A 72,089-nucleotide genomic window follows, 5' to 3' on the forward strand; every position below is an offset into this window, starting at 1 on the left:
AAATACATATATAGCTCAAAGTTGAGGAGGGGGTGGAGAGAGGCATAAATTCTCTGAATTTGCTTTTATTTTAATTAGGTAAATCATTGCATATCAATGTCCCACTGTTAAACATGCAAACACTTAGCGAGTTTTGACGACTTCAGAGAAAAACTAATTATTCATACTTTCGAGTTACATGTTTCATACTGTATACATGTACAATGATTCAGATTTAAATTTAATCACCAGATGAAGTATATTTGGGTTTGAATTGGTAATAGTACATGATTCAGCACAGTTCTTACAGCTCAAAAAGCATATATACAATGTACATGTACAATATATGTAACAATCATCCTATTCTGTTTTGTGTCAACATCTCAATTCCTTTTACTATATACCAGTAGTTCTGTGTAATCAGAGATGGGGAAAACTGTAATGAACTAGGCCTGGATTTTGATTAACAGGAACCCCTAAACCTCTACCAGCCGAGCTCACTGATCATTGAATCCCCCCCCCCCCCCTATTGTCTTTGCTCCAGAAGACAACTCGGGATCTTTATCCCCTGGTATGATGCATCTCCGACACCCTGCTACAAGGGCAGGTCTAGACCAACAAATGCAAGGCACCAGAAAAGGATTAGGACCTCTGCCTCCCAAATCTCTAGCCAGTCAGGTGCTCTACCAAGCTACATGCATCTTGCCATTGGTCATTAAAACCCGCTGATTACCTCATCTGCATGATGATAAACCTACATAATGGTTTGTGTGTCGCAGTCATACAGATTTGATCACCTGTGGCAAGATAGCTTAGTAAAGCACACAAATAGGGGTGGGGGGTGGGTGGGTGGGTGTTCAATCTTGGTCTGGTCAATTGCATTTTCTACCTTCCTGTGTTACGCCATCTTTCTTGACTCAAGATTATGTTGATATTTATTTATACACAGGATAATATTTTCTATATGAAAGGGAGGAAACTCTGAACACATGTACCCCATTTTGCATCCATCTTTATGTAGTTAGGAAGACCACAGTAGTTTTGTACTGTCTCAAGCTTCATATGAATTGTGCTTGCATTATGGGAAACCATGTACATTGCACCTTTAAGCAATATGAGGAACACAGTCACATAGAAAACAACATTCTCTCCGTTAACTTTTCGTCTTTAATTTTCCTGTGTCACAACATTAAGCACAATGATCTTGTAAAGCAAACATTGGTTTGAAATAAGAAGCAAATCATTTTATTCACCATCTAACTTAATTACATTTGTAACTGTAATGATGCATATCTCTTCAACATGTCTTAATGCACATGTAGCAGTCAAATAACGCCCAAAGTAAAGTTCCATTCCAAAACAAATGTTGATATGACTCGAATTGTAAACTTGAAATATAGTAAACAAAATATGTGTAACAAATAGTAATTGGAATGTCCTAAATCTGAATGTAAAATTGTTTATAATACACACACAAGTATTGATACCCAAAATCTATCTTGAATCTATTGAATACATATATTTCACTGCAATGACATCAAATCTTACTGATCTCAGTAAATATAGGACTAGCTCTCTTGAAAAAAAAAGAATAGAATGAACCAAAAAAAAAAAAAAAATGTCAGTTCACTGATACAACCTCGAATTGCAAAAAAACATGTTTGTTGTAGGCATAAATATGATAATGTTATCAGGTGAGATCTGTGTGTTTACTGCTAAACAGTGATTACATATATACACTGTACTTCCCTTATACATAATTAACATGCATAAATAATTTGGTGGAAACAAGTGATCAAATTCAATATAATACTTTTCTACAACCGTGAAATGATACATGTATAATTATCAATATTAACTTGATTTTAACAAAGTAATTAGTAAGATTCGGACAGCAAGAATATGGGCTTCACCAAATGTTTTTGAAGTTCACGGGCTTGCATGTGGAAACTAACATGGAATGGCCACACAGAAGTGTATAGAGAATGAACAGCATTTACAGTTTTTAGACAGCAGGATGAGCTACATTATGGTAGTAGAAATATTTAATATCAAAACATACCGTTAGGGAGAAATAACACATTGCCACAGGTTTCTGAATGAAAGTACACCATTAATGTTAAGATAAATTCAGACATGCACAGTATCTTTTCTTCTTTTAAAATACATAACCCGACATTGCCTGCTTAGCTCAGCGAATTCAGGCGTTACGTTGACAATCTAAAGGACACAAGTTTAATCCCTACAAAGCTTAAAATAGTTTTCTCTCCATAATTTTATATGAAAATTGTAATTCTTTATTACAGTATACAAAATTTAAAAAGTCCATTACCACAACTTTCAGATATATCTTTTTTTTTCTATTTGAGACAAATTTGCTTGACGTGTCATTCCTCCTTAACAGCTAGTTCATCTGCTGACCAGCAATACTACAATATAGATACTATCGTCCATTTCAGTACCAGTTCACAGAATACACCAATCTCCAACATAATATCACAATGTATTTCCCCAGATCTATGTTTCTTAGTTCATGTGATGAATTATCCTAGTCTGATGAAAATGAAAAAAAAAAAAAAAAAAAATGAGCAAAAGCACTATTGTAAATAAATACATATATTAATACCTATCACTATAGAACACAACACCCCTTGTAGGAGACAACAATTGTCAACAATAAAGTAAAATTTGTATTTCATACGCATAATTAAAAAATAAACAAATTAAATTCCAACATTGGATTCACTGTCACATCTTCAAACATGAGTTTGACTAACTCAATATTTTCACTGGTACCACTCAGTACACATAATAACAGCACATGCACTACTGGAGAAAAAAGAGCAACTCACAGAAGTTGAATAGTCACATATATCGCCTTAAAGTGTATGCGACGCCACTTATACTTCAGCCCCAGTTTATCCTGTTTACATATATCTACATATATCTCTCTCCATCTTCCGACAGAACATATACAACTAAAACTGGATTTTAAATGATATTTTAGCATACTGTTAGCATCATGAAAGTATATATTGCACCAAGTGGGGTATTTATTGTAATGATTTTATGGTTTAGTATAGTGTGGGGCGATGAACAGCACGTCAGAGCAGTACCACTAACACTGACCAGTCAGCATAATCATAGTTCTCCTTCTATACCATTACACGTTTTAGGAGCACGTAATATTCTTAAAAAGTCGAGCATTTGCAATTGTTTTGCTGTAAAAAAAAAAAAAAAAAAAAAATTTACGCCCATAAATTTTTTTGAAGAATATTTTGAAGTTCATGAATGTATGAAAGCACCAAATCATGCGCATCTCTATCCAAGGTTCTGCATTACAAAACAAGCATGGCTCATTTAAGGTCATCTAAAAAGTTGTCATGGTCGATGAAGCTGTGTTACCCAACACACCAGAAAACAAGATTCAAATTATTACAATGCATGTTACAAACGAAAAAATGTACAATATTAAAAGCCTTGTGTATATTTTTCAAAACCAGTTTTTCAATCAAAATGTTACAAATATCCGATCCACAATACCCCAATTTTTCAACAATTGAATGTTACACATGTATGTGATCCAAATCTTAGTATCAAATCAAAGCTAATCAACACAAAAAGTGATTCACCAAAATAATATTCAAAATTGATAAGATGTATAATGAAATCCATCTAGTCAACTAACAGTACTCTCTGTGAAAAATACATTTCTGCCATATCAAAATATAATTTCTAAAGAAAGCTCAAGGTGAAAAGGCCTATGTTATAATGGCGTTTTAAAATATGCAGAAAAAAGTATAGGTTATCAAACAAAGCATGAAGATATTTCAGTTTTGTTTTTTCTTCAAATTTCTACAAGGGGAGATAATTCTAACAAAAAATTTGAAATCACAATCATTAGTCCTGGGTATCAATTATCTCTGCCACATTAAAAAGGTAACATTTTGCTTTTACAAAAGATTTAGTGCAACACTACTTTTTGTAATTATAAATGCTTTATCATAACTTGTTCATGTATATCTACATAAGAAAAAAAAACCAAAAGACGCTGATTTCAAATCACTGCCTGGTTCATATTCTGGGGGATTTTGCCAGCTTACATGTACTTTCAATTACATTGCTACAATGTATAGTGCTTTCATAGACAGTAAATGCATTACATTTGACAGTGCACTCTTGAACAACTACATTTTCAAAGTTTTAGCCTTGGATATCTTTACAATGATAGCCATTTCCTCATGAACACACTGACTGCAGTTATAAACAACAGGCGTATGAATACAGAACTACTTGATAAATATAGCAAGTCTATTTCAACAGCTGGGAATTACAACAGAAATGAACGAAGAATGTAAATATAAGAAAAAAATTTCATCTTTGAAAACACATGTCTAAGGGTATGAACTTCAACACTTCAAATTTGGCATACTTTAATGAAGCCCTCATGTGCTTTATGAAGTATGGCAGCGTGATGTGTCACAGTTCATACCCTCGTGTATCTACAAAAGTAAAATTCATGTCTTAGTTCGTGTCTTTGGTGGAGGAAACTTTTGGTAAGTCAAGTACAATGCATAATGTCTATTTTCATTGGTTTACATGTATTGCTGCAAAAAAATGTTCAACCAAATCCAAGCTAAACATGGAAAACCTTAAATTTTTGTTAAATTTTGTAAGCGTCAAATGTGATACATTTACAGCACATATCCTTCACAATGTCACTTTCAAATACATCTACTATCATTCTGATACCAGCTTGTCACTCCGCTTGATCGAGCGTGCAAACTTTTAGGCCAGGTTTCTCATAAATTTCAATAAAACAGTTTTCACTTTTTGTTCTCAATGCAGCGTTTTTTCCCCCTTATATACTGTAAATGTATTACATTTGGCTGTGTATTCTATTTAGCGCCTTTGGCGGAACGCAGCTTCCGCTAAATCAAGTACATCGCTAAATGCCATCCGTAAATCTAGATGTTTAAAGTAATTCAGGAATGCGCTAAATCAAATCTACGATAACTTGTTGAAAAAACGATTTCCGCCAAATATCGTACACACCAAATATAATACGTTTACAGTAACTGGTACCGATAAACAGTACCATTCCCAATGCCAAAAACCATTGATTTTTCCCAATTTTGAGACTAAAAATTCCATTTTCACTTGCCGAAATATAGACCGCTGACATCGTAATTTACTCAAGTCTGAAACGTTGTACAAGTTAACTAAAATGTTCACTTCCTGTATTAAATCGAAAGTACAGATCATGGCAGTGGACGTGTTGTAGAGCTACAACAATTCTAATAGGAGCCTACAATGATTCCTTATGTCTCACAACAGCAAATATTATCATAAAATAGTTTGTAAAGAGATGAATACTTCTTGTTTTGTTCTCATTTTTTCTTTTCTTTTAGTTGAAATCATTTGCCGATACATTGGTAGAAAATTCCCAATTTGTTCGATTTTGACGCAATTTTTCCCAATTGAAAGGGTACCGGTACCAGTACCAATGGGTAGAAAAAAACCACTGCAATGACCGACCACATTGAAAGAATGGCTTAGCGTGGTCATCCAAACTCACTTTTATTCAGATTATACAGCCAACCTGTGAGCGAAATTTGCATATACTCGATCAAGAGAAATGACACACTGCTATTGGAACAATAGTATACATTTACATGTTCTACTTGCCAATAAAAAAGATGCAAACTCAATTACAAATATCACAAGAAAATCTGAAATAACATTTAAAGAAACAAATTCAAATGACTGAAAAGAAAACGAACTGAAAAATAATCACTACATCATAAAAAATGAACACCAACTTATGTATAACATGTCATTCAAAATCTACACAAAAATGCACCAATATCGTCATTGCGGTAACTGTTTGTAAAATGTACAATATTTCCATCTCAATATTTACATCCCAAATTCCTTGTTTATGGGAGTGATATCAACCAAACAAAAAACAAAAACCACACAAAAAAGTCTATACTGATCTAGTAGCACAACTCTTGGAAATAACGGTATCACATTCAAAGAGGAATTCTCCAACAACGAAGACTGAAAATGCTCGTTCAACAGGGCAACATGCTAATTCACCTCTCAGCTATACCAATATCCAACGAAACTCCAGATATGTGAAAACTACAATGTAAGACATATGTCTACAGCAATACCTTCAAAAGGCTCCATCTACATGAAAATAACGCTATGAATGAATCATAACCTACGTCATATCACAATGAATGAATAAATCTAGTCAGAGATATATCAATGCAAATGTATATCTGCAGACACAATGCAAGTAGCTGTGCTAGACTGTATGTATACATGTATCATTAATTTTTGTAAACTCGCATATTGCATGAGATGTTTGTTAAAGAGGTGAGAGTGATAGGAATTTGTATCCGCATTATTACAAAATCAACTCTCAAATTGCCAAAAAAAACATTCGGCGAACTTAACAAAAATATATCAGCATGCTCTCTATGCACAATATAACTTTGAATAAATAAGATGTTGGTGTTACTGTTACAGAATGTAAAGGTATAACTATTGAAATATGTTAATCTACGTACAAGTTTGGGAATATTCATATTAAATGCAACATATATCTCCAAAAAAAATACACACACACATCTATATATAAACAATAAAAAAAAAAGGGAATTTGCTGTAAATAATATTTCAAATGCCGAAAATAAATATAAAATCTGATGAAAATTTAGTTTCAATGAACAGTATTTGGTTAAGGCTGGGAAATTGTTCCTATGCATTCCACTGTGTAGTTTTTTTGCTGGGTCTCTGTAAATCCAAGAAAGTGCTGATTGATATGTCGGTGAAAATCTTGTAGATTCTATTTTTAGCAGCGTGCAGTAGGAGGAGTGTTTGATTGGTATTCTTCACACTCGTGTACTCAGCTGTGAGACAGCTCGAATCAGGGCACTGTTCTCCAGCTGCAGTTTCTGACTTTCATCATCCAACTCCTCAACGTCCTGAAATCAAAACCAATAAATACAGATCGAAAATAAATACAGATTGATAATAAATACAGAGGCCTTTGGTGTAGTACCAATTATCTAGATAATATATCTCTAAAATCATTTGCAGCAGTAAGTAATTTATATTATGATTTTCTAATCTATAAGAGTTTCTTTCTTGAAATTTTCCGATATGATCAACACTTAAAAATACTGAATTTGCAAACTTCCATCACTGCATCACAATACACTTTGATTATGTATATTATTCCGTGCATTTACTCTGTAATCTAAATAAAAGGACCATAAACCAACTGTTATTTACCAAATTAAATGCTTTTATATAAAAACTGATAATGGGAAAAGAGTTCGCATTGAAAAATCTTTGCATGTGAACAAATAACTTCACTTTATGCACACACATAATAACTGGTTCACGGAGATAAATATTATGAGAAAGTGTTCCTCATGAAACTGAAGATTTTTCACCCATGAGAATAAAAGTTGGTTTATCATTCATGTACCATTAATTTACTACACAGGACGTACCAGGATGTATAAAATCAGAAGGCATATACTCAGAACCATCATACAGTACACATTTCATATACCGTATATACTCGCCTATAAGTAAGATTTTTTGGACTTAAATTTTGATCCAAAACTATATGTCCGATTTATAGGAGTGTCCTAAGAAGATTAGTATTTTTCTGGACGACATAATGTATAGCCTAGTATCTTTTAAACAACAAAATCATGGACGAAATAAACAAAATAATAACTATAATTTGTTGAGAATAAAAAGCGAAATATCGATGTCATATCCCAAAATATTATTGGAACACAGATAAATACATAAAAGTATTGATATGAAATTGATTTGTTGGATGAAAAATGTCAAATATCGGTGCATTTCTCAAAATATTATTTGAAACACAGATAAAAACATTAGAGCATTGATTTGAAATAGTCAACCGATTCTTGAAAAAAGTTAGACCGACTTATAAATGGGTCAATGGCAATTCCCTTTAAAATAACCTAAAACTATAGAACCGATTTATAGGTGAACCGACTTATAGGCAAGTATATACGGTATATACATCAATCTGGTTAAAATCACCATGATCAATTCTCTGTCTTCTTCATAATTTGTCTAACACAGTTGAATAAAGTAATGATCTGAGAGAAAAAAATCAAAGATTTTAACCAGATTGATCAAATTAAAAAAAAAAAAAAAATAGGGAAAAGATATCAAACTTGTTCAAAGAACTCACAACATTTGAATATATATTTTACATTCACAACATACATCTACAGAACAGAATACAAATGAAAATCATTTTCAAACTTGAATAGCACTGAATTGAAAATAAAATATAAATGGCAGGCCATGGGCTACATTGCTCATCTAAGCAATAGCATCTTCTCAGATAGATTTTTTAAACCCATACTAAGCATACGCCCCCAAACTGGTGTTGCAGGTCAAAGTGGGAGAAAAATTCTTTTTATTTTACATTATTTTAGGAAACAGATTTGCATACTATTTTTATCAAATGGTACCCTTGAGGTTCAAAAGAAAATTCATAAATACATTTTTCCATATAAAAGTTTAAACCACTACTATGGCCCTATCCTCGACCCCTGTGTTGAAGTGTGAACTTGAATCTACACTACAGTTACATTAAATGCTTGCATATCAATATGACCAGCTGTACCCCTGTGGTACCTGAGGAGGAGATTTTTTTAAACATTTTTCCTAATTAATATGAGATGGCCTAGTCTAAGTGGAGCCCAACCCTTGTGTCAAAGGTCACATAAAGTTGAGACTACACTATAAGAGGATGCTTCCATTACATCAATATGACAAATTGCACAATTTTGGTTCTTAGCAAGGTATTTAGACATTTTTAGCTTTATTCCTATGTAGAATTTTTAATCCCTCCTGACCTGTTTGTGTGTGTAGGCATGATGGCGGTGGGGTCATGGTTTGAACAAAATTAATTCTTCAGTATACATTGAAGTTTTATTGCTTCTACTACAATGGTTGTTCAGAAAATGACTATTTCAAAACTAAAACCCTTTTCTCTCTATTTCTTAACCATCTTCCACTTAGATCCAGGCAGAACCCTTCATTTAAACAAAATTCCTTAACTGAAGGGTACATTCTATGATGAAGTCTGGTAAAAAAAAACCCTGCCATGTTTCAAAGTCAATGATGGACATACATATAGTGAACACATAAACACAAAGACAAATTTTAATCAGAAAACCTCATGAGTCTATGGTTCAGGTGGGCCAGGTGAGCTAAAAATCTGCGAGTTTAACACTAAAAAGATTGAATGCATGTTACGTATACCTTAAAAAGTCAATTTTCCTAAAATCATACAAAAAAACACAGTATATCATGTTTTGCCTTCCATAATTCTGTGCAGGTAAAGGTATTGTTACAGTATATACAGTTTCAAATTTTACAATTAGAACTCTTAAAATATATGACGAATCACCGACAGTTGTTCTGCATTTTCTCTAAAACATCATTGGCGATGTGAAATATCATATGATCATTTTGAAAACAAACAACTGTAAGATCCTGTTGTATCCTGTGTCTGCTTTTACATTAAGATTTCTATTGAGAATATCCTGTCAGTTGTTTATGTTTTTCCTCTATGATATAAATGTACCCCTTGTTTAAACTCTCACCTTGTTAAGGATGTTAACCTCGCGCTCCAACTCCGCTATCCGCCTGTCTCTGTCTTCCAACATCTGTTTCAGCCTCCTGTTCTCCTCCTGTTCTTTTTCCAACATCTAACAAATCAGACAGGTAGATATACAGGTAACTATATATACATCTACATGTAACAAATCAGACAGGTAGAAATACAGGTAACTATATATAGATCTAACAAATCAGACAGGTAGAAATACAGGTATCTATATATACATCTACCAAATCAGACAGGTAGAAATACAGGTATCTATATATACATCTACCAAATCAGACAGGTAGAAATACAGGTATCTATATATACATGTTCCAAATCAGACAGGTAGAAATACAGGTAACTATATATACATCTACCAAATCAGACAGGTAGAAATACAGGTATCTATATATACATCAACCAAATCAGACAGGTAGAAATACAGGTAACTATATATACATCTACCAAATCAGACAGGTAGAAATACAGGTAATTATCTATACATGTTCCAAATCAGACAGGTAGAAATACAGGTAACTATATATACATCTACATGTACCAAATCAGACAGGTAGAAATACAGGTATTTATATATACATGTTCCAAATCAGACAGGTAGAAATACAGGTAACTATATATACATCTACCAAATTAGACAGGTTGAAATACAGATATCTATATATACATCTACCAAATCAGACAGGTAGAAATACAGGTATCTATATATACATCTACCAAATCAGACAGGTAGAAATACAGGTAACTATATATACATTTACATGTACCAAATCAGACAGGTAGAAATACAGGTAACTATATATACACCTACCAAATCAGACAGGTAGAAATACAGGTATCTATATATACATCTACCAAATCAGACAGGTAGAAATACAGGTATCTATATATACATCTACATGTACCAAATCAGACAGGTAGAAATACAGGAATCTATATATACATCTACATGTACCAAATCAGACAGGTAGAAATACAGGTAACTATATACATACATGTACCAAATCAGACAGGTAGAAATACAGGTAACTATATATACACCTACCAAATCAGACAGGTAGAAATACAGGTAACTATATACTATTAGTTACACAGTTAGTTAGTGACCTGATACGGAAAAATACATGGTGTGAAAAGAAAACCCGTATCGGGCGAGGCAAAGCCGAGCCCGATACGGGTTTTCTTTTCACACCATGTATTTTTCCGTATCAGGTCACTAACTAACTGTGTTACGAATTTATCACGTCGAAGACCTCTAACTGTATATTTGGGGGTCTATATCATACAATTTAGTCAAATGTCTTTCCTTTTGACACAGCTGCAAGTCGAACCCGACGATAAATAAAATTACTCGCCCAATACGGATTTTACTCGCATGATACGGTTTTTTTCACGGCGTCATGTGACCAAGATCTGACCAATTAGATTTCAACAATTTTGTCTGAGGCGTGATAAATACATGTACCAAATCAGACAGGTAGAAATACAGGTATCTATATATACATGTACTAAATCAGACAGGTAAAAATACAAGTATCTATATCTTTAGTGTAATAAATTCCACTGTAAAGCTCAAAAGTATCAGAATTTTCTTTACAGGTAATATGGATAAACAAAATGTTTCTCTCCTCTACAATAATACAGATTGGGAAGGGAGTATGTTGAAAACAATTGAATTGACAGTGTAGATAAAGTTGCATGTATTCTCAGACGGACAAACAGTTAGACAGAATGACCAAAAACTACATGCCCTCAAAAATCTCCAATTATGAGGGGCATACCAATTTGTAATCTAGTTCGTCGGATTTGCCGATTCTATTTGCAATAAATCTAAATTATAATATTAGCAAAAAATATCTGCCCGCGTGTCCAAAAATATCTGCGTAAAATATTTTCGACTTTATACATCAAGCGCACAAACGACCTTGATGCATGTGGCTGACAAATGACAATTGTGGGCTCTAGAGAAAGAACAAGGTACGGTTGTATACATAAAAAGGCCCAAAAAATTTCTCTCTATAAAATGTGTCTGGAATTAACCTTAATCAGTGTTTTAAGAAAGTAAAATAAATGCCAGGTATACTATGTCAACAAAATCAGAATGATAGTCCTAAATGGATAGCATTATGACATCATGAATAAGACATTTCCCGCCTTTTTCTCAAAATAAGCCTGAAAACTGTCAAATGTCATACAAATTATTGCTCAGGAAAAGATGTGCGCATTTATCGAGCAAAATGAAAATGATATATATTGTGTATTATTTTGAGATGAAAAACATGCTTCAATATGAATTTGCTCGACGCATGCGCTGTATGTTTTCTAAAAGGAAAACCACCTGAATTTGTGGATATTTTCATTGAAAATGGCATTTTTGCAATTTTATGCCAACTTCAAGCTCTCGTCATATGACACAAATCATTTTGCTGATCAAACTGAGTGAATTTTGGGTTTGCTAAACTATTCCTTAATTGAATGCCAGGATTTGAGCTCATAGTGAAATCATCAATATTTTGGGCCAGATGACTGTAGAAACTGTACCTACTTCTTACCTAACAGTGTAATACAGTATTTTAAGTTATTCGTGATATCTATCTTAATATGTATGATACTTCATAACACTGAATTGGAAGTTGTTCTTTATACTCCAATCAAACTTGAAGCCGATGAAAATTTTGAAGCGCTATTTGATGCCACTCCATAGAGAACATCGACAGTGTACGATCGATTATATATTGTTTAAAGTCTCCCTTGAGAATATTTCACTCACATGAAGACGTTACCATTACTATTGAAGGGCTGCAAAATCTAGGTCTATGCTCAGCGCTTATGGCCATTGAGCAGGGAGGGATCTTTAATGTGCCAAACTTGCTGCGACACAGGTGTCAGTTTTTGTGATCTCATCCAAAGGACCACCCCATTTATTCGCCTCACGATAAGCAAGGGGTACTGAGGACTATTCTAAACCGGACCGACAGTTAATGACAAATTCACACAAGGTTTAGTGATTATTGATTATGTGTGTTCTATCAAAAATCAAGAAAATGCTAAAAGCAATGCAATGGATATTTCAAAACCGGACATGTCCCTAGCAATATGCATAAATCTGAATCGAAAGTTTGTAGAAATGAAACTAAAATAAAATTCTTCAAAAAGACCATATCAGTTAATGTTGTATTAGGTATGAAGAACATAAAGTCTTTGAAACCTGAAATACTTCTTATTTATTGTAAACTATATTAACAAAGTTGAAAAATATTACGTTCATGTGGTAAACAAATCATATCTGATGATTTTAGATCTTTATTTTAAAGCGCCATCTTTTTAAAATCACACTTAATTCAATTAAAATTATCTATATTTTTTGTTTTCACTCGCCTCATAATTTTTATCTCGAAACTGATAATATTTGTAAAATAATTTCGCCCTGTTACCTCAGTTTTTTTGTTTGAAAATCCGAAGAACTATTTTACAAATTGGTGTGGCCTTATTGAATAATGAAACATGATTTATAAGCAATTCCAGATGTATAAGCTATTCTTACATGAATATGCTGTGAAACAAGAAAAGTTTTAGAAACATATACCCCTGGTATGCCCCAAGTGTGGTAATGTTGAAATGGGTCACCTTTTCATGTAGAATGTCTGTAGTGTTAGTGAATAATATCGGTTATCTACAAGTCAGGGACACAGACTGCAAAATGTTGGTTATCTACTAGTCAGGGGCACAGACTGCTAAATATTGGTTATCTACTAGTCAGGGGCACAGACTGCTAAATATTGGTTATCTACAAGTCAGGGGCACAGACTGCTAAATATTGGTTATCTACAAGTCAGGGGCATAGACCGCTAAATATTGGTTATCTACAAGTCAGGGGCACAGACCGCTAAATATTGGTTATCTACAAGTCAGGGGCACAGACCGCTAAATATTGGTTATCTACAAGTCAGGGGCACAGACTGCTAAATATTGGTTATCTACTAGTCAGGGGTACAGACTGCTAAATATTGGTTATCTACAAGTCAGGGGCACAGACTGCTAAATATTGGTTATCTACAAGTCAGGGGCACAGACTGCTAAATATTGGTTATCTACAAGTCAGGGGCACAGACTGCTAAATATTGGTTATCTACAAGTCAGGGGCACAGACTGCTAAATATTGGTTATCTACTAGTCAGGGGTACAGACTGCTAAACATTGGTTATCTACTAGTCAGGGGCACAGACTGCTAAATATTGGTTATCTACAAGTCAGGGGTACAGACTGCTAAATATTGGTTATCTACTAGTCAGGGGCACAGACTGCTAAATATTGGTTATCTACAAGTCAGGGGCATAGACTGAAAAATGTTGGTTATCTACAAGTCGGGCACAGACTGCTAAATATTGGTTATCTACTAGTCAGGGGCACAGACTGCTAAATATTGGTTATCTACTAGTCAGGGGTACAGACTGCTAAATATTGGTTATCTACTAGTCAGGGGTACAGACTGCTAAATATTGGTTATCTACTAGTCAGGGGCACAGACTGCTAAATATTGGTTATCTACTAGTCAGGGGTACAGACTGCTAAATATTGGTTAGGGCTGTTCCAGAAATGGTCAAATGGGGGGGTCGGGCGGCAAATGATATTTTTTTGTGTGGGTGGTCGTATTTTTTCATATTTTAATTGGTCCGTGGTTGGACTGTTAAAAAAATATTTATTATTGGTAGTGGGTAGTTTCTATTGTTTTATTTTGTGCCACGTGGGTGTTGAGTTTTCAGAATATTTTTATTGTCGCTCTTGTCGTGTTGGTTACAAAACGTCGGAGGGAAAATTGAAAACGTGCTTTCAAAATGCTGCTTTCGAAATCGGAAGTAACATAGAACTATTCGAGTTGTCGCTCTTTGCAGCGCATAACTTTCCATTACGGCACTCTTCAAATTAGAGGCGCGTTTAGTAGGGTCCCTTTGGACGTGATGGCGGCGAACTCTGTTCTGTAGATTATTACAGTTTACAGTGCATCGATTTTGGGAATATTTTGAAACCAATAGGTATTCCGTTTTCTAATAAAAATAGGCAAACCTTAGTTGATTTATACGAGGGCACCGATGCGTTATATTTATCAGTCGGTGTGATGGTGATATAGAGGCCTCCGGGCGCGGGCTCCAAGAAGACGAACGATTCGTGGAAAAACATATCCATACCCATTTCATGATAATAGCATCGTTTGGACTCCCAATCTTTCCAACATTCCCGCCATAGATGCCTTTGATTGTTGATGTGACACCGTTTCTTCAGAACTACTGTGATACAATGTCGCACAGGCATTACCGCGTCATTGACTAGAATGTTTGTCCCGAAAACCTCGCGAGATTTGTACCGTTTTCATTTTTAAAAATATTTTTGTGGTGGGTCTGGTTAGTTTTTTTTTTTATTAGATGGGTCATTGTAAAATGAGTTTATTAATTTGATGGGTCATGGGGTAATTTTTTATTTTTTTTATGGGTGCTTGGTATATACAAAAGGTGCCTCCCGACCCCCCATGTATTTATTTCTGGAATAGCCCTTATCAACTAGTCAGGGGCACAGACTGCTAAATATTGGTTATCTACTAGTCAGGGGTACAGACTGCTAAATATTGGTTATCTACAAGTCAGGGGCACAGACTGCTAAATATTGGTTATCTACAAGTCAGGGGCACAGACTGCTAAATATTGGTTATCTACAAGTCAGGGGCATAGACTGCAAAATGTTGGTTATCTACAAGTCAGGGGTACAGACTACTAAATATTGGTTATCTACTAGTCAGGGGTACCGACTGCAAAATGGTTTGTACAGAAATATGAACAGCTTCCACAAAGCAAAACAGAATGTTTTGGAGGTGTAGTAGCAAGATTCAGGGTTTGTAACATTCCAGAATGAAGGTCACAACGATTCTATATTTAGGCCATGACACAACTTCCCCTCCCCCTAAAAGCATCAGCTGACCAGATTTTATCATCCTACAGGTAGGCCTCATAGCGTGAAGATATGATTCAGACACTATTAGCATACATATAACCATGAAATTCTAAAATAAAGCCAGTGACCTACATTTGGTTTATAACCCCTCCCCCCTCTCAATGCATCAACTCACAGTGTATAACCCCCCCCCCCCCCCCCCCCCAGATGCATCAACTGACCAAGTTTGATATTTGATAGTCTTAGGACTCATAGTGTGATAATGACCCAGACACGAAAAAGCTAACAGACAGATGAACGGATGGGAAAGCCTATGCCATGATATAGCCTGTCACAATACAAGCATATAAAAAGCTAATGATGAGCCACAAAAAACCCACCCTGTTCTAGTTCATACTGACTCTGAAATAGCTAATGCACAAAATATACCTTTCTGAGATTAACTTTCTCAGGGTCTTCCCTCGTAGGAGCAGCTACACTGCGGAATTGACTCTGAAATGGACTGTCCTTACGAAATCTATCTCCAAAAGTTCGGTAACCTGTGGAGGTATTTGTGTCTGTTTCGCTGGGTTTTCTGTCGTATCTAGAGATAATGGAAGATATTCCTGCACCACTGGTGGTCGACTCCCTCTCTTGATTTAACACCTCCGGGCTGCGCCATTTGTATCGGTTCAGTATTGAGGAGGGGGAGGAGGAATTGGAGGAGTATGACGGTGAAGTCTTCGTTTCATTTTCGCTGGTGTTGGGTGAAAAATTTCTGAAAGACTTGGGTATTTCTGGGGGGTTAGTGGACCTGCCGAAGGTCCGACCTTGTCCCATCTTTGGACTAGCATTTTGATTGGAAGACTCTATCGAGTCGGACTTCCCGATCAGGGTGAGGTTGGTTTCTGACTGGCTGACGGTGCTGTCATAATCCTGGTTATCCTCAAGATCAGCCTCCAGATCTGATGGGCTGGAAACACACACCCCATATTAATATACATGCACATGTATTACAGGTGTAAATACACCCATTTCCTATGTAGCTTGTAAGACAAGTTCTATTGGTTAAAAATCCGGGTGTAATAATTTTCATACACCCCGCTCAAGCCAAAGGTAAGTAAAAAGACCTCACATTGCAAAGTTAATTTACATGCAAAGAAAAAATTTGAACAACGCTTGTTCCTAAGCACATATTCATCACGATTCAATGTATTGAGATGTTATGTTGTTTATCCCGGTTTGTAAAAAATGTAAAATATCTGACAAGAATTTCCTTATCTTAATCACCTTACACAACATTTGGTTACATAGGAAATGAATTTGTTATTTAGGTCCAATCAAAGGTGTATGGGGATTCACTCCTGGTTGTATTCCATACTTTCTTCAGCTTCAGAGTATATACAACTCAAGGTAAATCCCATTACACCCATAAATGGACCTGGATAACTAATAATACAACTCCAAATGGCACACAATTATACTACAGTATTACTACTGCAGAAATTCTTTCTGAACCAGCTCCAAGAAATTCTAGGGCAGATCCAGAAAATTGTCAAAGGGGTGGGGGTGGGGGGTACAACCTCTGTAACTTTCTAAATCCCCCATTGCATTTTTCCTATTCTGTAAACCATTCTTTAATCATGAGAATGAAACATTTTAGTGTAAATTTGCAATGTTACATGTATCTCATAATAAGTATACAGGTAAAAATACAGAATAAGGTTCTCTTGATTAATTTGGAGCATATACTACATTGTGTATACATATATCAGCGAACAAATTCTGTCAAGAAAAAACTTTGCCTCACTGATAAATCCACAAGGCAAGATTGTAGAAAAATAACCTTAACAACCTAACTAAAGTGTCTTAGTGATTTCAAGTATTGTTGCTACTCAGCATGGTATGCAGACTAGTGCTCTCGCTATGGAGAAACACGATAGTGTGCAATATTGCACAATGGCTTAAATAGCCCCTGATCCTTACCTTTTATTTGATCTTCGTGAAGAGAAAGCTCTAGGTACTCGATTCTGTCAAAAGTCAACATCATTTTGTGATATCCAGTAAGCAGTTAAAGAAAAAATTATGCCCATGTGTTTCCCCTTACAATATATACATTACATGACTACAGAAAAGACATCAATCAAAAAATCATCATAAAACTACATATAAATAGCTTTAACAGAGAGAGAGAGAGGGTGAGATATTTGTTTTTACATCTTTGTTTTCGCATTTATACTTTATCAATAGTTGAATACAACATGTCATCATCAAATACTGTACCAGAGACAGCCCTTAATACAAGATAAATTTGTTATGGAGACTTTAGGGTGGCATCTTTACCTCCGCCGGAGTCTGCGGATTATCAGCGTCGATGACCTCGTTGTATGAAGTATTCCTCTTGGCCTCCAGTAGCTCCTCATCGTCCTCATCATCTAGGGAGTCTCCCGTACTCTAAAAATAATTATATAACATTCACTTTCTTGTATTCTAAAATTCAGATGGTAATAATTCATATACATATATATATATATATATATATATATATATATATATATATATATATTATATATATATATATATATAGAATGACTTTCCATGCTATTACTTCACATCATAAGCAGGTAAGTGTTGTCTGGGGCTGTCTTATATTGACAACAACAATACTAACTAATATTTACATTCACTGTTTTCTGCTTAATTCTTATTGAAATCCATTGCTTGTCGGTTGCAGCTATGAAGACACGTTATATTGCAGTCTAGTTACATGTCGTCTGTCCACAAGTGTTTGAATATGTAAACATTCCACGAACTCAGCAACCTATTTCGTGGCGTTGTTGATATTTAAATTTACAATGATAAATAGTGCTTACGTATGTATTATATGATGGTTAATTTTATACATTTTGGTCCATCTTGGACTATTTCCCTTTACGTTCAAATATGGAAATCATTACCAAATATGGAAACAAGTCATTACACTAAGGGTGATTTTTAACTATTACTATAATTAGGTTTAAATAATTTACAGGTCAGTAATATTTATATTTTACGTACTTGAAAGTATCAATAATAAAGAAAAATATAAATATCTTCCTTTGGTTTGTTAAACAGGAGATGAAGGTCGTATTCAATACAATAAAATTTGCATACCTCGCTAACGCAAGTGAAGCAATTTATTTTTTGCAATACTTGTGACTTTAATTCACCTCCCGTTAAACAAATCAAAGCATTTTATTATTCCAATATCAAATGAAACTTGCATGCTAATACTATACTTACAGCTTTCAAAGAAGTGTACACATTATATATGTAAATATCAAATAATGTGTTGGAATGTGAAAAATTTAAAGATTGTAAACTTAATTGCAGATATCTGCTTCACAGATTTAGCAAACATGTTTTAATCCAAAGTAAACACTTCTCTATCACAGCTTGTTGTAACTTCCTCCTACATATTTAAATTTGTCAAAAAGTCTAATCAATTTCACCCTTTAAAATTTCAAAGGAAATAAATTCAGTTCTTGTTGAAATATCAAAAGTACCTATAGTGCTTTGATTCAAGTCATGTACCCATTAAGAACATTTATTTCTCATCTTAGAGCTCAAAATGTGTGTATATAACATGGATACACATTTCACCAATTTCATCCATAAATAATTGAATGTGGAGATCATTCTATAGTCACTTTTTCTTCTGCTAAAAATACACTGACTACACTACATAAATTTCATTTTTTTTCCCTACAATTCATGACATTTGAAACAGACAGCTTCTAAAACTGATTATATGACACATTGTGTTTTTGGTTTTATATCGCCTGTTAAAAATTTTAATAGAAAATTATCTAGAAACATTCCGAAAAATATATGTGCTGTACAATAATGAATATGATAGTTATTTTAAGTATAGATCTCTAGAATTAACTCTAGATGGGGTGGAAGACCGGTACCGGTACATCGATCTCAGGCGGCCATATTTCTCCGACATGATTCAGTCACAATCTATAAATTATCAATCATATAAGTATTGTTTAAGAGTTTCTTTGTTTAACATGTTTAAAGTTTTAAATTGTATCAAAGTGAAAATAACTGATATATTAACAAATCTAGATCGTTATGGTGACTTTACTATCTACTGCTATCCAACATAACTGAAATCACTAGATACATAGTTTTCATCATCATCACACTTAGCCTGTAATATACACCCTATATCTACACAATTATTCAAGGGAATGTAATAGACTACTGAAATTGCGTATGGAGGGAATTTAAAATATCAATGAGCTGCAAATTTGGAGAGCAGTGATCAGGCATTAATCTCAGACGAGATTCGGTTTGGCTGGATCATGTAGATCTAGTAGTATAGTATTTCGATCAACGCCTTCACCAAATCTCATAGCAGTCCTTCCTAATTCATGTTTGGTAATTTACATACAGCTTCGGCCGGTTCTATCAATTAAGTTTAAGTGACATTGCCATTTATGAATTTCAAATAAGTGATTTGACTGTTCAACTAATTCTCTTATCACTACTAATTTTGCATTGCTTAAAAGTACTGTCTTCATATAAAAATCCCAAAAAGTCCCAAAATTTCCCATTAAAATGAGGACTCCCATGAGCACGATGAAGGAAATCATAAGTTTATCTCCTGATGTTGAAGAGTTGATATAGATCTAGTCTGTTTTTCTAAATATTACTAGTGATGTATGATATGGTAGGCATGGGTAGTTACTGTATAATATGCTTTATGGTGTGACCATTCGAGTCAAGCGAAGATCCTTTACACCTTGCAATGTTACATCTTGTAGTTACATCTTCACAATTTACTGTTTACATCGACTGCGTAATTATATATCCCGTATTAAATGAATAGGTGTCTAAAGCCGTTGCAAGTTCTTATAGTCTGTTTTATCAAATTATTGATACATTGCAACTTCACATACTAACTTGTGTATGACTAAATTATAAAAACAAAACTGTAGGAACTCTTCAATTTCGGAAGATCGAAATAATGCAATATGGAAGTCTTCATTTGAACGGAAAATTTAGTGATAAGTTTCTCTTATGGAATTTACATACTTATATAGACAACACTATGCAGTATTAATAGGTGATACAGAGTTGGTTTAATAGTCAACTAAAATTCTAAAGTGAACAGATGTGTCACTCAAGTGCACATACATTGCTAGAATTGGGCAGTGGCTGAAGCTGAAAGTAAATTTCCAGACATGAATTATGAAGGATTGCTCTGAGATTTATTCAAGGCGTCAGTCCAAATATTCAGACGAGCCTAATCTCAACTGAGATTAATCAAACATGTGATTAATACTGTCAGAATATATGTCAAAATGTTGTTTTTATTTTGTTTCTTCAAAATGAGATATCTCTAAAGTAGTGTACTTTTATACACATTTATACATACATAACTACAAGGAGACTGAATTAAGCTCAAACAAAAATGAATTCCACATGACCACTAATCCACATACTGGCGCCAAAGATGGACCGCCCCTGTGGATGGACACATGGTCACTTGTGAATTCATTTGAAATGTACAGGTACCTCTGTGGAGGGTAGGTTGACGACTCCAGTGCTGCGTCTCTTCTCTCGAAGTTTGCGTTTATCTTTAGGCAGTTTTCCTTTATGTAAGTGGTTGGGTCGTCTTTTGTCCCGGGCTCGAGATGCAGCTGTGGAGCGGGAGGGCGACTCGTGCTCCGGAATGACGTCGCCACCCCCTTCTCCATTTCGTGGGGATTCCCGATCAAACCCGTCCCCAACTTTCGGCATCATGGCCCGGGCACGCCTCACCCTACTTTGCCGGGAGCTTATCTCATAATCCTCAATGTCCAAACTTTCTTGACTGACAGAGCTGGACGCCATCTTTTTAAAAATAAATAATGAATAATCCTATACGTGTTCACTACCATAGGGTCATCCTTTCTTTTCTAGCGATACTGTCGATACTCTTCTGTTTCTGGCTCTGGGGTGACAGGGACATTCAAAGTCCTGAAATTCCGTCAGTCATGTTTTTCTTCAGATGTGTATTACAACTCACCGACAGTATCAATACACATCGGGCCTCGTTCTGGAGTGGAATTGAAAATCGATAAAATTACGTCATATTTGCATTTTCACTTTCGTTTTCTCTTACTGAAGGAATCTCAATTATTTCATGTATTTATTGTTTGTTTGCACCAATTTTTACATTAAAACAGTAGTTAAAAGACAGCAGTTATAAAGATAAAGTAGATATATGAATTGTTCATTAAAGTATTAATTCAGAGGTCACCGCGGTATAAAGTAAAATAAATTTTTGAAATACATGCTCATTTCAGTGGCGGATCCAGGATTTCCGAAAGGCGGCACATTTGAAAGTCAAGTATCAGCCAAAATACTTAATCATTTTGGGTCCCATATTTGAATTTTTCATCCAAAAATGCAATGATGTTTTTTTTTTTTTTTTTTTTTTTTTTTTTTTTTTTTTACAAAACAAGAATGCAAGTGTGGCAGGGGGGGGGGGGTGGAATAATCTTACTGTGTCTCGGGACGGGCCCTCGGGTCCGTAGTACATTATCACTTTAACGATAGAGTATTCTATCTAGGACTGCCCCCTCTAAATCCGCCAAAGCATCTTATGCACGATGTATTTATGAAAGGCGAAGCATAACTCCTAAAATCAATTGATACAAGATAGATAGTTGGGCAAACACGGACCCCTGGACACACCAGAGGTGGAATCAGGTGCCTATGTATTTTTTTAATACTGTATCTGAGAGCAATAACTATGTGGTTAAAGATAAACATTTAAAGTATATACATTGTTACTTCCGTTAAAAAATATAGTACTATGTGATTAAAAAGCTGTGCAGTGAAATAAGGAGGTTATGTCATCGAACTATCTTCTATTGTCATTTTTTAAACAAACACCAAACATGTCACTTTCTTCAAATATTTCGGCTGTGTTACCGGTCTTCTTCAATGTTTATGAGATAAACACGACTGATGAAGACCGGTAGTTATTATATAAAGCACTAAAACCCAACAACATCCAAAGTGTTGGATCTAATAGTAGTAGATGCGAGGTCAAATAAAAAAGGAAAGCACTAAAAATGACCAATGACACGAACAACAGTAAATTGACAAAGAAGGTGTTGCACGTCTCATATTAACTTCCCTAAAGGTGTTGCATGAAAGATCGATAAAATTAAGTCAGTCAAATATATGATAAAACCATTTGGAACTTAGACGTGTATTGACAAAAATTAGCCAAAATAATTCGAGTTTAAATCAAGCAATAAGCGATTTATACGATTTTAGCGTAAAAATGGAGGGATATCCCCGAATTTCAGAAAACTGCCTCCTTGAAACACAATAAATTTAGTATGAACTTGTTCTTCAAGTTTTTCACTAAAAAACTGTGGCTTTGAAATTTTGTTTAACAAAAGGATTTTTTTTTTTTTTTTTTTGTTGTTGTAAATTTCAAAAAATCGAAACGACTTCACTGATATCATTTTCAACTTCACCTGTACGTATTTTCCTCAGTAATGTATAGTCTACTGCGTGGTTCAAAGGGGCAAGGTCATTGACTTTTATAGGTAACGATGTTTTCTTTTTTAAAACGACCGGGTTCGAATCCCTCACGAACACATTTTTTCTTCATATTACGTTTTCCATCTCGATTTTTTTTCTTAATTGAAACACACTTTTATCTGTTATAAATGTTTCTTGTCAAATCTCTGTTTATTATTCCATAAAAAATTGTATATCAACCTATTGATGTCTTTTATAAACTTAGGATCGGGTAATTCTAAAATGCTTCCAACATAGGTCAATTTTGATAAAACCAATTAATGAGTTAATGATAGTACATTTTCCAAATAATGATAGTTTTCTTCTTTTCCATGATTCAAATAACATTTCAATTTCGTGATATATTTTCATCCAGTTTTTATTGTAACATTCAATCTTATCTTGACTTATATAAATACCTAAACATTTTACGGCTTTCTTAGTTACCTTTATTCCCTCTACTGTTTCAAGCTGGTTTCTCAGGTTTCCGAGTAAAATACATTCTGTTTTTGTGAAATTTATTTTTGACCCTGCTAATTCACAGAAACTTTTAATGGTGTTTATTGCATGTTTTAGAGAATCGGTATCACTTAAAGCCAGTGTCATGTCGTCTGCATGTTGAATATTTTTAATTTCATTTTCTAAGTTTTTAGTTTTGAAACCGTGAATCGAATTATTAGATTTTATTTCATCTGATAGAATTTCTGCAACAAATAGGTATAAAATCGCGGAAATCGGACAGCTTTGATTAATTCCCCTGTGCATCTGGCATGTTCTAGAGATCCAGCATTATTTTTTAAACGGAAGATGGGATTTTTAGCCAAGTTGCAACGAAGTTTTCCGAATGATAACTCGAAAAGTTTACAATCAAATTAAATGAAACCTTGATATGTTGTTGGGTACCAGGTAAGGAAGACCCCTATTGATTTTGGAAAGAAAGGGTCAAAGGTCAAGGTCACAGTGACCGAATATAGAATGAAAATTTCAGAAAAATTTGGTTTCCGGATGATAACTCAGAAAGTTTACATCCGAATCTAATGAAACTTAGATATATTTTTGGGTACCAGGTAAGGAAGATCCCTATTGATTTTGGAGAAAAAAGGTCAAAGGTCAAGGTCACAGTGACCGAATATAGAATGAAAATTTCAGAAATATTTGGTTCCGGATGATACCTCAGAAAGTTTAAATACGAATCAAATGATACTTAAAGATATTGTTATGTACTAGGTAAGGAAGACTCCTATTGATTTTGGAGAAAATAAGTCAAAGGTCAAGGTCACAGTGACCGAAAATAGATGTAAAATTAAAAAAAAAAAATGGTTTCCGGAGGATAACTCAATTTTTTTTAATTTGAATCAAATGAAACTTGGATATTTTGTTGGATACCAGCAAAGCAAGGCCCCTATTGATTTTGGAGAAAAAAAGGTCAAATGTCAAGGTCACAGTGACCGAAAATAGATTGAAAACTTCAGACAAATATGGTTTATGAACAGTAACTCGAAAAGTTTAAAACTGAAATTAGTTCTTCACAATCATAAGTATGCCACACCATTCCTGACTTTACAATGTATTCCATGCAACTCGGCGCATGCACCCCTGGGTGCATATATTGATTTTTATATAGTATTTTTATAAAATTAATTCCAAAATTAGATGTTTCTAAAGTTTTGAACAGAAAATTTCACACTCAACTGAATCGAATGCTTTCTCAAAGTCGAGAAATACTAATAAGCCCTCTTGATTATTGTTTTCCCAGTAATCAAACATATCTAATATTAATCGTGCGATACTTCCTATAAATCCTCCTTTTATATATGATGTCTGTTCGTTACTTATATAATCATCGATAACTTTTTGTAAACGACGAGCAAATATGAATGCAATTATCGTGTAGTCTGTATTTGTAAGGCTAATGGGTCTGTAATTTTTTAATAGGAATTTCTCTACTTTTTTGTGGATTAATGATATGACAGCAAGTCGTTGGGAAAAAGACATTTCATTTGATAAAAAAATTTCTTTAAGCATTCCAAAAACAAGTTCCGATAACTGATCCCAAAAGCATTGATAAAATTCAGTTGGTAAACCGTCTAGACCTGGCGATTTATTGTGTTTCATACTCATAACAGCTTCTCGACATTCATCTAAAGTTGGAAATTGGTCACAATTATCTTTCGCATTCTCAGATAAACATTTAATATTGTTGCATGTTTATAAAATCCGACATATAATGTTCAAACTCACGACAACATAGACACTCCTTGAATGTGGGTAGGATTGTACAATTTTCTCAAGCACACCAATCAAGGGAAATTCCTCTCTCATTAACAGAAACTGCTGGTGAGAAAGCATCATTCTGAGAAGCAATTTCTTCCTCTGTAAACTCTGGTTCAAACTAATATCCCACTACTTCTATTTCATTATTTAAGTCACTTTCTGATGATGACATTTTAACTGTGTTACTAAGAGTTGATGCTGTGTATAATGTGTCAAAATGCAATGTGTCTCACTGACGTCAGCATCAGTGCTGCCCTCTAGTTGATGTTATGAGAAAACCCAGCTGGGAGGTAATGATTTTATCAATATGGCTGCTCCCAAGGATCAAGAAGATTTGTCAAACTTTATGAAATGTCTCCCAATTGAAGAAAGCTACATCTTAATGATTTTCAGAACTCATTATATACATACAAATGACAAATTAAAACCCTTTGCCACATTTTCATGTTCACTTCCTTTAAATAACTCTGAATGTCAGAAGAATTTATATTTTTAGTATCATACAGATTTTCATAAAAATTACACATTTCACTTAAAATATCCTCATCAGTAGTTAAAGTTTCTGTTCGTTCGTTCTGTTAGTTCAATAATAACATTCTGTGATTGATACTTTTTTTCTAGACTTAAAAAATACTTGGTGTTTTTTCTCCTTTGTCAATCCACTTAGCGCGTGACCTAATCTGAGCTCCTTTTGCTTTTTTTTATCATACAAGTCATTTAATTGCGACTCCAAGTCTCTCTCTTCATTCATATCAATTTGGAGATGTGGGAGAGATTTCTTTTTCAATGTTTGAAATTGCATTCTTAAGACTTTTCTGCGATTTGATTGATATATAGAAAATAACTTAATTTTATGTTTTAAATTTTCCCATTTTTGCGTGTTTGTTCCTTGTGAGGTTTTTTTTTATTTTGTATAATATTTACAATTTGGTTTTTATGTTCGCTACTTTTTTAAGTAGGAAGTATTTAATTTCCAGCAATTAACCTGTTCCTCTCTTGTTATCGTGTATATCAAGATCAAATCTAATTGCTTTGTGGTCAGACATTCTGGTTCTATTAGAATGAGTTCCTGGAATTTTCCGTAACATAGGAGATTTGCATTTATTTAGAAAAGTTTTACTAATGAATACAAAATCGATTCTACTTTTGGGTATGTCAGAAGCATCACACCACGTGAAACCATCTGTTTTATCGTGTTTGCTTGTCCATAAATCGACAAGATTTAACTGCAATATTATGTCATTTAATACTTTAGAGCTTTTATCTGTACAATTATCTATTTTACAGTTGAAATCTCCATATATATAATAATATTGGATGAAATGTTCGAGTAAATATTAATGAACGTTCTTAATCTTGAATCAAAAGGAACACTTTGATAGGGGATATTAAAGATGGAGGGATAGGTGTAGTCGATATAGAGTCTAAACTTAAAGCCCTAAAAGCCATGTGGATTCCACGCCTTATTACAAGTAATCATATCCTTAAAAATATGCAGAAAGTTTCAGCAAAACTTTAAATCTTGACATTGATTATTTAACTAAGACTTCTGAAACATCAACTAACAATTATGGCATTCTTAAAAATTTTCCAGTGGTTTATAAACAGGCGTTTTCTTGCTTCAACCTTTGTCAAGACAACACGTGCACAAACCAAACTCTTAACTCCACTGAAAAATTCCTTCTACAGCCAATATGGTCAAATGCAAATTTTCTCTTCAAAGGTAAATCAATATGTTTTGATGATTGGATAAAAAGTGGAATTTTATATGTTAAAGGTATTTTTTAATGAGGATGGGTTATTAAAATCAGGTAAACAAATTTATGATTGTCTTACTAAGAAAACGAACTGGCTATATGCGAATATAAGATGATAAGACATAATTTTTAAAAAATTGGCAGTAGACAGCAAAAAAAGAAAAGAAAAATAAAACAACCAAAAACAAAAAGCAACACTGATAAATAACTAGGGGAAGCTAGGCCACATCCATTTTAAAAGTCATTGGGATGTGGCCTAGCTTCCCCTAATTATTACTCAGCGTTGTTCTGTTTGCTTTACACTTTCTTTTTTGCCGTCTACTTTTCACGGCTTCATCATTAGCAGTCAAAAAACATTTTTTAAAAATTGTTTTGTGACCAAAAAAAAAAAAATTATAAAAATGATAATATTTTTTGCCGTAAGTTTGACAATTCACTGTTGTTCGTGTCGTTTGTCTTTTTTTATAGTGCTTTATATATATATATATATATATATATATATATATATATATATATATATATATAGTGGCATATACATGTATATATATATATATATATATATATATATATATATATTAAAAATAACAAATATACGCTGTTTTCAGAATATAATTTGTCTACCATCTCGACACCCTAGTATCATATGTAATATGTTCATAATGTTGACCATTAGAGCGAACGCATTACATATATACGAGTGGATCCAGAAATCTTCCCTCAGAAAAGTGTGCCCCCCCCCCCCCCCCATGCAATTTGTAGGGGTCCAATTGATACTTTGGGGGGGGGTAGGTGGGTTAATTTCTTCGAAATGTGTGGATTCCTTAGCCGACTATCTCGATTTATGTATCGATTTTTTAAGCTTTAGAAATTGGCCTTATACCGGTATAATAAGATATCTTTATTAATAATCAATAGAAGGTGGAGTTTTGCCTTTGAAAGCTTATCCTCCTAGCTCGAGATATATGTGCTTAGAAATTAGTTATAAATTCATTTAATTTTTAAACCATTTTACATCAAGGGAATGCAGTTTTTTTTACTACAATATTCCATAAGACTACTTTTTTGTTATACTTCGGATCGGGCTAGATTCAAATTGGAAAAAAATCACAATATTTCTGAATTTTCACCATTTCATTTCAATTTCTTTTTAAAAATATATTTTTGAGATGTATCTTTTTCCTAACTGACATGCTTTTTGAAGATTTTATCCGTAGATTTAAATGATATAAACAAATAACGTTTTCAATTTTCATAAATATTTTTTTATCAAAAGATATAGAACGGCTACCTAAATCGTTGAGGCATGTTGTATTAGATATTCATGTCATGCATCAAATCACAGTTAATTTTGGACTCTAGAATCTCTTATTTGCGAACAATTAAACACTGTTTTATCATTCCGGAAAAAATCACAAAAATACATATAAAATAATTGAGAGCTTGTATCGTTCTAGGGGTGTTTTAAAGAGCCATTAAATAACATTTTTGTGCACTGAGCTACCTTAAGTTTGCTCGGTATCTAAATTCTTCATATTTTGTGGTCACAAAAAAAAAAAAAAAAAAAAAAACCGGACAAATGTGTTACACTGTGCCGAAGACTCAACGTTGCTCCAAAACAAAATGTGTGGTACGGTGATATTCATGCCGAAATTCAACAACTACAGAATATTATTCTCAAGATATGTACATGCATAACTCTCTCTGAGACAAGGCCTCTACACGCCTCTTCGCTCCGGTTTTGACCAGTAACTTACCGCCGAAAATCAACAGCGAGCGAACATGCACGTGAACATTCGAGGACCAGGTACAGAATGTGGAAGATCTATTCAAAAAGAATCTTTGGCATCAGTATCCGTGCGAGAGTCTGTAAAGGACAGATACGATGAACAACATGTTTCGACCTCCCCTAGATCCGCCTATACATGATAAAGAAATCAGCATTACTACTGGAGAAGGACAATTAGGGCGACTTCGGTTCGTACCCCGTGTTCGAACTCGGGCTACCCGAGTTGCAACCGAACGGAGAGAGATTCAAATCTTATATGACGTATTGTGACATTTGAACTCTACTCAACTAACCCTGCCTTCTATGAGGGTTAGTGTGGTAGCAATATGTCGGTATTGGAATAATACTGCGCATGTGTCAGTTTTCAAACGATGGATATCATTGCATGGCTGGAGTATTATACATGGGAGTATTGATTTATTGATTGATGTTTTCCGCCACACTCAACAATTTTTTCAGTTATATGGTAGCGCACAGTTTTTATTGGTGGAAGAGAGAACCCAGATACAATATACCTGGGAAGAGACCACCGACCTTCCGAAAGCCCTTATAGGCTACTTTGGTTCGTACCCGTGTACGAACTCGGGCTACCCGAGTTGCAACCGAACAGAGTTTCAACTCTTATATGACGTATTGTGGCATTTGAACTCTACTCAACTAACCCTGCCTTCTATGAGGGTTAGTGTGGTAGCTTGGAATGATACTGCGCATGTGTCAGTTTTCAAACGATGGATGTGATTGGTTGGAGTATTATACATGGGAGTAAGAAAGAACATGGAATATTTACCTTACTAACTCGGGTATGAACCGAAGCCACCCCATGATTTACAAAATGTCACGGATTGGATAACAGTGGGGATTTGTGATTTCAGTTACGATGCTGAGTCAATACAAGGAATGAATGGTTTCCAGACTTTGCCGGATGTCCCATTTTGCAGAATTTTACATTGTCTACAAGCTGTTGCATTTGATTCTATGCTGCCATATTCTGATCGTATATATTGTTGCTGATTGGGCCAGTAAAGACATGTAATAAACAGTCATGACGAATCAGCCAAACCCGAATTCAACACTGTGTTTCAGCCAGGTACCGACGTAGGCCAGGTTATACGAAATCCAACACGGTTACATATTAAAGTTTTCCTCATAAGGATAAATCAAGTTATTTTGGACAGGGGGTTTGTCAGGTTTTATGGTTTTTATTGGCAAAGGGCAATGGCATTTATCAATTTCGTGCCCCTCTTGCCGTCTTGGTCCCTATGGATGTGTAGTAACAGTGCAGTGCACTAACAAGATACTAATGTGTATTACTGCAGTGCACCGTGTACTAAAATACAAACTTAACATGTCCCGTGGGGATCCGGGTTAGAATAGATCCTCAGTACCCCTTGCTTGTTGTAAGAGGCGACTAATTGGGGCGGTCCGTCGGATGATGCCGTAAAAAACCGAGGCCCCGTGTCACAGTAGGTGTGGCACGATAAAGATCCCTCCCTGCTCAAAGACCGCAAGCGCCGAGCACAGGCCAACATTTTGCAGCCCTTCACCGGCAATGGCGACGTCTTAATATGAGTGAAATATCCTCGAGAGGGACGTAAAACAATATATTCAATCAATCTTAACACAGCCCCGTGTTAAGTTAAAGTAATTCAACGTTTTCGTTGTTTGCATCAACTTTTTTTTATTTGAATAAAATGTTATGAATAGTCCATCAAATAATACCTGTAGGTTTATTTTACTCATTATCCCCAATGTTCAATATTTTGTAATACAGTGTATACAACTATTTCCTATTATACTGGACGCTTCAAAGTAATACTAGATTCTGTTCAGTAACAGTGTTAGAGAATGTCAAACTGAAAGTAATACTAGATTCTGATCAGTAACAGTATTAGAGAATGTCAAACTGAAAGTAATACTAGATTCTGATCAGTAACAGTATTAGAGAATGTCAAACTGAAAGTAATACTAGATTCTGTTCAGTAACAGTGTTCGAGAATGTCAAACTGAAAGTAATACTAGATTCTGATCTGTCACAGTGTTAGAGAATGTCAAACTGAAAGTAATACTAGATTCTGATCTGTCGCAGTCTTAGAGATCGTCAAACTGAAAGTAATACTAGACTGTGATCTATAACAGTGTTAGAGAAAGTCAAACTGAAAGTAATAGTTAGATTCTGATCAGTAACAGTGTTAGAGAACGTCAGACTGAAGGGACGAAACAATGTTTTAAGCATGCATGTGTATGTACATGGTGACAGCATCATTATGTCCAATCTGACGTGATGTTAAATCGGTTATTTTTTAAAGTGAGACAGGTGTAAATGGAAGGCTGTACATGTACGAATTTTGATAATGAATACACTTGAATCTTTCATTTTTGATGACAACCATCAGTTCCGATGCTTTTTGGCGATTCCTTGCGCAGTGACAAGTGTGCAACACGTTGACGTAATCCCAGTCATGAGATTTGGAAATATGTTGACCTGCTCAAGAGCTTTGTGAAATGTGTGTATATATGTGCTTTATAACATATTCTTGTAGCCTCAGCCTAATTACCATTGACAAATAATATACTATATCTAATGTTTAGTCTCATTCACTGTTGAATTGTTTGGTTATAATTAAAAATACCTTTCGTGTGTTCGAATCGTTTATCTTGGTTGTAAATGAGCGTGTTATTGAATTTTAAAACAAATGTTAAGAAAATAATGAATCAGCAATCTCCCTGTTTTTAACAAGCAATTGACGTGACACTTACGCACAGAATACACAACAAAGTTTCTTCTAAAGAGGGAAAATCAAGCAACAGGAAGTCTAAATGTCAAGTGACTTCTATTCATGTATTGCACAATACTTAGACCATAGGGCGGTAGAAATCCAAATGCTTCAAGTTAGTGGGTGACTTAGATCTAGCTGAGATATAAGGAAAAAACTTGTTGCTCCGTTCTCTCGTTCCCTGGGGTAAGTTTTGTTTAATATTCAATTTTCTGTGTGTGTATAAAATGAATATACTATCTAAACAAATTATGACTATCTTTATACACACTCTTCTTTAAGAGTTTGCATGTATGGAATTAATGAATGTGTAATTTGTTATGGACCCGTGAGGACCCAAGCTAAAATAAATACTCAGTACTCCTTGCTTGTTGTAAGAGGCGACTAAATGGGGCGGTCCTTCGGGTGAGACCGTAAAAACTGAGGCCCCGTGTCACAGCAGGTGTGGCACAATAAAGATCCCTCCCTGCTAAAAGGCCGTAAGCGTCGAGCATAGGCCTAAATTTTGCAGCACTTCCCCGGTAATGGTGACGTCTCCATATGAGAGAAAAATTCTCGAGAGGGACGTTAAACAATATATAAACGATAACTCTTATCAACATACATGCATATATTATATCAGATAGAGGAACACAACCGAGAACTTCAGAACCCGCGGATTAAGTGTCATGTAAAGTTTTTAAATGTTTTTTTTTAAATGGACATTTCAAATGTTTGTAGAATGTACATGGAATAGTTTTATGGCAGGCACGATGATTCCGAGATTTGACACTGCATCATGATATCATAAAGTGCAAAATCCAAGTAGAATTCTCTGTTGTTTTCTTTTTATCAAGATATCTTAATGGCTGTTTTCCTGAGAAATGCAAACGCTATTTTAAGTGAAGACTTCCACTCATAGTTATTACATGTTAATTTGATGGTAGAAGTAATGTACTATGATCTTCCACTGACTCGGTGCCTAGTGAAGCACCAAATGTTTACATATATGTATTTTGAAAAATTGTAGACGATGTGTGAACAAGATAACCATCGATTTGTTTTACAGTTATTGGAAGCAATTCAATAGGCAAACTACATGTACATGCGTTTACAAAATCAGATATGAAAGCCTGACTCGTATCATTCCAGGGCCAATGACCTCGTTTCACCGTGATATTACCGAACGTTGACCGCATTAGTTTGATAATGAGCAGTAAATATTCTACCATGATATTTGTACTTCGATTTCTGCAAAACATACTCGCAAAATAACAATGTTACTCAGAACACGGTTGGTTAGGGGGGTGGGGTATCGTGCTGTATATCTCTCTCTCTCTCTCTCTCTCTCTCTCTCTCTCTCTCTCGCTCTCGCTCTCTCTCTCTCTCTTTCTCTCTTTTAGCTCATCTGAGCTCAAAGTTCAAGTGTGCTTTTCTGATCACCCGTTGTCCGCCGTCCGTTTGTCTGTTCGTCTGTAAACTTTTCACATTTTCGACTTCTCCAGAACCAATGGTCCAATTTCAACCAAACTTGGCAAAAGACATATGGGTGAAGGGCTTTCAAGTTTGTTTTAAATGAAGGGCCATGACCCTTCAAAGGGGGAGATAATCACAAAAATAGGTTGGGGTCATTCAAAACCCTTCTACTCAAAAACCACTGAGCCAGAAAAGCTGAGATTTACATGAAAGCTTCTTCACATAATGCAGATTCACGTTTCTTAAAATTACGGCCCCCGAGGGTAGCTGGGTGGGACCACAATATTGGATCAAAGTATTACATACAAATATATAGGGAATTAAAAAAGAAAATTCTTCTTAAGAACCACTGAGCCAGAAAAGTTTACAAATTTACGTGACAGCTTCCTGACATAGTGCAGATTCAAGTTTGTAAAAATCATTGCCCCCGGGGGTAGGTTTGGGCCACAATAGTGATCAAAATTTTACATGTATATAGGGGAAATCTTTAAATATGGGCCATGGTGACTCAGGTGAGCGATGTGGCCCATGTGCCTCTTGTTTAAACTTGTTTTCTGTATCTTCACATGGTTTAGACCCAAAGGAATATTTCAGGAGCAAGACGCTTGGTTTTATTTTGTTTTCACCACTTTAAGGTTATTTCAACTTTAGATTCTCTAAAAACAGGATGTTGATGACACGGAAGTTATTCCCGTCTTTCCATTGTGAATCCTGATGGCTCAAAAGTTAGATCATGTGCTTTGCGACAGGAGGTCGTGGGTTCCAGCCCCACTCGATCCTTAGCTGCCTAGAACCCAAGACATTAAATAGCGTAGCAATTGCCCCCTTCGTGGGTCTTTCAAATGAAACTTTAGAAATGGAGGTCCCGTGTCATGGCGGGGATGTCAATATAAAGAACACTCACTGCTACACTCTGAGCGTCATGCTTATACTAAAGTCTATGAATTTGTGGCACTTCGCCCACAGCTGGTGATGTCTCAAGTCAAACATTTGAACAGAAATAAAAAAAAAAAAAAAAATTGCTAAGAAATAGATTTTTATATCAGTACATTTCCATCGAATTAGTGAAAATATACGGAAATTGTCTCTCTTCAGATCTACCGCTTGTTTGACTACAGTAAAACATGTCAACTACAGTGATTCTTCAGCAGCCGACAGCTGGATCCGGTAATCCGTTAATGGTGACGGGTGTTCACGGACACCGGAACTGGAGCACCGGACTCTTCGATTGTTTCTCGGACATTAAGTCATGTAAGTCTTTAACTTTGGAAAGGACCACCATGGTAGCAAAACGGTAGTTTAGAACACAGGCACTCGATGTTTTAAATATCTATAATAAGAAATTGTCTCCATGTAAATATAATATTCGTGAATATTATGTTCACAGGAAGACAATTTTTTTTATTATAGATATTTAAAACGTCGAGTGACAGTGGTTTAGAACGGCAGAGTTCTCTTGTCTGCATTTTTGGACGGAGAAGTTAACAAATATGCAATTTAGTGTCCCATCAGTTGTCAAAACGTTTCTTTTCGTGTATAAAACGAAGTTCAAATGAATATTGTCTATAGATTCACTGGTGAAATAAACAAAGAGAGACATTATCAGTCTGAGTAAAGCCAGACCTCAATTTACAGTATACCGCATTGTAGAAGTCAGACTGAATAGAGTATCAAGTATCGTGCTTCTGTTACAAAATATATGTTCAGCAAAGGAAAAAATCGTATACGGAACAAAGGCAGAAACCTTTCAGAGACACCATAAGTACACTTTCAAAATTACACAAGAAAGGAACACTACCTATAACTATAAGGGATTTCTCCTGCGGTGAAACTCGGGAAATCCACTGACAATTACATGTACGTTTGTCGTTTTTATAAGGTTGTTCAATTGCAAACAAAACATTTTCCACAACAGTACAGGAATTGAAACAAATATTAAGTTTTGTTTTCAAAATGCTTGTTTGATAATACCTTTCTCGTGTGAACACTAAAAACCATAGTTGTATCTCAGTGGTGCAGCATTCGCTTCGTAAGTGGGAGGTCGTGAGTTCGAGCCCCACTCGTGCCATGACCACGTCAAACCTAAGACATAAACATGGACAAGTGATTGGTCGTTCGCCAAACGCTCGGCATTTAGAAATGAAAATCATTGGTCTTTCGGACACGACCTTCAAAACGGAGGCGGCTTGTCTCGACGGGTGTTGGAGCGTTAAAGAACTCTGACTGTTAAGGCATAAGTTTAACCTAGTGGTACTTCACCTACAACTGGTGACGTCTCAATGTGAGTAAAAAATTCTTGACGGGGCGTAAAACAAAGAGACAACAAACCATGATTATAATCCAAGAGTGATAATGCATTGTATGTTGTTACATTTAGCCTGGCTTTTAATCGCGGCTATCAATCAAAACAGTTACCATAACCATGAATGAATAGTGTCAATCTAGGATGACCGTGATCGCTCTGGACAATTTGGTCCGCCGATTTCGATGCTGACAAATATATACTACAGCCTTATAATTCTACCAATGGGAAAACGACTTGATGGTTATTGAGATGTAATTTAACAGTGCATCAAATTCAGCGAGTCACTGAGAGAGATGACAGTGACATTGAAATGCTTAGAACTACGTATTAGCGCTTTCTTTCAACAATTGCAGTTGCTAAATAATGATGTTCCTACTAGACAAAACTATAATGAATAGTTATCATTAACACAGGTTTGTTAGGATTCTTTTGCCTGCCTTGTACTGTCTGTACCGTGGCCTCTAGGACCGGGGAGTGTTGCTGTATGCCTTACTGTGTGTCCGGAGGGACAGTGCTGATGAGGAGCAGAATTAGAACTATGGGAGGCATTCAGGTACTCAAAAAACATCTTGTCATATATCATTAAACAGGCATGGTTTTTTTCTATCTAATTTTCAATATTGAATTAATTTGTGGACATATCATTATTATGGATAAGTAAAACAACTGTTTATGTTTATCAATTCTTTTTATTTTTTTAATAGGGCTCGGCTTGTAAAGATTGTTTGGTGATGTCCGTCTTTGGCGTATGCGGAGTGTGCCAAATGCAGAGGGAACTTGACAACATGGGAGTTCCATAAGGACACTACTTTCTTAGAACCAACTGTTTACCCGATATTTCCCGGAATGGGTGCTTTCTTATCTGTATTCTTATCTCTGCCATTGTATTACGAGCGTGATACACCGTGCAATGTCTCTTTATATGCGTACCTGCCAAAGAACTTGATTATTTGGCGATACAATCGGATACATGCAAGAATGGGACATTGATCAGAGACTATTATGTATAATGCTAAGGCTCTCATGATATATACATGTATCTTTAATTATATATATATATATATATATATATATATATCATGATAGATATCTATCTCTCGCTTGTTGTTAAGGATTTCATTTTCTCACATTATCACCAGTGTGAGATCGACTTTACCCATGTGAGACAGCCATGTGAGATTTTTCTGTCTCACACTGCTGCGACGTCATTTGATTGTGACGTCATATATTTTCTATGATTTACATTACACGGTGAAGATTTACGTTACACAGTGAAGTAAAAATATTTTGGATTGTTATCTTTAAATTTTAATGTAGTATAGCTTTCTGGTAGACAACCTTGGGTTTTTTAGTTTACACTTACAGTGTAAACCATTTTCGGGTATGCTCTTTCTGCCTATCTAATTAGTTTTTGCATCGAAGTTCAAATGACGATTTTGATAATCTAAAATTTTCTGAAAGCTCCTAATTTTATGCACTAAACTGTAGTTAAAATGTGAGAAAAATAATCCTTCATTATTTACTCGTGTGGGATAGGGAAATTCCACCTCTGGAACAAGATTCGCTGTCTAGGACTCGGCAAAGCCTCGTCCAAGACTGCGAATCTTGTCCCCTCGGTGGAATTTCCCTATCTCACACTCGTACTAATGAAGGATTCTATTAATCCCATCTTCAAATCATAATTATTTTACTATTGTGTAAGTGGTGAATAAACATTATTTTAACAGTGTGTTACTTAAATATTTCTAATAACTCAGAAAAACGGGGAAATCAATATTGTGTTAAAACATTAAACATATTAATCGGACATCGTCAGAGAAGCATTATACCAAATATAGAGGGAATATCCACATGTGCTTTGATTATATAACATTTGAATACATATCTAACCTTATGCATACATGTATGTAAATAACGAACAAGGTTGTAAGCTTTAAAATGGCGGCGATTCAACTCGGTTCTTTACAGGCCTAAGTTCTACAAGAAATAAAGCTTGCAGTATCTTTCCCTGTAACGTGTATTTCCCAATCTAGATAACTCGCAGTCTAAAACCCTTGCATATTGAGGCGTTTGACAGAAAAAACCGTCAAAATTTTAAATTGCAGAGTTTATTTGCAACATGCAAGGCTTTTTAGACATTCAATCAACTGTATTGCATATGTACATCCCGTGGCAGCCGGGAAAAAAAGTTGAATTCAGAAGTCAACAGTCTGTTGGAATTCCCATGGACGCAAATCTTGTTCCATTATGAACTGATATATATATATATATATATATATATATATATATATATATATATATATATATTACTACAGTAACCTGATCCGAAGAGTCGGATCACGTCGAGTTGACAGGCGCGGATCATCAGATCACACGAGACGCGAAGCAAGGAATTCGCAAATTCTATGGTTACAATGATAATCTAATTTGAAAATACAACCTGTCATTGGGTCAAATGCTGTCTGACGTCATCGTCGTAGCCATGGCTGATATGAAACGCAACACATACTATCGTCCACACGCGGTGGGTACAAATGCTTATCGCTGCCTTCATATATTGCCTAAAGGCCCATTATGCAACCACCCAAACTGCAGGCACACACAATATTAGTAAGTTTATTAGTATTTGATAATAAAAGAGCTCAAACAAAAATCGATAATCACCATTTTTCTTTGATTAAAATATCACTCGTACAGAAGAGGAAATAAAATGTAATTTCATATTTAATTTGATGGCCTAATTCAAACAAATATTGTACTTAATATGGTCAGTTTAATGTATACCAACGGCTGATATAAACAAAATTTACACATCCATTACTTTTATCCGTATTTACATAGCTAGCCTATAGTATATGTATACATCTTGTACCCACTCAAACGTTCAACAGAACACTGAACGTACCTCCAGACCACCACAGAAGAGCTGATATCTCGGAAGTTGCGTATTTACATACTGTTTTGACTTCGGATTACTCCGTTTACCTGATTAAGATTCAGAGTTCACGGTGGTCGGTTTACAGTGTGTGTTTACTCCTCCTATACATCTGACCCCCACGTTTGGTGTGTCCAGGGGTTCGTGTTCGCCTTTCTCTTTATATAGTATTCTGTATAGATTTTATGAAATTGATCATTGCTCGTTAACAATCGTTCACAATTGTCTCTAATATTCTAGTGAAGCAAATATAAAAATATAGATAAATGGATGATATTAAAAATAAAATTATCATATATTTTTTTAAAGCAGGAACTCATTTCTCCTAACTTCAGAATCTTGAATAGGAGAAGACGCATTCTTCTATCGTTACATATCGATGGGTTCAATTCATCGGTTCAAACTTTCATTCATTTACGATTCAATGATACTATCTAATAAGTGGGGGTCGGTCATTCGATATATTCTACTTTTCACGTAAAATACCGGGAACTGGTCAGTGTTAAATAGTGGAACGCGGTCCTTCTGCCCCCTTGAATCATTCAGCCCCCAAGGAATTCATGGAAAGTGTAGCTGACAAAACGGTGTTAAGAATATGTACAGAATATTGGCAATAACTATAGAAATTACATTGAAAACATATACAATGTCGTTTGTAGTTAAACAAAATCTTGGGTAAATAAAATGAAAAGGAAATAAATAAAATTGAATAGATAAAACTGATCTGAACACTTTACGAGTTGGGACTGATACTTTGTCTGAATATCATCAGATGAAATTTCAATAATCCGCATTTTGAGTTGCAAAGGCACATTTCATTACATGGCGACCGAGAGTCTAGTAATTATAAACCGGTAGCTAATAATCGAGTTATTGTCTTATTCATTGTATATTGATATTGTTTTTAATGATTTTAGTAGAATCCAACTTTTCTTTGATGATATACATGTATGCACTGCAATTCAAATTCCCACAAACAACTCACTTCCCTTAAATTGTTTTAAAAATTACTTTTTGAGGCGGAAAGATTTTTCAAAAAAGTGTTTGGATTTCTTGGAGGATTGTTAGAAAATGTAATTTTTTTTGTGGACATGCTACTATTCAAGTAGCCTATATCTATTTCTCGATTACTACACGGACATTTGTCGTCGATCAAGAAGAAAACGAAAACAACAATGGAATTGAGGAAATAACTAGATCTTATCTACCTTTAATTTTTGTGGCATGTTTGCCTAACCTAAAACGATTTTCAAGTTTTCTTCAATATTTGATATGGACTACATATGCATGGTTTAATCCGGCTTATCAGGATATTTTATTTGACATTTCTGCACGTCACCTAAAACGCATAGACCGCCAGACGTCCAAACTTTGGCAATTATTCTTGATCAGCGGATCGATTGTGGAGGTAAGCAGGCTTCATTTTCTTGTTTCTTTTTTAGATTTTAAACCTTATTTTAAAATACATTAATGCAATTGTGGGGAAAAATAATCATGTTCACTCCTTCAGCGCAAGTAACTAAAATGCAATGCAGAACGTATGTTTTACGCAAAGACTTATGACTGCACTTTTGCTGCATGTAATAAACATGGTACTATCTGCGTTGCCTTGTGTAAGATAAACAGGTCTCGCATCTATTATATAAGTAAAGGCAGATTTAGAGGGGGAATCCATATGAGTGAACAATTTTCGAGATGGGCGTTAAACAGTATACAATCAATCAATCAATCAATCTAATGTTTTGTTAACCTTTGTTCCGGTGTTGTACAGTAGCTTTCCCTCCCGGATTAATGGCTATATATATATATTATTACTACAGTAACTTGATCCGAAGAGTCGGATCACGTCGAGTTGACAGGCGCGGATCATCAGATCACACGAGACGCGAAGCGTCGAGTTTGATCTGATGATCCGCGCCTGTCAACGAGACGTGATCCAACTCTTCGGATCAAGTTACTGTAGTAATGATAAATTTATTATATACCCCCTTGTGCATTTTAAATCCACATTTATAAGATAATAAATGTAATCCAAATGATCAAAAACACAGACATACCATGAAATTATGTTTTGTATACGCAGGTTCGTTTGTGACGCGGTCAATATTTTCCACAAATAACGTTGCGTTGTTGCATTGTGACGTCATTGTGACGGCATCAGTTTCAGAGGATACTGATACGGAATCAGAAAACCACAGTGTGGTGATCCGGAAAACCGGATCACACGCTGTGAAATCCACAGTATCAAAGAACGATACATTGATGGGTATATAATAAATATATATTATTACTACAGTAACTTGATCCGAAGAGTCGGATCACGTCGAGTTGACAGGCGCGGATCATCAGATCACACGAGACGCGAAGCGTCGAGTTTGATCTGATGATCCGCGCCTGTCAACGAAACGTGATCCAACTCTTCGGATCAAGTTACTGTAGTAATGATAAATTTATTATATACCCCCTTGTGCATTTTAAATCCACATTTATAAGATAATAAATGTAATCCAAATGATCAAAAACACAGACATACCATGAAATTATGTTTTGTATACGCAGGTTCGTTTGTGACGCGGTCAACATTTTCCACAAATAACGTTGCGTTGTTGTATTGTGACGTCATTGTGACGGCATCAGTTTCAGAGGATACTGATACGGAATCAGAAAACCACAGTGTGGTGATCCGGAAAACCGGATCACACGCTGTGAAATCCACAGTATCAAAGAACGATACATTGATGGGTATATAATAAATAATAAATAGCAGAATCATGTCTAGCGAGAGAGCGAGTTGATTCCTCAGTAGTGGCAATGTGGAATCAGGGGTAGACAATCAACAGATTTGTAGAATTAATTCCCTCCCCCCCCCCCCCCCTCTATCTGTATGAAAAGTTATTGAACTAATCGAAGGGAAAGAGGCAATTCTGATTCCTCATGCAATAAATTCTGAGTTGCCTAAATAGTTGTTATTTTACAAGCACCAAATATTTTGATTTTACATTCTAAATATATAAATGTTTTACATAACATTCGACTGAATGAAATGGTGTTTGTTGAATGATATTTCAAAGAATCCCAAGCAAAGGAATTCCGAAATTAACTCTCCATTCAGGATATAAAAGAAATGAGTAGACAGAAAGGAAAGAATATGTATGGGAATGGTCCGCCGTAAATGTAACCGGAATGGGAAAAGAAAGGGGGGGGGGGGGGGGTCTACTCACAGGCATTTGTTTCATAAACTTGGCAAGCTATACTTTATAATAACATTACTATATAGTTGTTATTGTCATTATATAGTATATCTTGCCAAGTTTATGAAACAAGCGCCTGCGGGTCTACTATATAGGCTATAGTAGGTTTTCCGAGGGGTCATCTGGCTATGAAAAACGGGAAATCCTACTATATAGCTACACATGTCCGTGGGGAAAAATATACTATCTAGCCGTTTTCCAAGGGGGGGGGGGGGGGGGAGGGGGGGGGGGGGGGGGGGCTAGGGAGAAAGGCTACTATACAACACCGGAATTATAATAGCATCACGGACAGCACTCTGGAAGTACGCATCCCCCACTTCCTTCTTTTCCATTCAGCACCCAACGAAGAAGGTCGGTCAAACTTTGGGCAGAATTTTTTTTTAAACAACTAATCTTCTAAACATTACCTTTGTAATATCTAATCAACCAATTCATCGTGTAGTGAACGGAGAAAAGAAAACCCACTTCTAAAAAAGAATATATAGATAATTAAAAAACGTGTAAAAAATAGTTCAAGTTTTAAGACAGAGGGCTCACGGAGGGGATGCTTACTCCTCCTTGGCACCTATCCTACCTATATTCAGGTATTTCCAGGGGTCCGTGTTTGCTTGTATACTTTTTAGGGTTTACGGTGTTTGTCTATATATACACGCATTGGAACATCCACTCTGTTTTAGGTAATGAACGCAACGATAAGAATAATATACCTCTCATTATACTGAGGAAATTGAAGTCTTTGGATAACGTTTCCCGTGATAATCTATAGTACACAATTTAACTGATGATCAACAAGTAACAAATCACCCCCTGTTGTAGTGATATTACGTAGTAACAAATCACCCCCTGTTGTAGTGATATTACGTAGTAACAAATCACCCCCTGTTGTAGTGATATTACGTACAGTACACGACACGAGTTTTATGCGTGTTCCACGCAACGCGGTGGAACAAATTTGCCCCAAACACGGTGGACCTTTAAAATTGTCGGCACCTTTGAAGTCGTATTTCTTCCGCGCGAGCTAGACATTGAAGTCCACGGAGGATCTCCGTGGATGCCACCGCGCATCTCCGTGAATGTCACCTGTACCTCCGTCGATGCCACCGTGTACCTCCGTGTGATAAAACAAAGAAATAATTTCCGAAATGATTCACCCAAAACACCTTTTCACTTGGCCATCATGCATGCCCCCAACCCATTAATTATTTAGAAATTAGCTATAAATCATTCAATTCTTGTAATTGTTGTTTAATGATACGTTGGTGTTTTCGGTACATATCCGTATGTAGACTTCCCTGCAGACGTTCACACCTTTTTATGAAACGCCCAAATTCTCGACATCCTGTACATGTATATAAACACCTGTGTTATTCCCACCACTCGTTTGAATACTTGGCGGTCACCCGTCGGTACATTGTTTCACGGCACGTGCAGCACAATTTCACCAAATAAAAGAAGGGTCATGAACAACGACAATCACATGCCAGTAATTTCAATTTGATATATAGCAGCACAAAGAAATGTGTACCATAAGCAGCGGTTTATTTTTAACGTAAGGTTTTCATTGTAATTAGGAATAGTTGATTAAGGTCTGCTATATACATGTTTACATTGGAGATGAATTTCATTATGTACTCAACTGTGATGCAATGTGAACAAAGAATCAAATTTTTATCACCTAAACAAATAAAAATTAAAAATATCTTTACTTTTAAACAAACCTTTATAAAACTCCGTACTTTCATTAAGAAAATAATAAAATAAAATGTGCTCCCCTACCTGGAATGCCCATACTTCACATTAATTTTCCAACTTGATAAATACTTTATTACACGCATGTATTATTTACTAAATGTATATATAACAGCTTTTTGTCTTTATATTTTTGTATACCATTGCATAATGGTGCTGAGATCCAATAAATTGAATTGAGTACATGTAGTCTTGAAATATCACAAAGTATACAGTTGATAACGATTGAAATAAAAATGCAGACGTTTTCTCGTTTATTCAGTGATTCACAAACTTGCACGTCTTCTGAATGACAGTTGTAAAACAAATGTACTAGGTTTTGGTCAGTTATAACATCATACGGGGGTAAAATTCATCTCATTTCCGCTAGTAATGGGTTTTGGGTCATCTGTGCCTTCGTGGACGAATAATCTTGGCTAGCGAAGATGGACAAAAAATGCCTAGATAGTATGAAGGTGAAATCGAAGAATTATCCACTAAATCCAATGATGTTTTAGTATATATAGCATGTATTTATTTTATTTTTGACTGAGAGGGAGATGGACAGCTAAGCACGAAACATCGTTTTAGAAGGGGGGACTCATTCATTAGTCCTAACCCGAACCAGCCGAAAATTTTAACATGTAAAGAAAACAATATGGGAAATAAAAAAAAATTCAGAATGAAAGTGGATGGATATTTAATCAGAAAGAAATTGTACTTTCAAGATTGATACTGAACGTATTAAACTTCCCGTATCTGCATACATTCATGAATATTATAATCAATGATTACCAATGCTCTCTCTCTCTCTCTCTCTCTCTCTCTCTCTCTCTCTCTGTGTGTGTGTGTGTGTGTGTTATCTAATGCATCTAAATTTTAAAATGATTTCATATAGCAATTAAAGATTTTAATAATCGATAGCGTATATGAATAAAAGCAAATAATCGTTAAGTCATTTCTGTTTATATTGATATTAGTCTTTTTTTTTTCATGAACTAGTTGCATTTGACACCGAGGGTTTACATCCTTAAATATTGATTACAAGCGCGTAGAATCGGAGAGGGTGTAATTTGAAAACTTGAAAGTTAAGGATTTAGCCTTGTAGCTTGTAGCGACCTGCCCACTGCACGATTTAAGAAATTGAAGTCGGAAGGGGATATTGAGACAGTTTCAGACTATTACACCTCCCCCCCGACACATGTTCCCAATTTAAGGTTTTCGTAATCGGACAATTTAAGCACCATTTTTTGTTGTTATCTTATTGCTTGTCAAGAATTTTACACACCTTAACCAGCAACATACTCCTTCTGATACATTGAAAAATATAACTAATGTTAGCACGGGGCTCTATAAAGTTCAATCTGCAGTTTGGTCATACTTCGTCATTCAATAACTTATTTAAAATAAAAAAAAATGTTTGTCGGGTTAGCGGTACTATGATGTATGACTATAACAATGACCTGTGTATAACTTGTACATTCCATGCAAATTCGAAGGGGTTTTCGCCTCAGTAGAACAATTGGGGGTCAGCTAATCCGTGTATTTGAAATCAACAGAACATGAGAAGTGCTTGGCTTCTTGCGGAAAGTGTGAAATATATTGGGTCGGCGCAAGATACCCGTGATCTTAGATCTCGCCGACCCAATATATTTCACACCTTTCATAAGAAGTCAAAACCCAAACTAGGTGACCGTAATTTAGTTATACTGTGACAAAAACCCTAGGAATTTGCATGGTATATATAATTATTATTATATACTTTCAATTTCATCTCTTTTCTTTAAAAGCTTGCGGGCATATATCACACGATATATGCCCGGAAACATTCCGGCCCGCAAACATTACGTCACAATCAATACACAAGCAAATTACTACACCGTTATATTTCAAAATTTTCGTGTTTTTCATCTTTTACTCAGTGAAACCAATAAAGAAATTGATTAAAATAAATTATTGTTAGTTTCTAAATGAAATTGAAAGTATATAATAAAAAGGTTATAGACTTTGTATGGGAAAATATGACGACCTCGTTTTTTGTCGCGGACGGACCTCGCAAGCTCGGTCCGTGTATTCGCCAAAAACCTCGGTCGTCATATTTTCCCATACAAAGTCTATAACCTATAATTATACAAAAATCATTGCATTATCCAGACACTCCCGATGAACATTTTTTTTATGAAAACCTCTATCAAAGTACATTGAACATAAGTCTCCGTCAAGTGTAATTAACTCGGGATTTTAAAAATAAATCAGTCGATGGTTTGTATTTTTACTTCTATTAATTATGTAATAAATTAATTCCAATTTGTTAACCATCGACAATGCTCTAATTTCTATATTAGATCAAGTTATATTTGTGAAGATGCATATTAACACGATATGATGGAGGTAATTATGTTAAACAGCGCATTTGTCACAGAGAGAGAGAGAGAGAGAGAGAGAGAGAGTACATCGGTAATTATTAAATATCCCTATTACATGTTGTACATGTATGCTTTTCATTTACTGAATATACTAATTTGCATTCAAAACAGGAATTGTCTGCAAGTACTCATAATTTAAACAGAGAATTTAAAAATATTTTAATGAAGAAAGAAGACAAAAAGAAAAAATTTCAAAACCAGGTTTTCTCAAAAACATAATATATAGTGTTTGGTATCGTTGGAATTGGCTCAAAATGCTGAAAAACAATATAAATATCAGGGGAGGAAATATTGACATTTTTCCTTTTCTTAACATTCCACCCTTATCATGAGTATTTGGCCTGCGGCACATTTTCACATCTCCCGCAAGGCGCCCGTGGCCAGAACAAAGCTCTTAGCAGATGTGTGTATTCGCAAATAACACACACCGTGGAACACGGAGGATACGGTGTATCTCCGTGGATTTTCCACCGTGGTCTTTCCACGGTGGGGTGTATAAAACTCGTGTCGTGTACTGTAGTAACAAATTACCCCCTGTTGTAGTGATATTACGTAGTAACAAATCACCCTCTGTTGTAGTGATATTACGTAGTAACAAATCACCCTCTGTTGTAGTGATATTACGTAGTAACAAATCACCCCCTGTTGTAGTGATATTACGTAGTAACAAATCACCCCCTGTTGTAGTGATATTACGTAGTAACAAATCACCCTCTGTTGTAGTGATATTACGTAGTAACAAATCACCCCCTGTTGTAGTGATATTACGTAGTAACAAATCACCCCCTGTTGTAGTGATATTACGTAGTAACAAATTACCCTCTGTTGTAGTGATATTACGTAGTAACAAATTACCCTCTGTTGTAGTGATATTACTTAGTAACAAATTACCCCCTGTTGTAGTGATATTACGTAGTAACAAAGCACCCCCTGTTGTAGTGATATTACGTAGTAACAAATCACCCCCTGTTGTAGTGATATTACGTAGGTTGTGTACAAATTATGATGCGGAAGCATTGCAAACTTGATAAAATCGATATTTTTACCCAATTTAATATGATAAAGGAAATTTACCTTTAGACAATTGTTTATACGGGATAAACAAGATTTTATAACTCGAAATAACAAGATATTTATCCGACATTACACAATATACACACAAGGAGGTCACCTGAGGTCGTCAGTGATTTAGTAACTTCTCACTATTTAGAACATCGTTTTTCGAGGTAGGTGAAATTCAGTATACATGTATATACTTTATGATATGAAATACGCAAATTGGATATGAAAATCACCGTATATAGGTTTTGTACATGCATCTACATAAAACATTACGGTATCAAAGTTGATCAGCTTAGGTTTACTCATTAGATTGGATATCTATATTCAAGATCTAAAATTTAGTCAAACTATACAAAGAACACGTACTTTATGAAATATTATTTTTCAACACAAAATCATACTGTTTTACCTATAGGATGTGTGTGACTATATGATTATAATGCTTTGTGACGTAATACAGGAGTTATTCACGTTTAGTGGTTGGTTGGTTGTACATATGGAGACGTCACCACTGCCGGTGAAGGGCAACAGAATTTAGGCCTACAGTGTATATACGCTCGGCACTTATGACCTTTGGGCAGGGAGGGATCGTTATCGTGCCACACCTGCTGTGACACGGGACCTCGGTTGTTGCGGTCTCATCTGTAGGACCACCCCATTTAGTCGCCTCTTACGACAAGCGAGGGGGTGGGGGTGGGGTGTTGTTACTGAGGACCTATTCTAACCCGGATCTCCACTGGACCACGTTTATTGAATGTTTTGAATTGTTTATGCAAGAATGTTAGGTCGTCTACAATATTTTACAGATAAATAGCACACCTTAAACTCTCACGAAAGATTAAAACAAAAGTACATGTATCAGAAATATCGTTAAATAAACTTTTACGTTAAATCCAACTTGTTTAAATCATAAATAAGAAGATTTATGATGCTACTTGTATAATTTACAAACAACGAAACCTTTTTACCAAATAAAAAAGAGTAAAACTTAAACAGTATCAAAAAATAAAGTATTGGAGGAGGGGATAATGACTAATAAGCACCTGGTATTAGGTACCCATAAAAAAAGATAGAGAAGACTTTATCCAGCGAGTTGAAATTGTTTACTAGTAAACATGTACATATATATCTTATAAGATTTAAACGACCTGGATATATTCCTGTATTATCTATAAAATGATACCATTGCAGATGATCTATTGTTTTTAATTGCTTTTTGAATTGTTTCCTTTTTCACGAATTCAATTTCACGCCTCGTCACGTCGTGTTATCATTCAAACATTTTTTGTGATAGTTGATAATTTTTTACACCACGCGTTACGCGTACGTGTATGAAATAACTGATGTGTAGGATCAGATGTCATTCTTTCAAGAAGAAAAAAAAGAAAAGAAATTCCATTGATACCCCCCCCCCCCCCCTCCTAGAAATACGTTTTCGTTCAGCAAACATCAACATCATATATGCTTACAATAAATACGTTTTTATTGTTATTTATGTATTTATCTATGTGCATAAAAACTACATCGAATATTGCAGTTATAAGATCTTTCACACAAAATCTCTGATCATGTACCGGCATTGTCATAATGAATATGACATATTCATATGTAAATACATATATTACATACACCTTTTATTTAATATTTGTTTATTTTTGACTGTAGCAAATAATGCCCTGAGAGAGAGAGAGAGAGAGAGAGAGAGAGAGAGAGAGAGATTGTTTACAATTTAGGTCATACATTTAACTACAGAGAGATCATTAATTGAAGACGTATGCTTGGCAACAATCAAGCATAATAATTGCAAATACTAGAATCCTTGAAAAATATATCCCCATATCCGTGATATTTGAAAGTGGAATGTTAAAGCCAAAAAATAAAATCAATACAGATAAGAGCGCATTTTGTTGAATACTGTGACTTTAATAATTTTTGTTTGTCTGCAAATACAAAAATGTCAACGACGTCTGCCAAGTTAATTTTTGGGGAAAGACTAGCTACATTCATGACCCTTGAACTTGGCTTGGTTGGCGGTATTTCCACAACTGCTAAGTACATTGTACATATCATGTCTTTTTATAGCCATGACAACTCCACTCCTCCAATAACGAAGGTGTCGCACAGAATGAAATTTGATCAGTGATGCATTATGCATACCGAGATAAACTGTTAAGTAAAAAGCACGCACTTTTCTTATTAAAGCATTCCCGGTCACAAGGGGGACATTGAAGGATTAGGAGAATCTCTACTCATAAAAGGTATACTTTTTCAAAACTTTTGAATATTATTTATGTGAGGATACAATCTGGATATTATGTTCATGCATGATGTATCTGATACACATCGGTTTGGTTGTTTAAAAATCTATAGATTACGTAAAACAAGAGGAAAAAACCCCGATAAATGATCGTAGAGTAAGTAGTAATTTATGTTTACATTTCCAACTGTTTTCTCTGTGATAACCAGAGGAGAATCCAGGAATTGAAGTCAGGGGGTACAACATGAGGCAGGAGGTCTGGGGGCCACTCTAAGGATTTTACAGATTTTATAGGGCTTGGAATATGTCTCCTATGTAGTCATATTTACTATTTCTGTCATTTTTGATGATGTACATGTAGTGTTTGATATCGTTAGAATTGTCTCAAATGTGGAAACACAATATACAGATCGAGGGGGGGTGGGGGGTGGGGGGGGGGTTGACATTTCTTCTCTTTTTAAGATTCTACCTTTATCCTGATTATTTAGCCTGTGACACATTTTCACACCTCCTGTGAGGCGCCCATGGCCACAGCAAAGCTCCCGGAAGCTGTGTGTATTGGCAAATAACACCGTGAAACACGGAGGACACGGCGGATCTCCATGGATTTTCCATCGTAGACTTTCCACGGTGGAGTGTATAAAACTCGTGTCGTGTACTGTAAAATCTGAGAGTGAAAAAAAAAAAAAATGATTGTTTCCTTTATCGTGTGTATTTTGTCTAAACAAGAGACCATGATTTACCTTTGATTAAAAACAAAGTGGATTTGATACAAACAAGTTCCATCCGGTTGTCCGCGTAATCATGACCAAATATGGAGTGTCGTCAACGTCAAAGGGAGGATTGGCTGTTCCGTTTAACGTAACGAATGGGTCAACCATATGCTATTTTAGTACTTGAAGCTAGTTTACATTAAAACAAAATACTCAAAAATGTACTTAAATCTAGTTTACATTAACACAATATGCACAAAAATGTTATTTTAAGCAATAAAATGTCTCTCTTGTTGGTTTATCATGAAGAAGGCAGCAATCATTGACTTACGCATTTTATTGTTTAATTGAACCTCCACTTTGTTGATTTAACTGGGTATATATTTCTCGTTGGTGCAAAATGAAAGCTCAATGGGCGGGACCAATTGAAATGAACATGAATTTCTAATGAGCATTAATTTTGATTTTTCGATTTTATATTATCATTTTTATTTTGGACATGTCTAAATATTTGTAAATTGTAGTCCATTGTAGTTAATCACCTCACATATCCAAAGGACTAGACAGTGATTCCTTATACGTGTATATGTACAAATTGTAGTATGCGCATGCTCACTGTTCGCTACATATTTTTTTCTTTTGCATGTACATGAGCAAATGTACAAAAAATAGAGCCCCCCCCCCCCCCCCCCCCCCCGCGCATGGAATAAACAAAACAATTTTAAAGATATATACTCTGTAGGAATTTACAAGTAGTGTGACACTGTAGTTTGTTCAGATTGCTGTTTTATCCACATATGTTAGGAATTTTAAAAAGCTTTTGCTTTATTCTCTTCGTTTTATATCCTCATATGTCCCTTTTCTCTTTCATATTTTCTTTGTATCTTGTCTAATGTATATATTTTGGATACATGTCCTGTAACTTTTCAAAGATTATTCTTTAAAAAGAATGAAGATTGCCTTGAAATGGAGTGGTGATAAAAATATTTTCGTTGATTTTCTTTCGATCTACTGAGGCACTGACATTTTGCCGTAACGTAGGCTTTTGTGTGTTTGTGTGTGGGATGTTGCGGCGATGTCATAATTCCTAGTTGTCGTTTTCATTTCAATACCAAAGACCAATTAAATCGGAATATTAATGTACAGAAGCTAAGTCCGTTTTGGGCCCGAACTCTGTGATATCATAAATATATTCATGGTATCACAGAGTTCGGGCCCAAAACGGGCTTAGCCACTGTGATTCAATGCAATATGAAAGGTTTCATTTCTGTTATGAAAAGGACACTTATATTTAACCCAATTAAAAAAATTCGTGTACATGCACTTACGATGCCCCTTTACACTAATTGTCTGTATTTGATAGATAAACTCCCGTGAAAAGCTTGACACGATGGCTAACCAGGTGGTAGTTGTTCAGCAGCCAGTGGCGAATTCTGGCAATCCGCTGATGGTGACGGGGATTGATGGCCACAGACACTGGAGCACGGGACTGTTTGATTGCTTTTCTGATATTACGTCATGTAAGTAATGTTATGTGATATGAACAGCATGTTCATGTTCATTTTATTAGCACAAAACCATACCGGTTACAGGCATGTGATAAGTACACCACAAACATGTAGAAAAATCAATGACATTCATCTTTTACATAAGACGTTCATATCAATAATATTGATGGAACGATGCATCGCGATGCGGCCGAATCGCGATGTAGTGGTCTCGATTCGATGTTCGATTTATTCGGGGTGTGTTTCGGTTCGATACGGTTCTAAAATCATAGTACACATTGCTCTTGATAACACGGTTTCTGATTAGCCAATGGAATTGAAAATTGCCCAATCAGCATACGAGTGAACTTTGCTGAATTAAAATGGACGCAGTCGAGTTAAAAATGCACCTTCAATGTTTAAATCCTGGGTATGGCGATATTTCGGCTTTAGGACAAGTGATAAGTGTGTTGATTTATGTTAAACGGTTTTACATTATGTAGAATTTATTTGCATAGAGCAATAAATACAACGAAACATAAGAAAATCTTAGCATTATAAAGAATTTGGTACATGCTATTGTATCGAATCGAAAATCATCGAATCGAGACTAAAGTATCGAAAATCGAATCGAATCGAGAAGGTACTGTATCGTTTCACCCCTAATCAATATACACATATAATAATATTGGGAGTACAATGGTGCACACAACACACATTATACCATAAGTTTAGTAACATAAGTATATGTACATACTCGTATATATTGAACATACATTATATCATGGTATGCTATTGATTATATGCGCTATGAGCATACATTGTTTCTATGGGCAGTAGCTTTTTGAAGAAAGATACAAAGATTGTGAAGTTGTTTTCTGTCGCTAAGGCTAAGTAACTTAACTAGCTTAAAGGTAGATGACCTTGTCCAATTTGCAAATACGTTGATCACGTTCTGTTTGACTGTAACGGCCTTCCTCTATAGCCAATTTATGTGAAGATAGCCTATATTTAGAAAGATAGTGAATAAGGGTTTCCGGGATGCATTTCCTAAGGTAATACTGTATATCGAATGTATTCGATAAGTACTTGTAAGTAAAACATTTAAAAGAGTTTTCAAAGAATATATATATATATCTGTCAGTCTTTGTTTTGCCATAGCAAAAAGTTGTTGGGACATTGTTGAAACCAAGAGAGCATAACATATCCTTCACATCTGATACCCATGAATTATGATATGGAAAGACATACATTTCATCATATACATTTTTTAATATACAATTCTGAGTACTTAAGAGTTTGACCCAATACTTCAGTATACGTAATTTTCTGTGTATTATTAATGGTACACTGCCCAATTCTGTATAAGTCATATAGTTTGAAGTGGAGTTCTTAACTTTCAATATCAATTTACACAAAGTTGTGTATGTCGAATATTATGTTTTGTACAGTACAGGGGACTGTATCTGATTAGTAAACAAGTAGAAGTGATGGAAGCACTGGGGAGGGAAATTAGCACCACCATTAGCAATTTGATCCAGTTCACATTGTCAGCATATACCCGAATTGTCCGAAAGCAAACTTAGCAATACAACCTTTTATTAGCATTGAGATTTGTATAATTTCTATAGTAATCCAATCAGCATTGGCTGTCAGTCAGACGTTGCTGATGTGGCAGTATTTACAGAGAAAAGGGACAAAACACGTTGTTTAATTGGACCTTTATTTGAAAAAAGGAAAGAAAAATAAAAAAGAGAAAAAACACATTAGCATGATTTCAAAATTTAAATTGACAAAACAGTGGTAATTTGGTTAGATTTAAACAGTAAAACTCATTATTCGATATACTTCCGGTACCATTCTAGTTCCGATATCATTCTCTAGCGGTGTTAATAAATGAATAATCTTTTATGTTAGCTAGTTCACGATATTCTGTGTGTTTCATATGCTTGTTTTCATGCATTTTATAATTTTAAATAAAATAATTAGAATAACATGGACAAGAACTCTGAACAAAGACTTTACAGAAGTTTCTCTATCAAATGGAGGTTACGAAACGAAGAAAAGTCTGTCATTTGTTTTCATCAAGAGATACGATGCTGAATCCGTATTTCGGAAATGTGCCACATAAAGAGTTTTATTTAGATTGTACTATTTGAGAATTATCTTTGAAGATGTTCAGTAATCACCGTACACAATCGTTCTCCTGTGCTGTAGAATTGTTCGCTACATGTATCTACATGTATTGTGACTGGAATGAAATTTAAAACGGGATATTGCTTTACATGGGAATATGCCCATAGTGTTGATATTGTCCTTCTATCATGCTATTAAATAAGGGATTAATTGACAACTCCATTTAATAATTTGGTTGTTACTGGTATGCGTCAACATAGTATATGCATGCGCAAAAAGTGTGATGAAAATAATACTCCGAGTAATTGTCTAATATCTAGCTAAACAAAACGAAATTATGTAAATATGTAGGCCTTATTTTGACGAAACGTTCAAATTGATCAACTTATAGCGATAAATACTGTCTTATTAAAGTCTGAAAATTAATCTAGAACGTCTTCATTTATGCAAAATTTCCCTGCATATTAATCGGTATACTCATTAAAATAAAGTGCAGAGAGAGCGATTTCATCATTTCAGTAACACAACACATGCTGCTGAAACGATAACTCTGCATTAACCAAAAGCACAGCACCAAAAGTTAATATCCTAATCTTATTGAGCATAGCACCAAAAGTTAATATCCGTATCTTATTGAGCATAGCACCAAAAGTTAATATCCGTATCTCATTGAGCATAGCACCAAAAGTTAATATCCGTATCTTATTGAGCATAGCACCAAAAGTTAATATCCGTATCTTATTGAGCATAGCACCAAAAGTTAATATCCGTATCTTATTGACCGTAACGTCTCTCGCCAGGTTTACGGTGTTTGCTGTTCGCAAGGAACACTGTTAGGTGGTGCCTTCTTTGACTCGAAATTAAAATTCTGAATTTACCCAGACATCTATGAAATGTACATACACGGTTGCAGTTTCACACGAGCTGTTAGATGACCATATTTTGCTTAAGAATAAACATATTGATCAACTTTTTTATATATACATGTAGACTTCATGGGGTATTTCTCTCTGCCTTGTACTACTAGTAATTGTAACATTTTCCTACACATGTGTTTTTCCCTATACATGTAGGCTTGATGGGGTATTTCTGCCTGACTTACACTATCTGTAACGTTTTCCTATACATGTTTTATACATGTAGGCTTGGTGGGATATTTCTGCCTGCCTTGTACTAACTGTAATGTTTTCCTATACATGTTTTTTTCCCTATACATGTAGGCTTGATGGGGTATTTCTGCCTGACTTACACTATCTGTAACGTTTTCCTATACATGTTTTATACATGTAGGCTTGGTGGGATATTTCTGCCTGCCTTGTACTAACTGTAATGTTTTCCTATACATGTTTTTTTTCCTATACATGTAGGCTTGATGGGGTATTTCTGACTGCCTTGTACTAACTGTAACGTTTTCCTATACATGTTTTATACATGTAGGCTTGATGGGGTATTTCTGCCTGTCTTGCACTAACTTTAATGTTTTCCTACACATGTCTTTATATATATATAGGCTTGATAGGATATTTCTGACTGCCTTGTACTAACTGTAATGTTTTCCTATACACGTTTTTCTATATATGTAGGCTTGATGGGGTATTTCTGCCTGCCTTACAATATCTGTAGCGTTTTCCTATACATGTGTTTATATATGTAGGCTTGATGGGGGTATTTCTGCCAGCACTAACTTTAATGTTTTCCTATACATGTGTTTATATATGTAGGCTTGATGGGGTATTTCTGTCTGCCTTACACTATCTGTAGCGTTTTCCTACACATGTGTTTATATGTGTAGGCTTGATGGGGTATTTCTGCCTGCCTTGCACTATCTGTAGCGTGGCCTCCAGGACGGGTGAGTGCTGCTGCATGCCCTACTGTGTCCCAGGAGGAACTATCCTGATGAGGAATAGAATAAGAACAATAGGAGGCATCCAGGTAATGAGACTGTAGATGTTACGTGTCTGTAGATGTTACGTGTCTGTAGATGTTACGTGTCTGTAGATGTTACATGTCTGTAGACGTTACGTGTCTGTAGATGTTACGTGTCTATATATATTACGTGTCTGTAGATGTTACGTGTCTATAGATGTTACGTGTCTATAGATGTTACGTGTCTGTAGATGTTACGTGTCTGTAGATGTTACGTGTCTGTAGATGTTACGTGTCTGGAGATGTTACGTGTCTGTAGATGTTACGTGTCTATAGATGTTACGTGTCTGTAGATGTTACGTGTCTGTAGATGTTACATGTCTATAGATGTTACGTGTCTGTAGATGTTACGTGTCTGTAGATGTTACGTGTCTATAGATGTTACGTGTCTGTAGATGTTACGTGTCTGTAGATGTTACGTGTCTGTAGATGTTACGTGTCTATAGATGTTACGTGTCTGTATTTGTTACGTGTCTGTAGATGTTACGTGTCTGTAGATGTTACGTGTCTATAGATGTTACGTGTCTGTAGATGTTACGTGTCTATAGATGGTACGTGTCTGTAGATGTTACATGTCTATAGATGTTACGTGTCTGTAGATGTTACGTGTCTGCAGATGTTTCGTGTCTGTAGATGTTACATGTCTGTAGATGTTACGTGTTTGTAGATGTTATGTGTTTGTAGATGTTATATATCTATAGCTGTTACATGTCTGTAGACGTTACGTGTCAAACACGGTTGTTTTCTGAACATAATAGTGAATATGGGTAACGACAGATACATATATTCTTTAAAAAAAAATGGTGAAATTATCAAATGTAAAATTCATATTTGTTCAAATTTTGTTATTAGGGGTCGGCCTGCAATGATTGCATGGTGATGTCTTGCTGCGGAGTATGTGCAGTGTGTCAAATGCAAAGGGAACTGGACAACATGGGACTCCCATAAAGGAAAAACATATCTGTATGAACTGATGTTTTATCCTCTTTTCCCATCAGACGCTTTCGTTTACAATATAACAGCTATTTTATATATAGAAACATCTATTATTGTATATATTGATGAGGTAAATCTATGTTGTACAAACAAAATGTAGACCTAATCTAAATGATTTTGACTTGACGAAATAAATATATAAACCTAAGTGTGTTTCGTCTCATATTAATAGAATATACATGTAGTTACATGTACCTCAGCTGTCTCCAAAGAATTTATATTAATGCAACGTCATGTGATGTGAATGTTTCATGATCATAGCATAATTAAGACGTTAAATCTTTTTACTGTGGAATCATTTTCATTCGTGGGGACCAATGTTCGTGGGTAAACAAATTTTACTGGTACGTGGGGACCTAATTTCGTGGGTAAGCGATACGATGTCACTTGGAGAGATTTAAAGAAAATGTTCGAGGACACGTAAATTTGGGGGTACGAGTGACTCGTGAAATCCACGAACATCAATCTCCCACGAACCATGATGATTCCACAGTATTTAGTGATTTTGTTCACAACAAATTAAATAATGCATGAAAAGAATTAATGTATGAAAACAATGACATACCAAAATGATTCGTTCGCTGTAGATACATTTATTGAACTTGGGAATCCTTGCTCAATAAAACAGTATTATACCCATCATCTCATCATCTTCATTTAGAAATTGTATACGGTTGGCTGAGTCTCAAGTTAAAGAATACCATTATTAAGCTGATGGTGTGGTGTGCTGAAATACAGTGTACTCCACCAGTAGAATGGTTGGTTGGTTGTAGATTGTTTAACATCCCGCTCGAGAAGTTTTCACTCAAATGGAGACGTCACCATTGCCGGTAAAGGGTTACGAAATTTGGGCCTATGTTCGGCGCTTACGGCCTTCGAGCAGGGAGTGATCTTTATTGTGCCACACCTGTTGTGGCACTGGGCCTCGGTTTGACGGTTTTATGCGGAGGACCACTTTCATTTAGTCACCCCTTATGGCAAGGAAGGGGTTCACGTTGTACTAAGGACCTCCATGTATTCAAACCCGGATCCCTACAGGAGACAAGTAGAAGGGAGGCATATATTGAATTCATTATGTGTAAGCCAACATTGCTTAATCAATGACGAAATAATTTCCAGGTACAACACAACCACAAGCTGCAAACATATAGAAGCAAAAGCATCACCCAGAACACACGAAATAGTCATTGTTTTGCCTCGGATTAAATTGTAGTTCTATCATTGAATAAAGAGCATCAAGTGAGTGCCGTCTAAATTTCTTTAAGAATAAATTGTTTCACAAGTCTAGTAGGTACTATACAACATCTCACAAGCAAACGACTCGGGATGATCAAGTGAGTTTCATAGTATCTAGTGTATTCATCACACGCTTAAATCATTGTAGGTGTCATACTACAACTTACATGTCTCCTAATTTTGTCAAGTAATATACAGATCCTATTGGTGTTCCATAACTATTACACGGGTTTTATTACTGTTAAATTTCACAAGTTTTGTGAGCATTTAAGTATGGTTCCATGTAAAAATCAGGCAGAGGGTGATAAGTCGACCGTCAGGGAATGAGCCGATACTTATATATATAGTAACATTGTTTATAGGAAATCATTCGGTGATAATATTTTTTTTCATATGACACACCTTCACAGAGCTGTGTTACTAAAAATAGAATACCCATGTTTTGACCAAAATTGACTCATAAAAATGCTATATATTCTTAAGGTTTTGTTAAATGAAAAGATCATACATTTTCAAATGGCTTATATAAAATGAAGAAGAAGGCTACTGTTTACGAATTTCTGTTGTCACAGTGAGTATTTGTTATGTGTTACCATGGTAACCGTTGCTGTAGTTAACGAAAGGATTTTCTAACGGAAAAACATTCCAACTTTAAGACCATTTTTCTCGAAACAGCAAACACTTTCAAAAAAGGTTTATAATTAGACGGATAAAGTACATGCTATTGAATAATTTTTAATCAATATTTTTTTTGAAAGTTTTTACTGTACTCGGAAAAAAATATATGAAGATTGTGAAAAATGGCGGGAAAATAATATATTTTCATGTTTTTAAGTTTTCTTCTACTTACAAACTATTCAACAAGTACACTTTTCTGTCATGTTCTATTAATTATCATATTTATTAATATATAAAATGATCTTCTTTGTGTGTTTACATACCATAATGATATGTCTATAGATGTAAATGCGAGAAACGATGCATGACATTTTGGGTCGGGATCGAAAGTCCGTTTATTATTAACCCATTTCTTTCAGATTTCCTCAGGTTATTGTAAACAACTTATTAGACCGGCCTTTATAGGATATTTTGCACTGAATGGCGAGTTTAACTTGCAAGTATTTTTGGCTGGATAGTTTGGAGTGGGTGGGTAATTAACAGATTAAAGAAAACATGCTTGGTTGGCAATTGTTTTTCATTTTGAAATTCACCTATCAGCAACTCTTGTGAGGCTGGTCAACGACGTACGTTGTAGGTTGCTCGAATGACAAGAGATTGGCATTATAGTCCCGTGTATAAAGAGAATGAATGCCCATGCTCTTTTAAAACGTATATCTTCAGAAAAACAAAACTGAAAATACATTCAACATGTTCAAGGGAATCCTTTATGATAAAATAAAGATATAATTTATCAACTTTTGTGTTTTACCCTAAATAATTCATTGAAAATATCTTTTATTTGAAAAATCATTTTGAATTCATTTTTGCTCTATGTAATATGAAATTTAAAACATTTATTACAAAGCATCTGGACATTTAAAACTTTGGCTAACAATTCTAGAAAGATGATATGGCTCAAATTTTAAATGAACTTTTTAGCACTTGATTTCCTTATGAATCCTATGTAAGAGTGGAACAAAAACGTTTAGTGAAAATGTACATTTTTACAGTCGTATAATATATATATGGTTGTTCAGGAAAAATAAAAATGAGAACAGAAACTGAAGACATTTGTGTCATTAATATTGTAAAATTTGGACAGTTTATATTGACTTTATATAATTTTATGAAAATACATGTAATGTAGAAATGGGATTGTTTTAAAATTGAATTGTGTAGTTTAAAAAATGTAAGTTGACTCATATATCATGTTTATGGCACTATCTTTTACCAAGTCTGATTACAGGTTGCTTTCAGATGACAAAACAACTGTGTTTTACATAATCCGTCTGTAAAGTGAATTGAAAATGAATTCTTAATTATTTCATCAATACATTCCATTATCTATAAGATTTTTTAACAGTTGCAACTTGTAAGTTTAGATCCTTTATAAACTGTATACTGATAAATGTACACGGAAGAGTTCTTTGAAGCTTAAAATTTTTATTTCAAAATCATACTTTTTTAAAAGTGTAAGCCCAAACAAGGCATAAACATGATAAAGGAACAAATGAGCACAGACATATATTTGTTACGAACATATTTACAAAGAAGAGGCAGCTCCAGAAAAAAATATAAGGGTGGGAATGGAGGGGTTGTGACTCATGTCTGTACCTTCTACATCCAAAAAGGGGTGGGTGAAGAGCCCAAAAATTGCATAGAATAGACCATTTGAGCTATTCTATGATGCATCACATTATACATGTATTTTTGCATGTCAACACAACTTCATTACACAGTTCAACCCATTGGTGTTTAATTTTTTCATAAGTTGTTTCCCTTTCGAATTTAGGTACATTAGGAATTTCAGTTGAAATAATTTGAATAAACACCATATAAGAATGCTTTCATGTTTATTTGACAATTTGTCGTTTATTTCTTCATAAAGTTTTGATATTTTGTTTGGATTCAATTTTTTAGACTGTCTTGATGTTCAACATTGAATTTATGGACTCCTCTGCTTTCCTTTTGTAATATTGTCTTGTACTTTCACTTGGTTTGATTGATTTTCCTCCTGTCACCACTTTAAGTATGTCCTTGGGTTTTGCAGAGACCTATAATACAATAAGATAGACACTGATTTTCAGGACCAAAGAAATTACTTATTTTTCTCTCCTCAATATATAATATATATTTCTTTAGTTTTTGAGAATGTTTGAACATTTTATATCATAAAACTTTCAATTAAAGTACACACCTCAGAGCCTATTAATCATAGTACACATTGATATTCAAATTATACATGTAGTTAGAAAGAATAAAAATACTAAAACAGCATATAAAACTTTTGAAAACAAGAAATGCTTAAAGAAACTTGTATATGACATTGAGAAGGTGTTCCAAATATTCTAAATCAGTGACAAGTAGGTAAGGTTCAGATACTAGTCAGGGCAACAGCTGTATAAGGTTTAGAGTCTGGTTTCTGAGTGACCAATATTTTCCTATAATGGGGGGGGGGGGGGGGGGTCTAACCTCATTATCAGACCGGGTCATATAGTGGTTGTATATCAGGATTATTTATATAATACTGCTCTACCAAGTTTGAGGTTTATAAAATATTCACACTGTAGATTCATTGGCACATATGTGTTTACATATGTATTTACAGTTATGTATTTACCACCGAGGTTTCCAATGCATGTAGTGATGGTAATGACACTCCATGATGCTGGTATGAAAACTTTAAAGAAATATACATTAGCTAAATAACTTGATCTTTGTTATATTTATATATCATTATTAGAAATATACATTCAAGAACCCATGCATTGACCAGTCCCCATGACCATATCAAATTGAGGCAGACTTTAAATAGTAATATAATACAAAAATGTCAAGAAGACTCAACTTAGACTTATTGATTGATATTATGAATTGTTTGACAATAAAATGGAATTCTTTAAAAACTACAGACCCTAAATATTTTCTTTGATATGTCTAATAGTATGCATATATTTTTAAAATATGAATTCTGATTTGTCAAGAGTTGGATGGTGACCACTAAAACAAATGATTTTGTGCATATGAAATATTTAAAAAATCGTGTGTGTTTATATAGAATACCTTGAAGGAAAAAAAAAATGATGTGTATATAAAATTAATTGAAGAAAAAAATCCTATCATATCTGAGATTTGAACCCGGTACCTTCAGCATGTTAATCCAGTTACCTAACCACTACGATATCTGTGATTGAAAAAATTATGGATTATATTATATACTAAACATTTGCATCTCACAAAGTCATATTATGTCTTGCATTTTTATATGCAAATTCGACTGAAATCTACATGTAGTACATAATCCACAATCCTCAGTTAGGCATAATCTACATTTCTATCTGAGACAGGAAGCGTTTGTGTGGAGGATACGTAGATGTCTGCTATTATTGCAGACCATTACAAATGAAACATGCCGTCGATTAGGCCTAAAACATATCATAGCGTAACTGTTGAAAGTATGAGACTTTTTGAAACAAGGGAGTGGGTGTCATCTGTACACAGTCGTCTCATACAATGCTACATTGTATAAGACATGCAACAATCGTTAGGATTTTTATGCTAGAAATAGTAAATATTGCGAATTTTGACTTATTAAATATGTAAATCACACCATTTGAAATTACCAGAATGCGCCGACTTGGTGACATGTCATATAAGATATGTTGCATGTTGCTCGGTCTTCCTTGTCGGCTGCTTCACACACGGTCTATCTTCAGTGACGCCATATGCATCAATGTATTTCGGACACTCTCCGAAGGTAAATATATTCGTTTCCTGTAGATAAGGCTTGAGGGTAGATCACACTCTGTCGGAATATTGTCATACACGGCATTCACTTTTGGATCCGCCATATTCCGCGCACTTAGCGTGTTGACAACGCAGCGCCCCTAGCAATCATCGAGGTTAAATTCAAGAACGATAACCGAAATTGCATTAAAATCGAAACATTCAGAGAGGTTTTAAAATGTTATATTGAAACTTTCAAAAAAAATATTTATTTCAGAGCATGCCTTTTTTATTTGTTTAATGTTATATAATGATATATTTTCATACCCGCTTTGCTGTTTTTAGATTTCAAAGGGATTACAAGTAGTGTTTTGTATAGATTTGCACTAAGCTTGAATTCTCCGTGTTCATAATTATCTGTCCATAATTTTGGAACAAGGCGAAATAAATCAAAACTACTTTGTATATTTGCTAAACATATTACGGTGAGTTAGTATGCTAAGTTTGGGTTCATTTCGTGAACATGGACTTATCACGAAAATGCGATTTTGCCTGATTTTTACGTGGAACCATACTTAAGTAATGAATAGGTCTTATTAGTGTACATGTTAGCTCATTATCCCAACTGTACATGCATTTTAAACGAACTTGGGTTTAATTCCACATATAATAATTCAACTTATACCCCAGGCTCCCTTTCACGAAATCCTTCAAAATCATTTTTCAGTTTTAAACAGATTTGATATCCATGTCAATAGAACGAATGAATATGGGTTATCCTACCTATGTTGGATACCAAAAAATGCACAAAAAGTTGCAGGATTCAGTAAATGTTATATCTAGTCTCTATCTGTAGTCCTCAAGAAAATACTCACTGATGTGGAGGAAAATCTTCAGACGTAATGTGTCGAAACATATGCGAGAAGTTGTGTAAACCAAATATGGATTCTTAAACATTTCAAAGAGTGTTTAATAACTTTGAAATCACAAAACTTTTCCCAAATCAACAGCATAAGAATATACGACTTTTCAACATTTCACGCGACCATTACACACGATGAATTACAAACCAGGCTTTTTTAACATCATAGACAGGTGCTTCTTCAATAAAAATGGACCACGGAAATATTCATAAGTTGTGTCCAGTCATCTAAAAAAATAATTTGTAAAAAAAAAAAACAACAACCAAAAAACCAAAAAAAAAAAAAAAACCCCCAAAAAACCCTGATCTGATTCTACGCAAATGTACTTAAGAAGATGCTGGAATTCCCCATTGACAATATGTACGTAGTCTTTGGTGATCAGACCTTCCAACAGATTGGTATATATTTTGCTCCATTACTAGTTCGTCAATGCAACCTATGATTGGGTCAAATGCTGTCTGACATGTTTCATACCGATTGTTAGGCCATTGTTGGCACACTGATTTTGACTACGAATAACTCCGCTTACTTGATCAGGATATAGGGCTCACGGCGGGTATGACCGGTCGACCGGGGATGCTTACTCTTCCTAGGCACCTGATCCCACCTCTGGTGTGTCCAGGGGTCCGTGTTTGTCCAACTATCTATTTTATATTGCTTGTAGGAGTTATGGGATTGATCACTGTTGGTTATCTTCACCTTTCTTTACTTGCTGAAATGTTTTTATTCTTCTGTGACAGAATTCATGTAAAAGCTTCTACACGAGAAAACATCTCTTTAATCAATTAACAATCAAGAGGGAAGATGAAGAATAGTTATCAATCCCCTAACCCCTATAAGGAATACACAATGAAGAGTTGAGTAAACACGGACCCCTGGATATACCAGGGAAGGGATCAGGTGCCTAGGACGAGTAGTATTACCTGTCGACCGGTCATGCCCGTCATGAGCCCTATATCTTGATCAGGTAAACGGAGTAATACACAGTCAAATTCGATGTGTAAAGAACGGTCTAACAATCGGTATAAAACACATTATACAGCATTTGAGCCAATGACATGAAGAAGCCTGTGAATTAATTCTGCCTTGTAAAAATGCAAAAACAGGTCAGCTAATAAACTAGTGCAATTCGCGCCCTTGGGAAGTTCAACACTGTTGAAAAATTTCAAAGATCACGTATATATTGTCAATGAGGAACACCAGTATTTTTTCAATATCAACTTCAGCTTACTTGTGCGTAGCGAATGGCCCCTAGCATAAACATTCATGCATCAAAGGACCCAATTGGAAATAAGCTTATCTTTGGTATGTGTGTTTGTATGTATGTATATACCGAATTTACATTCATTTATCTATTAACATCAGATTGGTGTTTAACAAAATAATTTTGAGTGACTCATTCACCACTCATTTTCATTTGCATGTTGATTCGATACTTAAGGTAAAATTATCACCTACATATGATAATCATGTCTCTCAACAGGTTCAATACGCGAAAGAATATTTTGTGTATGATCAATTTTCAAATTAAGATATGATACTGACTAATAAGGTGATGTTAGTTTCAACAGTCTCACTCTACACTCAGCATTTAGGATCATCTGAGGTAGTTATAATGTTTTAATATGCAGAAACGAGTTGTCAAAGAGTTGAACGTTCGCTGACCTGTTTTATACCAATTGTAATACCGTTTGGTATATACTGATTTTGACAACCGATTACTCCGTTTACCTGATCAAGATGTAGGGCCCATGGTTGGTGTGACAGTTAAACAGGAAATGTTTACTCCTACAAGGCGCATGATTCAACCTCTGGTATGTACAAGAGTCCGCGTATTTTATATTATTGATGGGATTTATAAGGTTGATCACTGTTCGTTATCTTCTGTTATCCATTCCTATCAGTATTACAGGTGAAAATAATACACATATCCTATTAGTGTTAAGTAGCAAGTACCCCTGTCACTCTCAGGGATATTGCTACCCCGTCAATCAATAATCACCAAAAAATGGGACATGGCTTCAAAATTGAGAATTGTTCTAATTTTCGGGCACGTTCCCCATCATTTCATGCTTTTCATCTGCTAAATTATGAACTTGTCTCCGCTTAAAATAAGAATGGGACTGATTATGATATGCGCAGGTGTTTATGTTGACAACGTTTTCTGGTCTATTTATTGCAAGATCAACTAATACAAATGATTACCCATTGCATTTTAATATGCAAACTACTATTTATTTAATTGAATTACAGTCAGGCGACAGAAAATGCATCTAGTTTTATTTAGAATAGACATCAATACATAAATCATGGAATACAAGTTTGTTTAGATACGCATCAACAATCAGTTATGATTGATCGAAGCTGTACGCTGTTTGGGGTGGACATTTTGTTTTGTATCTGAATAAGAAAGAGAGTACATCTGTGAATGAAAAATACGAAATTTCTATCTAATGAATGACATACACATGAATGATTTGTATTATTGAAACCAACCAAGTTCAACTCTGCCTTATCATTCAAATATTCAGCGTACAACTTCGATCTGATATTAGTATCAATTTATATCAAAAAGATCATAATTCGTGACTTTTCGTACCCAATTCGACGAATGTAGCTTCAAGACTCTAAAATATACAAATCGAATGATTATTCAGTTCACTAAAACCAAGTCGAAGAAATTACATCTTAACGACGTAGTAACATCATAATAAACCACACAATTTTTCTTCCATGAATTTGAATGATTCCAGATTAGATGACACGTAAAAATAACACGCAGCTCATTCGAAATGAATTACTACAGCACAAGTATAAAACTTACTTGAAAAAAGGTATGAAATACAGAGATGTATCATAACGAAAGAGCACATGCATGGCAATTAATATTTCCAATTATTTTGTCATACATGTAGTGTAAACAAGCATGAGTTCTATCTACATGTGTGAGTACTATCTACAAACACTAACAATATTGCATCCTTTTTGTGTAGTAACAGAAGCTGTAATTAGGAAGAAAGGTCGCCTATTCTGAATAACCTTTACTTGAATATATGCAAGACAGAAAAGACTATGTATTGTCTAACAGCATTAACATACATTATTTAGGAAGATGTATATATCTTAAGACATCAAAACAAAACTTCCATTTCGAAAACACGGTTGATACTATTGCTGGGAGGCATATACACACAAAGTCACAATTTGTAGACAAACATTATATGTAAACAGCAGAACAACAGTACGCAGTGCTCAATGTTAAGATAATCCGTATTATGTAAAGTTAGCAAAAAATCAAACTTCACAATTTTCTGATCATGTCACCAAAATCCACATCGTTATGTAGATGTCCAGTACTTGAATCAAATTAGGAAGAGTTGGTATCACAGAGAGGATTTCCCTTGTTAGTATCAGTCACCGTGTTTGTACCTTTCCTAATCCCTTTAATAAATAGCTTCGGATCGAGAGGAAGATTTCATGACATTGAAAAAGAGATAAAGCGTTGTAAGGTTTATTTAGAAACCTGTTGTCACAAAAGTTGCTAGTATCGTTAACATTTGACCAAAAACGGATCATTAAATTGAAGGATGTTTCTTTTACAAACAACGATCAACTAAAACCAATCGCACATTGTCCCGACAAGATTTGCAGGGAGGAATTGTTTTCCGTCATGGTTCCACACAAAATATCAGTAGACAATCTTCATCTTCAACCCGCACGTCTTTGCTTCTACACCATTTACTTTCTCTTTCTAACTAACGATGCACACTAGGTGCGATGTCAAGGTCACAATAATTCATCAATACTACATTATATGTATAAAATTCAAATACGTATAAAGAAATCAAAGGAAAATGATGAATAATCAGTAGTCTGGATAGAGTTTAAAATTTGATAATAGTAACAGACAACGGCAAGATATTGTGGGGGACGGCTTTAGTCTAGACTTGTACGTCGTGACGTACTGTTCCATTAGAAGTTTATATTTCTAAACAGAAGTGTCATTTTTCTTAAGAAGTCCTATATATGCTGCAAACAATTTACCATTCTATCAATGTTCAATGGGTGTGTGAGGAGCCAGGTGGAACACAACATTCATATATATATATATATATATATATATATATATATATATATATATATATTAATGACCTATATGAAAGCGGTACAGTAGCAGATGGTATATCCTATATATCGTAGATTTTCAAATTGGTTAAACATCACGTTCAAACTGAAATTCATTTTTCGAACTTTATTTGAAGCACTAGATAAACGGAAATGTTTTGAACGGCTTATACCATTTATATATTGCAATATTTCATCTACCAGATATATCTACACTGGAATTATATTTCGTACAATGTTCGTACAGTATCTATACTTAAGCATTATGTTACTGATTAAATCTAACTTTTCTCTTTGTGTAATATTGAATACCTTGTTTAGCTGTACATACATCCCAAAGTTTATAGGTTTAGAACAATGTGGAAAAAATAAGAACATTTTGCAGCATAGAATATTCTAATGTACATGTATTATCATCCTATATCTTTAATTCATCTTAGAATATCCATAATTCATTTCCTAAGTTACATCTTAGGAACAATCTTAAACAATTTTGTGAACATGCTGACTTTTTAAAAACAATGTTTTGAGAATTTTGAAGACACCACTTCTTTAGAAATGAAGAACCAAAAACTACGGTTCTCCTTGTCATTTTCTGGATTGACTTTTGACAAATCCCATCTCTCTATTTCTTATCGCACAAATTCCTATCATCACCCAATATTTTGCTTCCGGGGAATGCAATTCTCAAAAAGTGAGTTCACTTGTTCTTTCTCGCCTTTTCCAGTACCACCTTGCTCACCTGCAAAATTAAGACGTTATTCATAAAGAAAACTACAGCGACGTCATTTTCTTTAATATTTCGAGAGACTAACATCTGGAGTCAATTATTAGTTTTGATGAAAAAAGTAAAGAAACACAAACCTCACTTCCAAATTTTAGCGATCGTTCTGTTTCGTTTAGACACTCCATGCTCGGAGAAACATTTACAATCATCAATGTCTTGCTATTTCCACCTAAAGAGGTTTCCAACAGCCTCGTAAGTATAGAGGACCTATACGTCACATTCTCCTAAAATGTATAAACATTTCTTGGCTTATTGCAAACATTATTCAAGCGCTGTACCAGGGGAAGTGATCTAGATGTCTCCGAGAGGGATGCTTGCCTATTTCTGTTTAGAGGGAATATAAAATGCTAATTGTTAGAACGCTAGGATAGACTGGAACCTCTTGGATAAACGATTATGGACGATACTCCGCACGTTTAATATATATTGAATCTCTACCTCCTTTAAACTCGATATTATCCCAATCGACATACAAACCTACACCATTCATGAGCGTTTCACTACATTTAAACTTATGGTACCTAAAGGTGCATGATTGTATGAGGGCAGTCCGATTCTATTTAGTGAGTGGCTATCGTATTTTCTTATCCCTATAATGGTTTTCACTACTAGTAGTGAGGGATTAGTGACGTATGTGTATCTTATGACTGTTAAAGTATAATAATACAGTGGAGAACAATGATCAGAAGTAATTTGAAGTTGATGTAAAAAATATGTCGGAGTACCTCATTGACGATATTCAACAACCTGTTGGAATTTCGATGGACATGAATTATGCTCCTTTATTAACTGACCCGTCTTTGTATTCTTACGAGGCAAAATTCATACGAAAGCTTCTATGTGAGAAGAAGTAAACATCTTGCTGTGACCATTAACTCGACCTTTAGACTTATCGACAACGTTTTATGAATTAACAATACTCATTTTCACCCATATGTAGATTCGAAACATCCCTGTGAACTTGAAGTTAAATCTGCTCCATTTCTGGATGTTTTATTGAACATAGATGTTAACGGCAAGTAACAACTGAACTTTATGATTTCAGCTTCTCCATTATCAAATTCCTATATTTATGTAGCAATATACCATTGTCACCTATGTTTGGTGTTTATGCATATCATCTAATTAGATACGCACGAGAATGTGTTGTGCATGATGAATTTTTTAAAAGCGACAAACATATTGATATTACAGGGGTTTCAACCTTCTCGTTTAAAGTGAAATTTTCGCAACTTATATGGTCATTCTAACGATTTAATTTAGAAATACAACTTGTCATTAGGTAAAATGCTGTGTGACATGTTTCATACAAATTGTTAGGCCCTTCTTTAAATACTGACTTTGACTACGGATTACTAAGTAAACATGATCAAGATAGAAAACTCACGACGAGTGTGACCTGTCAACAGGGAATGCTTACTCCTCCTGGGCACATGGTCCCACCACTGGTGTGTCAATGTGTCCGTGTTTGCCTTACATTAAATTTTGTATTCTTTATAGAAATAATGGGATTAATCACTGTTCGTTATCTTCACGTTTTCATACCTATGCATACTATATCGAGATAATCACCTTTTTGAGTAAACCTCTGAGAACTTTACCCAGCTCCAACAGACTTAAATTGATCTTGTTTGTTTCCCGGTTTGTAGTTGCCCCTGCCTGCTGGTCTATCTTCTCACTTCCGGCAAGATCAACAAGTGTTAAAGTTCCTGTTGAAAATGACAGGTATGAATTTGTAATAGACCACTGAAATTTCTGATGAAATCCTTATATGTGTAATCTCTACCATCGGTAAATATCACAAATTAGTAAACTGACATGTCAGAAAGGGTTCCGCGATAAACCTGAAAATTGGAAATGTGTTCTCCTGCCTAATCCATGAAAATCTTCCCGAGGAAATATGATTGATCGTTTGTCATATAAAGTGTTAACTGACGGAGAGATATAGTGATCACCATAGGAAGCATATTATCTTTCAATTCTATGAAAACCTTCTCAAGCATTCTCCAGTTATTAGGTGTCATAAAAGTGCTAAGATCTTAACAACAGTAGAACAATTAAATCACAATACTCTGTAAAGACAAAGTCGATAAATCTGAAAATCAAAACATGTCTTCCTCTATGCAATGTGTATACAATTTATGAAAATCTTTTCCAGGATAACATTTTGTTTTTGTGTGCCATAAAAAGTGCTGACAGTCGAACAGTCGAACATACAACAGGCTGAGTGATAATTATTGGACACCCGCCATAGAACGGGACCTAATGATTAAAAATGAAACATATCCCTACTTTGGAAATGATATATATTGTTATCTAATTGTTTATTTAGAAATTAAATACAAAATGTAACAAAGATGATGAAGTTTACAAGTGATGATTAAAATGAATAAACACACACACATATATTAACCTGAACACGTGTCGTTCCTGCCCTGTACTTCTCTCACTTCCCCTTTCATTTCTAATCTAAAGACAGCGTGACTTCTGGAGGACTCTTCATTCATTTTCGTCTTTGAAGATGTTCTATTCTTAGATGCTGCCTTGTAGAATTCCATCACCTAGATATGAATATAATTTCCCTCTCTAAGTATGGTACGTTAGCATTATTATACAGTAACTTTTGATATAGTAGTTGGTGTCATAAATGGCCATGTTTTCTAGGGCGTATGGAATTATTAACAATACGGCGATATCCTTGGGGTACATTTGATTGGGAAAAATCGGGTAACACTAGAGTGATGCCTATTCATGTGCAGAGGCTAGTTTTCTTGAATTTGAATAAAACAACAACTGTTGCTCTAGTGTTGTTTTGAAAATGGCGTTTGATATGAAAATCATATCAATGACAATTTATTCGTATGTGGTAGTTCATTTTGATACTAAGCAGTATTTAATTCCTATTACATGAACAAGCATGTGCAATGTACATATAGTACTAATATAGTGTAAATATTATCAAAATTAACCAAAGATAGACCGTATATAATTCCCCTAAAAATAAACTTTGCTTACAATGCAAGGTGAAGATAACGAACAGTGATCAATCTCATAACTCCTATAAGCAATACAAAATAGACAGTCGGGCAAACACGGACTCCTGGACACACCAGAGGTGGGATCAGGTGCCTAGGAGGAGTAAGCATCCCCTGTTGACCGCTCACACCCGCCGTGAGCCCTATATACTGATCAGGTAAACGGAATTATCCGCAATCAAATTCAGTGTGCCAAGAACGGCTTAACAATCGGTATGAAACACGTCAGACAGCATTTGACCCAATGCGAGGTTGTATTGACGAACTAGATCGTTATAACGACCATAGAATTTGCGAAATGCTAACTTCAATCGAGACTGTTGAAATCCCAGTACCATCAACTTGTTTGTCAGTAGCTTACCTCGATTTAAAAACTGACTATACACAGAACAAGCTCTTGCATATCGAATCAGTTGAGATATATAAACACCATATGCAGGTGATAATGGAATATTGCTACACAAATATGGGAAGTTGAAATCAAAACATTCATCTAGCAATGCTTACAAAATTAATATTCATATCAATTATGAAAAACAGCAGTTAATTAAACTTTAGCTACATGTCTTCTTTCATGGTAATATTGCTTTATATTCCCAAAAAGTTTTAATTTCATACGTCAAATTCGAATATTCTCCGCCATGTTCAAGACTTGATGCTCACGCTAAAGTCAGGAGTAAATTTTTCTAACCCATGTTCAACACCAGTGTCATGAAATACATGTTTTATTTACAACTCTAGCAACTTGCGTAACTCAAGTTGTTCAATCAAACGTGCCTAAAGTGTCTAAAAAGAAAATGGCATGCAATGTATCACAGATTATGACGGTATGTATGCATCATCATGAACTACCAAACACAGACAGCCTCTCCTTGTAAAGTGAAAGATTTGTAGAGCAACTTGCATATACAGTTTTGTTACAGAAACAATTCAAAATTTTGTATTCAGATTGATTGCTAGCGAGGCTAGCTAATACTACTTTATTCTCGTGGTACCGGAAATAACTGAAATATTGATGTTCCCAATACTTGAATGGATGTTGATTATATCATATGAAATATGAAGAGTGATGCCCTTTAGAATTACTTTAAAAAGATCATCCTTTACATGTATTTATTTATATATCAATTTGGGAATATCAGATCCAAAT

The 72,089-nt window shown here is 35.0% G+C and overlaps 4 protein-coding genes across 9 annotated transcripts in view; 2 read left to right on the forward strand and 2 right to left on the reverse strand.

Moving 5' to 3' along the window:
* Positions 1-1,132: 1,132 nt before the first annotated feature.
* On the reverse strand, positions 1,133-21,749 carry LOC125674715 (PRKC apoptosis WT1 regulator protein-like). Its single transcript, XM_048911969.2, has 6 exons — positions 21,173-21,749; positions 17,948-18,058; positions 17,591-17,634; positions 16,055-16,577; positions 9,663-9,767; positions 1,133-6,977 (listed from the first exon to the last, which is right to left on the reverse strand). Exons 1-6 carry the CDS (start codon positions 21,488-21,490, stop codon positions 6,885-6,887), a joined length of 1,194 nt encoding a protein of 397 aa, XP_048767926.2. The 5' UTR covers positions 21,491-21,749; the 3' UTR covers positions 1,133-6,884.
* A 10,065-nt stretch (positions 21,750-31,814) lies between these two features.
* Positions 31,815-37,257, forward strand: LOC125673977 (placenta-specific gene 8 protein-like). Its single transcript, XM_048910941.2, has 4 exons — positions 31,815-31,956; positions 34,321-34,476; positions 35,944-36,083; positions 36,235-37,257. The coding sequence occupies exons 2-4, from the start codon at positions 34,350-34,352 to the stop codon at positions 36,328-36,330; spliced, it is 363 nt and encodes a 120-aa protein (XP_048766898.2). The 5' UTR covers positions 31,815-31,956; positions 34,321-34,349; the 3' UTR covers positions 36,331-37,257.
* Positions 37,258-39,672: 2,415 nt separating this feature from the next.
* Positions 39,673-56,595, forward strand: LOC125673976 (placenta-specific gene 8 protein-like). Of its 3 annotated transcripts, none has more exons than XM_056158765.1 (5): positions 49,022-49,190; positions 49,678-50,050; positions 51,266-51,422; positions 55,318-55,457; positions 56,304-56,595. In XM_056158765.1, the coding sequence occupies exons 2-5, from the start codon at positions 49,994-49,996 to the stop codon at positions 56,397-56,399; spliced, it is 450 nt and encodes a 149-aa protein (XP_056014740.1). In that variant the 5' UTR covers positions 49,022-49,190; positions 49,678-49,993; the 3' UTR covers positions 56,400-56,595. The 3 variants fall into 3 exon arrangements, with proteins under 3 accessions (XP_056014741.1, XP_056014740.1, XP_048766897.1); XM_048910940.2 differs by having other exon boundaries at positions 49,678-49,844; XM_056158766.1 differs by lacking the exons at positions 49,022-49,190; positions 49,678-50,050 and adding an exon at positions 39,673-39,873.
* An 8,660-nt stretch (positions 56,596-65,255) lies between these two features.
* The window catches only part of LOC125674064 (carboxy-terminal kinesin 2-like), a 42,956-nt gene continuing 36,122 nt past the window's right edge, over positions 65,256-72,089 (reverse strand). For all 4 annotated transcript variants that reach the window (XM_048911098.2, XM_048911094.2, XM_048911109.2 and 1 more), the window contains 4 exons: positions 70,318-70,465; positions 69,477-69,613; positions 67,982-68,128; positions 65,256-67,859 (listed from right to left, as the gene is read on the reverse strand). In XM_048911098.2, coding sequence (XP_048767055.1) covers positions 67,818-67,859; positions 67,982-68,128; positions 69,477-69,613; positions 70,318-70,465 — 474 coding nt within the window. In that variant the 3' untranslated portion in view covers positions 65,256-67,817. The remainder of the gene's footprint in view (positions 67,860-67,981; positions 68,129-69,476; positions 69,614-70,317; positions 70,466-72,089) is intronic.

Source organism: Ostrea edulis, chromosome 3 (assembly GCF_947568905.1).
Source record: "Ostrea edulis chromosome 3, xbOstEdul1.1, whole genome shotgun sequence".
In the NCBI taxonomy this organism is placed as follows: Eukaryota; Metazoa; Mollusca; class Bivalvia; order Ostreida; family Ostreidae; genus Ostrea; species Ostrea edulis.

Excerpts from the sequence above, each read along its gene's own strand:
- LOC125674715 (XM_048911969.2), bottom strand. The coding sequence starts at position 21,490 with ATGGCGTCCAGCTCTGTCAGTCAAGAAAGTTTGGACATTGAGGATTAT. Across the intron at positions 16,578-17,590 it reads TCACGAAGATCAAATAAAAG|CCCATCAGATCTGGAGGCTG; the intron begins GTAAGGATCAGG and ends GTGTGTTTCCAG. Across the intron at positions 6,978-9,662 it reads AGGTTAACATCCTTAACAAG|GACGTTGAGGAGTTGGATGA; the intron begins GTGAGAGTTTAA and ends TTTTGATTTCAG.
- LOC125673977 (XM_048910941.2), top strand. The coding sequence starts at position 34,350 with ATGTCAACTACAGTGATTCTTCAGCAGCCGACAGCTGGATCCGGTAAT. Across the intron at positions 34,477-35,943 it reads TTTCTCGGACATTAAGTCAT|GTTTGTTAGGATTCTTTTGC; the intron begins GTAAGTCTTTAA and ends TCATTAACACAG. Across the intron at positions 36,084-36,234 it reads GAACTATGGGAGGCATTCAG|GGCTCGGCTTGTAAAGATTG; the intron begins GTACTCAAAAAA and ends TTTTTTTAATAG.
- LOC125673976 (XM_056158765.1), top strand. The coding sequence starts at position 49,994 with ATGACCAAATATGGAGTGTCGTCAACGTCAAAGGGAGGATTGGCTGTT. Across the intron at positions 50,051-51,265 it reads GATTGGCTGTTCCGTTTAAC|ATAAACTCCCGTGAAAAGCT; the intron begins GTAACGAATGGG and ends TGTATTTGATAG. Across the intron at positions 51,423-55,317 it reads CTTTTCTGATATTACGTCAT|GCTTGATGGGGTATTTCTGC; the intron begins GTAAGTAATGTT and ends TTATATGTGTAG.